General features: G+C 42.0%; 1 protein-coding gene and 3 non-coding genes across 4 annotated transcripts; all 4 read right to left on the bottom strand.

Annotated features, from left to right (window-relative positions):
* Window positions 1-13,553: 13,553 nt before the first annotated feature.
* LOC134565748 (glucose-6-phosphatase catalytic subunit 1-like) lies at window positions 13,554-18,057 on the bottom strand. Its single transcript, XM_063425396.1, has 5 exons — window positions 17,760-18,057; window positions 16,199-16,308; window positions 15,991-16,096; window positions 15,052-15,167; window positions 13,554-14,787 (listed from the first exon to the last, which is right to left on the bottom strand). The coding sequence occupies exons 1-5, from the start codon at window positions 17,990-17,992 to the stop codon at window positions 14,276-14,278; spliced, it is 1,077 nt and encodes a 358-aa protein (XP_063281466.1). The 5' UTR covers window positions 17,993-18,057; the 3' UTR covers window positions 13,554-14,275.
* Window positions 18,058-40,727: 22,670 nt separating this feature from the next.
* Window positions 40,728-40,866, bottom strand: LOC134566265 (small Cajal body-specific RNA 11). Its single transcript, XR_010084015.1, has one exon. It is a non-coding gene; the product is annotated as a small Cajal body-specific RNA 11 (non-coding RNA).
* A 138-nt stretch (window positions 40,867-41,004) lies between these two features.
* LOC134566262 (small Cajal body-specific RNA 11) lies at window positions 41,005-41,143 on the bottom strand. Its single transcript, XR_010084013.1, has one exon. It is a non-coding gene; the product is annotated as a small Cajal body-specific RNA 11 (non-coding RNA).
* Window positions 41,144-42,679: 1,536 nt separating this feature from the next.
* LOC134566263 (small Cajal body-specific RNA 11) lies at window positions 42,680-42,818 on the bottom strand. Its single transcript, XR_010084014.1, has one exon. It is a non-coding gene; the product is annotated as a small Cajal body-specific RNA 11 (non-coding RNA).
* Between the last annotated feature and the right edge of the window lie 29,271 nt (window positions 42,819-72,089).

Below are 72,089 nucleotides of genomic sequence, written 5' to 3'. Positions count from 1 at the left end.
GGGGCAAGGAGGAAAGCAGTGGTTGACGTGGCTGAAGATGCTGGACCAGGAGGAGGATGGCGGCTTTGAGTTTGTGTGCTGCTTGTACTCATGTGTTGATCCCATAGGCGTTTGTGATGTGCAATCATGTACCTTCGCAAAGCAGTTGTACCTAGGTGGGTGTTGGACTTCCCACGACTCAGTTTCTTTTGGCACAGGTTACAAATGGCATCGCTGCTGTCAGAGACAGACACACAAAAAAATGGCACACTGCTGAGCTCTGCAATGACGGCATTCTGGTGGTGGCAACAGCATGCGTTGATTGGCATGCTGTCTGGCTGACCCCGGGTGCCGATGCATGCTGTCTGACTGTGCCACTAGCTCCTTGCGACGGCCTCCCCCTGCTTCCAACTCATCTCCTCCTCCTCCTTTCTGTCTCCCCATCTGAACTTTCCCCCTGTTCTTCTTCTCTTCTAGCGGGCACCCACGTGACATCCACGGACGCATCGTCATCATCAACCGCTTCACTTGTATCTGACAACTCAGCAAAGGAAGCAGCAGCGGGTACAACATCATCATCACACCGTATGTGTGTAATGCTGCCTGACTGTTATCTACATCCTCTGGCAATAATGGTTGCGCATCACTCATTTATTCCAACTGATGTGCAAAGAACTCCTTTGACAGATCAAGTGAAGCGGCTGTGGTGCTAGTGTTGGTGGTGGCGGCAGGCGGGCGAGTGGTAACTTGAGAGGTGCCCGAAGCTAAGCTGGAGGAGGATGGTGCGTCAAGGTTCCGAGCGGAAGCTGTAGAAGATTGGGTGTCCTGTGTTAGCCAGTCAACTATGTCCTCAGAACTTTTCAAGTTAAGGGTACGTGGCCTCTGAACACTGGGCATTATTCTAGGGCCAAAGGGAATCACAGCACCACGACCACGACGGCCCCTGCAGGGTGGCCTGCCTCTGCCTGTCATTTTTTTTTCGATTAGTGGTACTTTGCATGCAAGCTACTGTGACAACAGATATGAGTGGCACTGGTGTGACTCTGTGCCGTGGCAGGCCCTGAAATGCACACTCGTGAAGGAAACTGACTGCTATTATATTACAGTCCAAAAAGTTTAGTTTTTTTTAAATGCAAGCTATTGGGACACCAGATATGAGTGAGTGGTGTCACTGGGCAGGCCCTGAAACGCACACTCGTGAAGGAAACTGACTGCTATTATACAGTCCAAAAAGTTTTTTTTTTGTTAAATGCAAGCTATTGTGACACCAGATATGAGTGGTGGCACTGGGCAAGTGGGCACAGTATACACTAGGGACTTAAATTCCATAGGTACCTCCCCAACCAGCATGCTAATCCTGCTGCATGCTGTAATTTTGGTTCAATATATAACAGCTACCCATTTCCCTCTGCTTAGCCTCAGCTGGCAGCACATTATGAAAATTGTTGGAGGGGGCAGGGACATGATGTGCCCCCTGGTTCCTGGAAAGAGCCCATCAATATATACATACATATACATGATGCCTTGCATTAGTAGAGAATGGTTGGAAAGGAGAAGGGAGTGGAATTAAACCGAGGAAGGAGGGGCAGTGCATGGATTCATACAATTACACACATTCCATAAAAAAAACACACAGCCTATACACTCAATACACTCAAACTGCACATACACTAACATTTAACAAAAAAAACAAAACACCCAATTAACACACTTACATTTCACGAAAATATACACTTGATTAAATAGATGCCTCACAGAAATGTACCCAACATTCACATAATGACGTTTAACCAAAATACATTCTGTATTCACAATCTGACTCTTTGGAACATTTACAGTTTGTAGACATTCCCACATTTCCACACTGGCATCCTGCAGAAACACACACCACATTCACATACAGAAGCTTCATAGAAATGAACTACACATTCACATATTGACACTTCATATAAATACACTCCACATTCACACACTAACACCTCAGAAATACAACTCACACTCACACAGACAGTCCACAGAAACACACTACTGATGCTTTATAGAAATTCACTCGACATCACGTGTGCCCAAAAGGTAGAACTACAACTGATGCTGGGCATATCTTTGGAATTCTTTTTGAATGACAAAGCATTATGGAAGCTGGATCTAAGTTTTGGGCACCCCTGCTCTACGTTTACACACCTACACACCACAGAAAAACACACCACATTCACATACTGATGCTTCATAGAAATATACCCCACATTCATACAATTTCAATCTGCAGAAATACGCCCATACAGGCCAATTGTATACAGTGATACTATGCAGAAATACACCCCATCTTCACATGCTGCCACACCCCAGAAATGCACTCCTCATTCACACACTGACACTTCACAGAAATAGACCTCACTCTTGATACCGGAGAAACTGACGGAAGCCAAGCACAGAGAGATGGACACAGGTTTCTTCAGGAAGGAAGAGATTCTTTATTGGATCACCGATCGGGACTCAGAGGGACTAATGTCACCAAAATACAGCAAAGTCTGAGCCCCGGACAATAGTGCAGGCTCCTTATATAGGCATATAACTCCTCCCATATTAAGCTCCACCCGCACATTCTCTTAACCAATCAACACAAATAAGAATTAACTTCCTGTTTGACCGCATGGCTTGTCCAGCACAATGGAGGAGGGGGAATACTATATCCTGTATTCTTGCACATGCTCCGTACACTACTGATCGTATCTTGCCTCGTGCAACCAACTGATCGATACGTCAGCATATGCACGTACACATGCCACGTGGTAATCTCGGCCTACTAAATTTATTTTTACCGAGATTCCACCACATTCCCCCCTTTGATGCCTCTTGATATTTTACAATTACTTGAGGCATCACTTAACCTTGGTTTGCTTACACCGCAAGTTACCTTGAACCAGACCAGACTTATCTTATGATGTGAATCTTTTAACACTCATCTTCTTGCATTGGTTCTCCTTGATCTAGAGCCTTATACTTATATATCGCCATTATCTGTGCAGCAGCCTTCCTCTCTGCTATACTTCCTATCAGGCTTTGCACAGACCTAACTACTAAGGGTATAAGACACGGTAGGAGTAGACACAACATTAAAATTAGTAGGACTCCTCCTACCACTGCCTTAAGCCCTCCAAACCACTCATACCAGCTACCAAACCAACTACTTGGATTGTACCCTTTCCATACCTGAGTAGGCACATGCGCTAGTTTAACCATATGGCTAGTAAGCTCAGCTATTGCTTGCCCTTCGTCATCTATTTGAAGACAGCAATTGCTTAGGTTAAACTTCCCACATACACCTCCCTCTACTGCCAAAAGGTAATCCAAGGCTAATCTATTTTGGTAGACTGCTGTCCTCATCCTGGTGTTATGCTTCGCTAGAAGATTGAGCGCTTGTGATGTCTCATTTGTGATAATCTCAACCACCGCCTGTAATCTTATAATACGGTTGAGCATATAAATAGGGGTTCTATAACCAAAAGTACCATCCTCAGCCCACGTGGCTGGCCCATAATAATCTATGATACGCTGGGGAGGCCATTCATTATCTTCCCAGGTACCTATCTCTATGGGTCCCCTTTTCTTCCTATGATTCACATCATACACTTTAACACCTAAAGTCTCACCTGTTTCAATCGGTAACAAGAAGAAGGATGGTTTGAGCATACCCAACACACATGCCCCTTCCCAGTCCTGTGGCAACTCCGAATAGGCTTTCTTACCACAGATCCAGTACAAATTTGCTGGGGCTCTCCAGGTAGATGTGATGGATAGATCAAACCACACGTCCTTTAAATTGGCGTATCTAGCAAACGGGTTTGATGGTTCTGAGACATTTGAAGCCGACCACCAAGTTGTATTCTTTGTATCATCATCATAAGCTTTTTGCCCTAGACAAGTTAATTCTCCTACAGAAGTATTATACATTATTCCTTTCCTTGCTATGCAAACATAACCTATGATGGAGGTCTTTAATCTCCACTCAGATTTACCTCTAACACTCATATGATAATCGGCTTGTGTAGATATTAATTGGTCAACTGCCTCAGAACCGGACATTACCTCCTTTGCTTCCCAAGGCCATTGGTCTCCCATGTTAGTACCTCCACACACATAGCAGTTGGTAACATTAAGACTACCGGCAATACTTTCAGCTAGGTCAATGAACAGGTTTTTAGCGTTATGGGGGATCTTATTATCTATACTCATCTCTTCATAAAAGGAATGGTATACTTGATGAGTCTGGGAGGATACCGTATCAGTCTCTATCCCTATAAACAATAATGTCCCAGGATCTAAACCCGTCCCGTATATCTGAAACCCAAATAAATTTCCATACTTATCTAAGAACTTGTCGGGGTTATTAATGAGTATATGGACTGGGTTGCATTCCATAGACTTACAATAAGGGCTAGTCGGCAACTTAGTCACTATCATGTCTTTGTCTACTGTCTGTCCCCAAGTCGCCCACCCCACACAAGACCAATATGGACAAAAGTTATAGTCTTTATTTGGGCATCTAGGACTCACATATTTATTTTTACTACTGGGACAAATGTATTTATCGTTAGACCCATACGTCCTCTCCCATCTAAGATCCCCACATACATTCCACGGCTTTCTACCACTCGATATCGCTTTACACGCATCAAATAGCAGAACACCCGAAGAATGTACGGATTCTAACACCGTCTTATTAATTAGGGTCCCCTGAGGATCTCCATTCCTGAGAGTCAACCAAATTGTACGAGGTTGATACTCTGGACTGAAGCACTTAGGTTCTCCTACTCCTAAATGGCACACACTATAGTCTATATTTAAGTATCTACATCTCGATACATCTCCTTTACACTCGTATTGTGAATGCCAAATTAGGGTTTGGGAAATATGGTTACCTGTTCTCGTAGTCTTAATGCATACCTCACAGCTAGGAGTGTCGGTACCTCTACCTTCCTGAATATAAAAACACATATAAATAAACACAATCAAAAGCACATCTTTCGCCGTCATCCTCAGTCTTCGTCCGTGCGATGGAACCTCAGCTTCCAGGATGTGAGGGCTGCAGGGAATGGAGTTCTGCTCGTCTTCACAGGTGTCCCTTCGAGACTTTCCTGGCTTATACACTATGTGATGGTAAGCGGACAGGCTTTATTATGGCCTTCTCACTCACACCTGTAACAATAAAATTTGTAATCCACAATAATTCCTCGTTACTCCGACTGAGTAGTGCGTTTCAACCGGATCTTGCAGGGATTCTCTGGATCTGCTGTAACTTGCCAAGAATCGACTGCTGCTGGTTTAACCCTGGAGTGATGTATCCACGGAGTCACTTCTGCTACTTTTATCGCTGTAGGGGTAGACAAAAGAACAACATAAGGACCTCTCCACTTGGGCCCTAACGGTACATTATTCCACTCTTTAATCCACACTTGGTCTCCTGGATGATAACTATGAACAGGGGGATAAATATTCACAGGTAATCTATCTTGTACCCATTTCTGTACCTCCTCCATAGTCTTACCCAACTCTACAACCTGCTGCCGGGTAATTCCTTCTCCCAACTGACTCAAATCCCCCCTTAAGTTACCAAGTACGGGAGGTGGTCGTCCATACATAATTTCAAAAGGAGAGAGGCCCATCCTTCTGGTAGGGGTACTGCGGATTCGCAATAGAGCTATAGGTAAGAGAACGTTCCACTTAAGTTGGGTTTCCTGACACATTTTAGCCAACTGGTTCTTTATAGTTCTATTCATTCTCTCTACCTTACCAGAACTCTGGGGTCTATATGCAGTATGAAGCCTCCACTTTATACCAAGCATATGAGTCAGTTGTTGTAGGCACTGGTGAACAAAAGCTGGACCATTGTCCGATCCTATAGAACAGGGTAGTCCATATCGGGGTATTATTTCTCGTAGCAGGAATCTCACAACTTCTCCTGCTTTCTCTGTACGAGTAGGACATGCTTCTACCCAGCCTGAATAGGTGCACACAATTACCAGCAGGTAACGATGTCCACCCGATTTAGGCATCACTGTAAAGTCTATTTGTAGATCGGACATGGGGAGTCCCCCCATAAACTGGACTCCTGGTGGCTTTACTGGTCCTTGTCTTGCATTATTCTTAGCACACGTTACACATCTGCGTACAATGGCCTGAGTCAAGTTGGACAATCTTGGTATGTAGAAATGTTTCCTGAGAGATTCTTCAGTACGGTCTCTCCCAGAATGTGTCCCGTTATGATAATTTTGGACAATTTCTACCGCTAGTGATGCTGGTATGACTATTCTTCCATCTTCTAGCTGATACCACTTGTTCTCCAGATACTTTCCCGGTTCAGTCTTTAACCACTCCTCTTCTTGAGCTGTATAAACTGGAGTCCATTGGGACAGTGGAGTTGGTATAAGAGCAGCTATATGCCCCACATACTCCTGTCTTCCTGATTCAGCAGCACGCTTAGCTGCACTATCTGCCATCCGATTTCCCTTGGTTACATCACCATCTCCTCTCAGATGCGCTCGACAATGTATGATACCGACTTCTTTCGGCTCCCACACTGCTTCCAATAGTTGTAGGATTTCGGCTGCGTATTTGATTTCTTTGCCTTCTGAATTCAGTAGTCCTCTTTCTTTATACAAAGCTCCGTGGGCATGAGTGGTTAAAAACGCATACTTAGAGTCCGTATAGATATTCACTCTTAAACCTTCAGCCAATTGTAACGCTCGTGTTAGTGCTATTAATTCTGCCTTTTGTGCTGATGTTCCTTTCGCCAGTGGCCGAGCTTCTATCACCTTGTCTATTGTTGTTACTGCATATCCTGCATAGCGGATCCCTTCTTTCACATAACTACTGCCGTCGGTATAATATTGAACATCGGGGTTCTGGATGGGAAAATCACGAAGATCTGGTCTACTTGAAAATACTTCATCCATTACTTCCAAACAATCATGTTGACTTTCAGTAGGTTGTGGCAAAAGGGTAGCTGGATTTAAGGTGTTTACAGTCTCTAAATGCACTCTTGGGTTTTCACACAACATTGCTTGATACTTGGTCATACGGCTGTTACTAAACCAATGATTTCCTTTGTAATCCAACAACGTCTGTACTGCATGTGGGACTCGTACATAAAGTTCTTGACCCAGAGTGAGTTTATCGGCTTCAGCTACTAGCAAGGCGGCTGCAGCTACGGCTCTTAGACAAGGTGGAAGTCCGCTGGCCACTGCATCCAGTTGCTTAGACATGTAGGCAACAGGTCTTTGCCATGATCCCAAGTACTGTGTCAATACTCCCACAGCCATTCTTCTTTGCTCGTGTACATATAAGTAGAATGGTCGTGTGTGATCAGGTAGACCTAATGCTGGGGCACTCATCAAAGCCTTCTTCACATCTTCAAATGCCGTTTGCTGTTCTTGGGTCCATAAGAAGGGGTCGTGCTCTGTACCTTTGATGGCTGCGTACAGAGGTTTTGCCAGTATCGCATAGCTGGGAATCCATATCCTACAGAAGCCTGCTGCCCCCAAGAATTCTCGCACTTGTCTTCTATTCTTGGGTATTGGTATTTGGCAGACAGCTTCTTTTCTCTCTGGCCCCATAATCCTTTGACCTTCAGAGATATGGAATCCTAGATACTTGACAGTTGGCAAACACAACTGAGCCTTCCTTCTAGACACCTTGTATCCTGCCTTCCAGAGAATATGTAGTAGATCGTGCGTTGCTTGCTGACATTTTTCTTTTGTAACTGCTGCTATCAACAAGTCATCTACATACTGTAACAATACACACTCTCCTGGGATGGACTCGAAATCCAGTAGATCTTGACTTAGGGCTGAACCAAATAGGGTAGGTGAATTTTTAAACCCTTGGGGCAGTCTTGTCCAAGTCATTTGGCGTTTTGAGCCCGTTACAGCGTTCTCCCATTGGAAAGCGAAAATACATTGACTTTCTGCGGCAATTCGGAGGCAAAAGAAGGCATCTTTGAGATCTAAGACTGTGAAGTAAGTAGCCCCGCCCGGAATTAAAGCAAGCAGGTTATATGGATTGGGTACAACTGGATGTATACTAACAACCGCATCATTGACTGCTCTTAAGTCCTGCACAGGTCGATACTCATCTGTACCGGGCTTTTGAACAGGCAGCAATGGGGTGTTCCAGGGGGAAGTACAGAATTTTAGGATACCATACCGTATGAATTTATCCAGATAGGATTGGATGTTCTTCTTAGCCTTCTGTGGGATGTGGTATTGTCTTAGGCTCACTGGATAAACCCCAAGTTTCAGTTCAATTTTTATAGGTGGAATATTGCGGGCCAGTCCTGGTGGGTTGTTCTCTGCCCAAACTCCTGGTATGTTAAACAATGTCTCATCACTCCTAGGGTTTTGGCTAGTCAACACTGTATAAAGTCGCCACTCTTCTTCCTTTGGTACGGATAAAGTCATAATACCTGAGGGTCCATTAAACTTTAAGGATGTTGTTCCATTTGGTAGGAACGTAATCTGCGCTTGTAATTTTGATAGCATATCACGTCCCAGCAATTGGACTGGACATTCAGGCATATAAAGGAATTGGTGTTTTACTACGTGGCCTCCCAATGTACAGAGTCGACTTTTAAGAACCGGTCTTTCAGCACTTCTTCCAGTTGCTCCTATCACAGTAATAGTCCTTCCAGATGGAGGAGCAACCAGATTAGTCACCACTGAATGTTCAGCACCAGTGTCGATCATGAACGCACTCCTTTTCCCCCCTATTGATACATCGACCATAGGCTCCGCTCGACCAAGGGGGATGGAGCCCGGTCGGTATCAATAGTCCTCCATGACCGTGTCAGCCAATCCTACGAAGTCCCTACCTTCTCTATCGCGGGACCTTTGCGCTGCTGGAATATACCTGTCTTCCCTAACACTTCCTCTGTTCCCATTACTCCCTCTATAACCATTACTCCCTCCGGGGCCTCCTCTACCTCTCGCTCTGCCTCTAAAATTTCCATAACCTGTCCTAGGTCTGTCTCTATCAGACTGTTCCCTTCGCGGGCACTCATTTCTCCAATGCCCTTCTTCCCTACAGTAAGCGCACTGATTTTTACTTAGAGGTTCCTCATTCCATCTACTATCGCCTCTATCTGGGCCCCGTCTATCTACGCCTGCGATCGCTACCGCTAGCATATCAGCCTTTTTACGCATTTTGCGCTCTTCCTCTTTCTTATTTTCTGTATCCCTGTTCATATAAACCTTATTAGCTACCTCCATTAGTTGGGTGATGGACATACCTGCAAACCCTTCTAACTTTTGTAGCTTGCGCTTAATATCTCCGTATGCTTGGCTGACAAAGGCGGAGTTAACCATTCGGGAATTGTCTGCGTCTTCCGGATTAAAGGGGGTATACAAGCGGTATGCCTCCAATAATCGGTCATAAAAGACACTGGGCGCTTCATCGCTTTTCTGGATCACCTCAACTGTCTTCGACATGTTAATGGCTTTCTTTCCTCCGGCTTTCATGCCAGCAATTATAGCGTCTCTATAGGCTCTGAGTTGAACCATATCAGCACCATTTACGTTCCAATCGGGATCAGTGTTGGGATAATGTGTTGCGGCCCATGCTGCTGGATTAGCTTGGTTCAAAGCACGGGCTCTATCTTCTAATGCTTTAATGGCTGCTTGATTTATTCTTGTCCTTTCCTCATTGTTAAATAAAGTCATTAATAACTGCTGGCAATCAGCCCATGTCGGATTATGCGTCTGTACTATTGAGGTGAACAGATCAGTCATGGCTTGTGGTTTCTCAGTATACGAGGAATTATGGGTCTTCCAGTTTAAAAGGTCGGTAGTGGTAGATGGGACATATACGAAGACTGGGTCAGCGTGTGCCATTTGACCTGCGGCATCGATATAAGCTGACCCGGGATTTAGGCGAAGAGGCATCTGATAGTGCTTTAATTGTTGGGCACCAGTCAACTGTCGGGTTTGGATTGGGCTACGTAGAGAGGCGTCAGTCATGGGTTCTGGTCGGGGAGAGATAGGGTATGGGGATGTGGGAGGTTGGTTTTGTGAAAAGGTCGTAAATAAAACACTTCGAGCCGAGCTAGATGAAGCTTGACCGGAAGTCTGAAGTGGCGCCAAATCAGGATATTCGTTTTTAATGGGGGTGGGTTCTGGTTCCGGAAGGGGAGATTTAGTACGAGGGGGGGTGGATCCTGTACTGGAGGAGGAAGCGGAAGTGGATGAGGGTAATGAGGGGAGGGGTGCAGGGCTTCCTGCGTTTGCGTCACTTCTTCTTAACGGAAAGTAAGGGGGCGGCAAAGGGATCTCGGACTCAGGGGGCGTGTCCAAAATGGGCCTAACACCAGTCCTAGTGGACGAACAAGTCCTAGCTACCATGAGGCGACACTGCTCCTCGTGGCATGTCTGGAGCCATTTTGGCGAGTCATTTACGGCCTGTCTCCAAAGGTCAATATAAGGAAACTGGCCGTAAAGTTCAGGCCTACCTGATACAGCCACGTGTAAGCGCTGTACCAGAGTTGGATCCAAACTGCCACGTGGCGGCCATGCCGCAACCAAAGTAGGCCACTCCCTAGTACACAAAGTGACCAAACGTACAGGAGACATCTTTACCCCAAAATCACAAATTTTGAATCCCTTTTTAAAATTCTTAACCATACATCCTAAGGGATCCGGAATCGTTGACTGCGACGCACCCATTTTTAACAATGGAACGTCGTCGACAACGAATACTATGCACACGTACTATTCAACAGTCACACCCGTTTCCTCTGGCAACAGCACCACGTGGTACGGTTACCAAATGAAACGTACACAATAACAATAAACACTCAGGGAATTCCCGTACACACACAGCTGTTACACCAGTCACTATATAATCAATATTATGCCCTTTGGCGTAACTATACAGTCACCCACGCTATAATTCTCTATATACGAATTACCCGTCTATAACACACCCCAGTAACATCGTCTTTTACAAATAGCGGTTACAGTACGGTTAGCATAGGTCAAAGCACAAGTTAAGGTCACAATACAATTATTAGTGGTTATGGTGTTAAAACATGCAATGGACGACAATGATTAGTACTTATTATACAATGTCAGTAAATATACAGGGTTATGGTACCGTGCACTATAATACAGCAACACACTATTAACACTCTCGCTAGACGGCTGAGCTCGCGCTATCTAACAAGATATACACTTTACTAACAATCTTTAACACATTTACAATTCCCAACTAAACTATTTGGCCAGTACCTTGAATGGACTACCTAAAAACAATCTACATACGTTTTGGTTAGCCACACTGCCCAATCACCACATATATAGCGAGCTAGAGAACCGAATTTACACAGACGCCTCTTAGTCGCACTATACAACGAGCTAGAGGACCGAATTTACACAGACGCCTCTTAGTCGTACTATCAAAAGTCTAGTGGGTTCCAAATTTACACGCCTTCCCACTTAGCCCAGATAGGATGAGAACTAGCGAACCGGATTTACACAGACGCCGCTTAGTCTCCCGGTCCCTCCGACCTAGCGAACAAAATATACACCCTAGAACGCTAGTCTAGACAAGACACCGGTGTCCGGCTAGGGCTTATTTTACACCATAGCGCCCTGCCTGACTAACCAAATCAAACGGTCTGACTAAAGAGCGTTCGATCGAGCGGTGCGCCTTCACTCCTTCCCTCCGACAGAGGGGGCAGATACAGATTCAAAACCCCTTTGGGCCTACCGCACAATCGGTATACCCCTAGTGGGTCCTGCCGTCTAAAACAGCAGTTGTCTTACCTCCTCGTTCCTGAACCTGAGTTCACACTCATCGACGGGGACACCCCAGCACTTCTCACGTAGAGGCCGATGATCTCCTGGACAACAGACCAGTGGCGCCGAGACGAAGGGAGGTCCACGCAGAAGTTCAGGGGTGCAGCCGTAGAGAACGTGGGCAAAGATAGACCGTCTCACGCCTCTGCCTCTCAGCTACCGTTGAACGATGAGCTTCCCGGCCAATGCACCAAATGATACCGGAGAAACTGACGGAAGCCAAGCACAGAGAGATGGACACAGGTTTCTTCAGGAAGGAAGAGATTCTTTATTGGATCACCGATCGGGACTCAGAGGGACTAATGTCACCAAAATACAGCAAAGTCTGAGCCCCGGACAATAGTGCAGGCTCCTTATATAGGCATATAACTCCTCCCATATTAAGCTCCACCCGCACATTCTCTTAACCAATCAACACAAATAAGAATTAACTTCCTGTTTGACCGCATGGCTTGTCCAGCACAATGGAGGAGGGGGAATACTATATCCTGTATTCTTGCACATGCTCCGTACACTACTGATCGTATCTTGCCTCGTGCAACCAACTGATCGATACGTCAGCATATGCACGTACACATGCCACGTGGTAATCTCGGCCTACTAAATTTATTTTTACCGAGATTCCACCACACTCTCACCAACTGATGTTTTATCTGGATACATTCCACATTCACACTTACAATCCACAGAACTCTACCCTACTTTTGCATACTGATGATCCACAGAAATACCGGTGACATTTACACACTGATGCTTTGCAGAAATGCTCCCCACATTCACATGCAGACATTCTGCAGAAATACACCTCACATCACAGCGACAGTCTGCAGAAATACAACTCCCATGTGCTGCTATGAAATGCACCCCCATATTTGCACAATAACACTCCGCAGAAATTCACCCCCACATGAGTGCACTGCGAGGGACACGGATTACAATAGAGGACTCTGGCTGCTGAAAGGCTTATTTAGATTATTAGAGAGGTGAGATCACGGGTGATGGGTATATGGGGATAAGGTAATGTGGGAAGAGCTGGAGATGATTACAAATCTGGGACAGATATAGGCATGATAGGACTGTAGTGGTTACGAGGCTGAAATAATATGATTTGGTTACTGGTGGATGAGGGGATTGTGGTCATGGGGGTAATGAAAAAATTAAAACAAAGAGGTTATTATTTGGATCAGGGTATTATAATTGGTTATTGCTATTAGGAATATTGATTAATGGTTTGAGAAAAAATGTGAGATTATGAAAGACTGGGTTTTAGTAACTGGCCTGAAATCGAGAATTATGAGGATTAAACTGTGCCTAGGGTCTCACGAAGTCTAGTGCCACCTCTATATATCATTTTACAGTTCACAAAGAATAATCATATACTGCTATGTGTAGGTTTCCAATCCTTACGTTACCAGACTTTTCTCTTGTATTACAGGTGGAATTGCAAGATGCATGGTGTTTAGTGCACATCACCTATAGGAAGGTAGTAACTGTGCTGATTATTTGCTGGCTTATGAAGCATCTCATAGTCATTTTTAATGTGAAACTTGACTGCTGTATTAAATCTGTGATGTCCCCGTCCTTTTTTTGTAACAACATACTAGTCACAAATGCATATTTTTATGATGAAGTTTGTCACATTGCTGTTCCACCAATTTTTTTTTATAAATGAAAAGCCTTTTTTTTATTAAAAAAAAACTATTTTTAATGTAAATAACAAAGTGAAATATGACAAAATATACAATTTAAGTGATGGAAAAACATTTGATGGTCACTTATGAGAATAAATATATATATTTGAATAGATGCTAAAAGTAACCAAAAATTCCTCCCTGAAATACAACTTTTTTTTTTTTTTTTACACAAAGCAGTTTTGACCATTTCAGCGCCATAAAAAAAATTGCTCTAAAATACAATTACATGTTGAATGAACAAATGAGCCACTGCTTGTTCTATTTCTGAAATGTTCTGAAACAAATGGTTCCTGCTGTCCAAATGATCTGCAAGGACTATGCAAACTAACTTCATATTGTAATATTTTGTTTGGCTACTGAGGTAGCCTGGAACTCCTCATGGATTTCAAATGTAGCTTTTTTTGATAGGATTGGTAACACACTTTGGAAGCACCATGATATGTCCAGTCTTCGCATTCCAACTTCCCATCATTTGTAAGTCTTCTATGTTTATCTTCCACAATATTATTAAGTTATTGGCCTTCAACTTTCTGGGTTCTTAGTAAACTAAATCCATGCCATCAACCACCTGAATATCAGCATTGATGGCTTCCCGGTACTATATCTTCTAGACAACATAATATGCCCAGTCACCCAACCGTTGCTCCCGTTTAAATAACATCTGTGTTAAACAGAAAAGCTTCATGTACAAATAAGGACTATGTTTTTCTAGTCAAGTTAAAGATTATTAGAAGCTATAAATTATTAAGAAACCTACTATAGAGTCTTTTTCGTCTGTTGGTTGAGCAGCTGAGACACACAATAAGGAATAATGCCAACTGCAGCTAGTGGTACAGCAGCACTTTTGCAGAAGGAAAGGGCGTAGAAAATAATTTCGACTTTGGTAGGTGGCTTAAATGAATCAAAAAGATGGAGGACAAACAGAGATGCAATTATGCAACAAAAGCGGAACTTGAATTGACCTCCTTGCTTTCCACGACAACTGTCTTGATAAAGTTTGGAGTTGAGAGCGAGTCCCAAACCAAAAAAGATTCCTAAGTTCCGAAGGAGGCCTGCGAAAGGTGTGGTGTCAATATGAATCCACTCAGGCTTTTCACACCATCGTTTAGCCTTTTCCAGAGTCCAGAGAAGGTCTACACCAACAGCTCTTAGTAGAAGATAAAACCCCAGCGCAAAGCAAAAAAGGAATAGAGTGGTGTAGACATAATCTTTCAGGCTTGCCTTGTAGATTGCTTGTGTGTGATGGAATGCTTCAGCTACAACCATCCCTGTTAAATGATAAAGAATATAGTATTTAGTTTTAGGATATTTAGCTGTAAGAGGATATGCTGCTTTTTTACCTAATGCAGAAACCTGTATGTTAAAGCTTTAAATGTTCTCTTTTAATGCGCCAATTTGCAAATGCATTTGGATAATTATCATCATGTGTCTAATTTTCCATATTCAATTTATTTGGGTTATTTAGGCAGCAAGGCACCATATTCAACATAATATATATAATGCTCACTGTCAAGGTTACTTGGAAGACTGACCTGATATCACTCCAGCTACCACCTGGTGTGGAAAGTGTGCAGCTAAAAATATTCTAGACAAACAGACGGAAACCTGGACAGCCCAGAAAACGGACCAAAGAGCTCCCCGCACACACCTAGAATAGAAGTAAAAATATAGTTGGCTTGTTTGCATACACTTGGATGGCTTAGAGTTTGTTGCTAGTCATATTACAATAGTGTAATAAATACTCTTGTACTTTTTTTTTTTTAGATGGACTGAAAAGTTATTCTTAAATTACAAAATAAATAAAAATAAACACTCACACTCTTCCGACAGATATCTCACATTTGCAGTGATATTACTACTGCAAGGGATAAAATGGAACAATAAGGCAAAAATGTGAGTCTTTGTTGAACTAATTTGCATATGCACACCCAGAATTCCTTGCAGTATATATATATATATTTATTTGTGGTCAGGGACAATGAGCCAAGTTATAGTTGTGGTGGGGTGAGCCAAAACCGACGCTCGATTAGGCCTGTAAAAAGAGGATCCACAAGAATTGAATGGCTTGTTAAAAGGGAGAGGTGGGTGGGCTGAACCAGGCAGTATTGGCCCAGGATAAGGGGCAGCCAATGTATTTATAGGCCGGGTAACCTCACCCACAACTTCAGGTTCCATCTACAAGCTCAATCTTTATATTTACATTTATATATATATAATATATATTATTTTTTTATTATTTTGAAACCTTCAAATGTGAAAATACATATCTGAATGATTGATAGACTGGTTAATAGAATAAATCATGCATTTAGTTTAACTTCCCTTACAAAACAAGAGGATGTATCAGAGAAATTCAAAAGTGTTATTAGGCTTGTTTTTTTATATGATGGCACATATGATGTTGTGAATATATGTGCCAGAAGTTTAACTTTATATAAGTTAACAGTAATGCTATTTTATCAGCTACTTACCAGCTTGTAAGGGCAGATTCCTTTTTCTTCAGCATAATTGTAAGAATTGCTGTCACCATTACATAGTAAATACCAGCAGAACCCATGGCATGACCTGAAGGACTTCCTGGAAGATCATAACAAGATAAATTAGTTATATGGAAATATATGAGTTGACAATCTCTTTTATTTATTTTTATTATCTACTACGTGATGAAATGTTTCATACCTGGTCCAGTCTCACAGGTGACGGGAAACTGTTTAATTACAGGAATGGTAGTATTTCCATAATAATCTGTGTCGTGAACCCACCAGTATGGCCTCTGTCCAAACAGTATCCTGTACAAAAAAAAAAATGAAAAAATGAACAAACTGTCAGTCATAGATAGTATGGTTTCTCTTAATGTGCATCACAGTTTTTCTAAAAACTTGCAGGATTATTTACTAAGGCCACAACAGTAGGAATAGAAAAATAAACTGTTATTTTTCTTGTTCAGCTATTTTAGTTTCACAATATGAGTACACAAGATAAGACAACTATAAGGTACAACATACCTTACAGTTGTTTTGTAATGCAAAGTGTTCTGTTTCCATATGCAACAGCATATTTTACCTAATGCAGCCCTGATTTATGCATTTTTCACAATTGCTAACATGTCATTCTAGTTTAGAGACATCAGGAAACAACTTCAGCAAAATAACTAGTAAGTAGCATAGGAAAATCTATGAAAAAAAAATAAAAATGTGAAAATACTTGTGGATGTATTGTTCTTATTTAGAGTATAAATAACAGGGTTATTCACTAAAGTGAGAATAGTCAGGAATACAAAGTAAATTTTAAAATGTAGCCAAACTGAACACAGAACTGACTTAGAGAATATATCTAAATCGACTATTTTGGACAAAACTTTGAAATTCACTTTGAATTCATATTAAATTTCTGGTAATTCTCACTTTAGTGAATAACCCTGTAAGCATGATTGACTAGTTTAAGTAGAAATGTATCTTGTTTGCAGTCATTAGTACTCTTCTCTAAGTTAGTTATGATATGAGTAGACCTGAGCATGTATACACAGAATAATAGTAACAAAGATTATCATTAAAAAAAAGTGTTTTACGGTAAAATAGTTTAGCAACAGAAATTGAAGAAAATTTAGATGTAAAATACCATAACTCTGGTTTAATTAATGAAAGGTAGCATATAACGTACAATTCAAAAAATGTTTAAGCTCTAGTTGGCAAGTAAATTATTTCACTGTATTTATTGAGATATGGCCATTCAACTTTAACCATTTCTGAATTAAAATTAGTTTTGTTTTTCAATGTTTAATGACACTAGGAGTGGAATAAACAAAACCATTTATTGTGATAAATAACTACTGGTCTAACAGGGTTATTTTCTAAAGTTAAGATTGTCATGAATTCACAATGAATTCAAAGTACATTTAAACTGTAAACCCAAAATAGACAATTTTGAATCAAAGTTGACTTTTTTTTTCAGTATTTAAATGGAAAATATACTTTGAAGTCACTATGAATTCCTCACAATTCTGTTTAATAAATGACCATACATTTTTCATGCTAGTTATTTCCTCACCACCGTTTACTGTTTTGCGATTAAAATATACATATGAAACATATTTTGAGTAATACAATTAACAAGAAACTAAAGAATTAAAATGCATCTGAAACAAACCTCATTTTTAAGTGCATTCACATCACACAATTAAAATAGCAATTTTTATTCATTTCTAGATATTTTGTGATATGACATAATGAAATGAACTTACCATTTAAAGACAAGATTCAACCAGTCCCCAATCACAGCAACCCAGATTAGTTTGATGCCCACTGACTCACAAAGGTGAAACCAAATAGGGAAGAAGATGAAGAACGTGTTTCTGAGATCAGCTGCAAATGAGACAAACATGAACCAGTCTTGAGAACTCTTGTAGTTCATCTGGAGATATTGGACCATCTGAACCCCAGAGTCATGGAGAGCATCAACTCCTATTTCCATCATTGAATCTTAGTTTGCTAGACTTTAGCTTACTAATCTGTTTCCTTCTCTGCACAAACTGCCTTTTACCGTTTGCCTACAGCGGTATTTATACTGTCCTGGGCCTCCTGTTTACCACAGAAAACCTGCTTTATGACCTTTGGACCCTAAAAGAAAAAAATGACTAAGGTAAAAAAAATAAGAAAAGTGACGATCAAAGGTAATGACACAAACATGTTTGGTTCAGTACAAACTGAAAAACATTGTAATCTGCCAACACCTGAGTCGTAAGATATGTTGCTCAATGGTGGACTTTAAGAACTTTTTGTGACTTTGGGAGTGGCATTATATTGGTAATAGGGCATCAGTACTAGAAAGTGGCTAATGTTTTACATTAATTAAGCATGTATTTGTCTTCTTTGAACATCTGTGGCATCTGTTCTTAAAACGTTAATGGAAATGTACTCCTTTTTTTTTATTAAATGCATTATTACTTAGGTATAATTGTACAAAAGGTAACGTCGCTAGCGCTTGTTTGTAGTGCAGGTCATAGGCGTGCGCAGCCTATTGCATTAGGGTGTGCACCCTAAAGCACAAGCACACGCAGCGTATATATATATATATATATGTGTGTATATATATATATATATATATGTATGTATGTATATATGTATATATACACACACAGACACAAAGCTGTGTGTGTGCTGTGTGAGGGTGCTGTTAGTGTGATGTGTGTGTGAGGGTGCTGGTAGTGTACTATGTGGGTGAGGGTGTTTGTGTGTGCGTGCTTGTGAGGGTGCTGTGAATGTACTGTGTGTCAGGGTGCTGTTTGTGTGTGTGTGTGCACTTGTGAGGGTGCTGTAAATGTACTGTGTGTGAGGGTGATGTTTGTGTGTGAGGGTACTGGTAGTGTGCTGTGTGTGTTTGTTAGGGTCCTGTTTGTGTTTGTGAGGGTACTGTTAGTGTGCTATGTGAGTGCTGTGTGTGTAATGTGTGTGAGAGTGCTGTGTGTTTGTGAGGGTGCTGTGTGTGTGGGTGCTGTATGTGTGTGTGGGTGCTGTGTATGTGTGTGGGTGCTGTGTATGTGTGTGGGTGCTGTGTATGTGTGTGGGTGCTGTGTATGTGTGTGGGTGCTGTGTATGTCTGTGGGTGCTGTGTATGTCTGTGGGTGCTGTGTATGTCTGTGGGTGCTGTGTATGTCTGTGGGTGCTGTGTATGTGTGTGGGTGCTGTATGTGTGTGGGTGCTGTATGTGTGTGGGTGCTGTGTATGTCTGTGGGTGCTGTGTATGTCTGTGGGTGCTGTGTATGTGTGTGGGTGCTGTGTATGTGTGTGGGTGCTGTGTATGTCTGTGGGTGCTGTGTATGTCTATGGGTGCTGTGTATGTCTATGGGTGCTGTGTGTGGGTGCTGTATGTGTGTTGGTGCTGTGTATATGTGTGTGTGGGTGATTGTGGGGGGTGGAGGTACATTACTCAATATCCCCCCTCCCTTCTTACTTTATGTAGGGAGGGGGGATATTTCCTTGCTGCTTTCCCTGGTGGTCCAGTGGAGGTGGAGGCAGATCAGTTATCCCCCTCCCTTCTTACCTTATGCCTGGGAGGGGGGATCCTGCTGCCGCCATCCATCCCTGGTGGTCCAGTGGAGAGTGAACTCTAGCCCCGCAGGGCTAGAGTTCACTCACGCGAGATCTGAGCGTTGCCGCGGCAACGCTCAGATCTCGCGAGAGGAACCCGGCGGAGCTGCTGGCAAGAGCTCCGCCGGTCCTCTCCTGCCTCCCTCACTGCCTGTGAGCCGGTGAGGGGAGGCTGAGAGCAGAGCCGGCGCTCGGATAGCGCCGGCTCTGCATGGACCGACAGGGGGGATCCTGAGATCTCCCCTGCCGGTCTCAATACATCGGCGTGCCGTGGGGATTAGGGTGTGCCCAGGCACACCCGGCACACCCCGTGCGCATGCCTATGGTGCAGGTAGGCAGCTTGAACAACCCAAACCAGTCTCTTTTTTTCTGGTCATGGATGGTGTGGAAAAGAGACAGATGGAAGCAGCGCCGTAAAAGTATCCTTAAAATCCAATCAGGAAAATTAGACATGTAAAATAGAGAACAAAAACAAAATATGGTGTAGTACAGGCCTGTCCAACCTGCGGCCCCCCAGATGTTGCCAAACTACAACTCCCATGATTCTTTCAATTAAACAGATAGCCGGAGAATCATGGGAGTTGTAGTTCAGCAACATCTGGGGGTCAGCAGGTTGGACAGCCATGGTGTAGTATTTTCAGAAAGTTTGTGGAATAAATAAAAGGAAAAGCACTTACACTTGTGTGGAGCTAGTAATATGCTCCAAATATAGGTATAATCACAGTCTATGTATCTGTGGAATATCTTGATCTTGAGTGTGGGAGTCTATCTGGTTCATAGTTGTTTTGGTAGCTGGTTTTGTATGAGCTCCCCAGCTAAAGGTATTCAGGATTTACACTTGCCAGTGCACATGAGTGTAGCTGCAAAGGGTCACAGGATATTCACCATATATAAAAGAATAAAAATATATGTAGTACTCTCTGTAGTAAAATAAATATAGGGGATACAAGGAGATATACTCACCAGGGAAGAGCAAAAATTGGGCTTTGATTAATCCTTATAGCTTAGGTGGCATGTTCCCCAACAATTAATATAATGTCAGGATTTTTGAATAAAATCTGCATTAAATCAGGAGGTTTCAAATGTGGTTAAAAATAATTACATTTATTAAAAATAACGATTAAAACCATAAAATGAATGCATTTCACCAAAGATTCCTGGCTTTCTCAAAGAGACCACTATATCATATTTAATGGACTGATTTCTGAACACATTTATTGTAATTTAAAGATTCATTAATGTGAGTATTATTGCTTTGGAACTCTGTTATACACTTACCAACAATATGGAGCAGCTAGAAAAAAAGTGATTTGGGCTTAACATAGGCACTGTCCCTCTTAAATAGGGACACTTGGGAGGTATGTGGGAGTGTTTGCACATGTGAATATTCTTATGATTGAATAAGAAGCTCTCTGTGTATGACTGAATGCATTTATGTTTCTCCCACCCAGGGTCCTGAAAATGATAAGGGTAATGCTGAATCCAGTTATAAATGGGCATGAAAAATTAGTTACATTTCAAGCTCATCAGAATCTCTTTTGCAAAACTTGATTGCAACTCCCATCATGCTTAGAATGCACTGAAGGAACATGATTTGGATTGTAATTCGGTTGACATATGCCTGTCACAAAAATCGATTTCAACAACCATCATACTCCTTCTGTCTTAAATCAGCAAAAAGCATTATAGGAATTGTTGTCTACTATAGACAGTTATTATTATTATTAGTAGTAGTAGTACCATTTATAGATACTATGGGTTTTATTGCTGTGGGGCTCTGTTATACACTTAGACACACCAACAATATGGAGCTCCTAGAAAAAAGGGCTAGTAGGATAGAAAAGTGGAACGTAGTGATTTGGTTGAAAAATAAGGACTCTGTCTCCTACAGAGGGACACTTGGGAAGCATCTCGTACTATTTCATAGCTGAAACAGGCACTTTATGTTCATCATTCCCCATGAGACTGCCCACTATAAGCCTTTTGCTCTGATCACACTGCCTTTCACAATGTAATGAACACCATTTATGACCGAAAAGAGTCTAATGAAAATGTTTTGTAAAATGTTATTTAAGTTAATTGTTTTACACTGCAAAAATTAGTTTCTGAGTAAATTTACTGAGTTAATAGTTACTGAGTAAATTTTTAAATTGTAGAAAGGTTACCATGCCAAGTGCAGAATCTGCATCTTTTTCAAACTAAGAAATCATCACTACTTAAACACTACCATATTTTGAAGTAGCTAGTAATATAGAAAAACCCATGTCAAACTGTTAAAATTACCCTACTCTGACAAATAGTGATGTACCGAAATGTTCGCTGGCGAATAGTTCCCGGCGAACATAGCGTGTTTGCTTCGCCACGGTGGGCGAACACATGCGCGGTTCGATCCGCCCCCTATTCGTCATCATTGAGTAAACTTTGACCCTGTGCCAGTCAACAGACACATTCCAGCCAGCAGACCCTCCCTTCCAGACCCTCCCACCTCCTGTACAGCATCCATTTTAGATTCATTCTGAAGCTGCATTCTTAGATAGAGGAGGGAAAGTGTAGCTGCTGCTCATTAGATAGGGAAATGGATAGCTAGGCTAGTGTATTCAGTGTCCACTACAGTCCGGAAGGACTCATCTGATCTCTGCTGTAAGGACAGCACCCCAAAAAGCCCTTTTTAGGGCTCTGTCAACCTCTGCCAGTGCACATTGCCACTCATATCTGGTGTCAGAATAGCGTGCATTTAAAAACAAAAAAAATGTTTTCACTGTTATAGATTGAGTAGCAGTTGTCTGCAAGCGTCTGTGTGTCAGGCCAACAGCGTGTACTCTGCCAACCTCTGCCAGTGCACATTGCCACTCATATCTGGTGTCAGAATAGCGTGCATTTAAAAACAAAAAAAATGTTTTCACTGTTATAGATTGAATAGCAGTTAGTTGTCTGCAAGCGTCTGTGTGTCAGGCCAACATCGTGTACTCTGCCAACCTCTGCCAGTGCACAGTGCCACTCATATCTGGTGTCACAATAGCGTGCATTTAGAAACCCAAAAAGTTTTTTTCACTGTTATAGATCGAATAGCAGTTAGTTGTCTTCAAGCGGGTGTCAGGCCTACAGCGTGTACTCTGCCAACCTCTGCCAGTGCACATTGCCACTCATATCTGGTGTCACAATAGCATGCATTTAAAACCAAAACACTTTTTTCACTGTTATAGATTGAATAGCAGTTAGTTGTCTTCAAGCGGGTGTCAGGCCTACAGCGTGTACTCTGCCAACCTCTGCCAGTGCACATTGCCACTCATATCTGGTGTCACAATAGCGTGCATTTAAAACCAAAAAACTTTTTTCACTGTCATAGATTGAATAGCAGTTGTCTTCAAGCGGGTGTCAGGCCTACAGCGTGTACTCTGCCAACCTCTGCCAGTGCACATTGCCACTCATATCTGGTGTCACAATAGCGTGCATTTAAAACCAAAAAACTTTTTTCACTGTTATAGATTGAATAGCAGTTAGTTGCCTTTAAGCGGGTGTCAGGCCTACAGCATCTACTCTGCCAACCTCTGCCAGTGCACATTGCCACTCATATCTGGTCTCACAGTAGCTTGCACGCATAGTATCACTAATCCAAAAAAAAATGACAGGCAGAGGCAGGCCACCCCGCAGGGGCCGTCGTGGTCGTGGTGCTGTGATTCCCTTTTGTCCTAGAATAATGCTCAGTTTTCAGAGGCCACGTACCCTGAACTTGAAAAGTTCTGAGGACATAGTTGACTGGCTAACACAGGACAAACTGATGATTGGGTGAGAAGGTATTAAGTCATTCGAATTCCACATAGAAAGAACTGGCATGATATATGTGTCCTATTTTTTGTAATTACACAAAGTTGCAGTCAGCAAAGAGTTCAACAATGTTCCTAATGAAAATTGGCCAGTATTCTTTGGAATGGGGCCCAAACCTGACCTAGCACAGTTACATAATAGATGACGGAGTCATTATAAACTCAAAAAGCAAATGCAGATGGGGTATACTAAAACATAAAATTGTAAAAAAAAAAAAAAAAAAAAAAAAAAAAAAAAGCCAATTTCAATAAGATTAAGGCATCTTACCAAAATATTGACTGGCATAAACTCTTTAGTGACAAAATACTGAGGATAAATGGAATATCTTCAAACAAATATTTGAAAAAAAAAATTTGAGGTACATTTCTCTGTATGTACCACTGGGTACACCAACGTGAAACCAACGTGGCTCAGTGGGAAAGTAGACCAAGAAATAAAAAATAAAAGGGCATTTAAATTGGACAAATCAGAGGCATCCTATGTAAGATGTAAGTCACAAAGTAAGATGCTAACACAACGTGAGGCATGCACACACAGATTTGCTCACATGCACAAAGAGTTACATACACACATACTCAAAAACACACACGTTTATTAGCTCACACATAGGTACTCAATCAACAGCAGGGCTGCCATCAGAAATTTTGGGGCCCCTGATACAGCTCAAGGTCTGGGCCCCAAGGGCCCAACCCCAAGTCTGCCCACAGGGCCGCCCCCGAGTTTGTGTATAGTGAATTCAGACTGTGTGTTTGTGTAGGGATGTAGTGTGTGTATAGTGAATGCAGAATGTGTGTTTCTGTTGGTGAGGTAGTGTGTATAGTGAATGCAGTGTGTGTGTGTTTCTGTAGTGGATGTAGTGTTTGTATAGTGAACGCAGTATGTGTATTTGTGTAGTGGAGATATTGTGTATAGTGAATGTTGTGTGTGTGTGTGTAGTGGATGTAGTGTGTATAGTGAATGCTGTGTGTGTGTGTGTAGTGGATGTAGTGTGTATAGTGAATGCTGTGTGTGTGTGTGTGTAGTGGATGTAGTGTGTATAGTGAATGCTGTGTGTGTGTGTGTAGTGGATGTAGTGTGTATAGTGAATGCTGTGTGTGTGTGTGTGTGTGTAGTGGATGTAGTGTGTATAGTGAATGCTGTGTGTGTGTGTAGTGGATGTAGTGTGTATAGTGAATGCTGTGTGTGTGTGTAGTGGATGTAGTGTGTATAGTGAATGCTGTGTGTGTGTGTAGTGGATGTAGTGTGTATAGTGAATGCTGTGTGTGTGTGTGTAGTGGATGTAGTGTGTATAGTGAATGCTGTGTGTGTGTAGTGGATGTAGTGTGTATAGTGAATGCTGTGTGTGTGTGTGTAGTGGATGTAGTGTGTATAGTGAATGCTGTGTGTGTGTGTGTGTGTAGTGGATGTAGTGTGTATAGTGAATGCTGTGTGTGTGTGTGTGTGTGTGTGTGTAGTGGATGTAGTGTGTATAGTGAATGCTGTGTGTGTGTGTGTGTAGTGGATGTAGTGTGTATAGTGAATGCTGTGTGTGTGTGTGTAGTGGATGTAGTGTGTATAGTGAATGCTGTGTGTGTGTGTGTGTGTGTGTGTAGTGGATGTAGTGTGTATAGTGAATGCTGTGTGTGTGTGTGTGTGTGTGTGTAGTGGATGTAGTGTGTATAGTGAATGCTGTGTGTGTGTGTGTGTGTGTGTGTGTGTGTGTGTGGTGGATGTAGTGTGTATAGTGAATGCTGTGTGTGTGTGTGTAGTGGATGTAGTGTGTATAGTGAATGATGTGTGTGTGTGTGTGTGTGTAGTGGATGTAGTGTGTATAGTGAATGCTGTGTGTGTGTGTGTAGTGGATGTAGTGTGTATAGTGAATGCTGTGTGTGTGTGTGTAGTGGATGTAGTGTGTATAGTGAATGCTGTGTGTGTGTGTGTGTAGTGGATGTAGTGTGTATAGTGAATGCTGTGTGTGTGTGTGTGTAGTGGATGTAGTGTGTATAGTGAATGCTGTGTGTGTGTGTGTAGTGGATGTAGTGTGTATAGTGAATGCTGTGTGTGTGTGTAGTGGATGTAGTGTGTATAGTGAATGCTGTGTGTGTGTGTAGTGGATGTAGTGTGTATAGTGAATGCTGTGTGTGTGTGTAGTGGATGTAGTGTGTATAGTGAATGCTGTGTGTGTGTAGTGGATGTAGTGTGTATAGTGAATGCTGTGTGTGTGTGTGTGTAGTGGATGTAGTGTGTATAGTGAATGCTGTGTGTGTGTGTGTGTGTAGTGGATGTAGTGTGTATAGTGAATGCTGTGTGTGTGTGTAGTGGATGTAGTGTGTATAGTGAATGTTGTGTGTGTGTGTAGTGGATGTAGTGTGTATAGTGAATGATGTGTGTGTGTGTGTGTGTGTAGTGGATGTAGTGTGTATAGTGAATGCTGTGTGTGTGTGTAGTGGATGTAGTGTGTATAGTGAATGCTGTGTGTGTGTGTGTAGTGGATGTAGTGTGTATAGTGAATGCTGTGTGTGTGTGTGTAGTGGATGTAGTGTGTATAGTGAATGATGTGTGTGTGTGTGTAGTGGATGTAGTGTGTATAGTGAATGCTGTGTGTGTGTGTGTGTAGTGGATGTAGTGTGTGTAGTGAATGCTGTGTGTGTGTGTGTAGTGGATGTAGTGTGTGTAGTGAATGCAGTGTGTGTGTGTGTAGTGGATGCAGTGTGTGTGTTTGTGTAGTGGGAATAGTGTGTATTGTGAATGCAGTGTGTGTTTCTGTAGTTGAGGTAGTGTTTATAGAATTAATGCAGAGTGTGTGTTTCTGTATTTGAGGTAGTGTGTATAGTAAATGCAGTGTGCACAGCGCTCCCTCCTGCCAATCACTTAATGTAGTTTGGCCGGGTGGCGCGGACCGTGGTTCAGGAGTTCTGTTTCCTGTACCCGTCTGGAATAAAAGGAAGTGCTCGCTCAGTGAGCACTTCCAGTCAGTCCAGCCGGGTACAGGAAACAGAAGCTCCTGTACCGCGGTCCACACCGCCCGGCCACGCTACATTGATAGGTAGGAGGCAAAACAGGGAGGGAGGACCGCTAAGGAGGGGGGGCTGGAGAGGACTACTAAGGGGTTAGGGGAGAGGGAGGACCACTAAGGGGATGGGGGAGAGGCAGGACCACTAAAGGGGGAGATGGAGGACCACTAAGAGAGGTGGGGGGAGAGGGAGAACCACTAAGGGGGGAGGGGAAGGCAGGACCACTAAGAGGGAGGGAAAGGGAGGACCACTAAGGGGGGGAGAGGGAGGATGACTAGGGGGGTTGTGGGAGATGGAGGACCACTAAGGGGATGGGAGAGAGGGAGGACCACTAAGGGGGGGGGAGGACCACTAAGGGGGGTAAGGGAGTAAGAGGACCACTAAGGGAGGAGAGGGGGGAGGAGAGGACCACTAAAAGGGGGGGGGGTTCTGGAGAGGACCACTAAGAGGAGGGGAGGGGAGAGGAACACTGAGGGACAAGGAAGAGAGGGGAAAGACCACTAAGGGATGACGGAGGGGACAGCTCTAAGGGAGGATAGGAGAGAGCACTAAGGGACAGAGGGGAAGGGGAGATCACTAAGGAACAGCGGAGATCACTAAGGGACAGGAGGGGAGAGCACTAAGGGACAGGAGGGGGGAGCTCTGAGGGACGGGTGGAGAGAGCACTAATGGACTGCAGGGGAGGGAATATCACTAAGGGACAGAGGGGCAGGGGAGAGCACTAAGGGACAGAGGGGCAAGGGAGAGCACTAAGGGACAGGAAGGGAGGGGAGATCACCAATTGGCAGGAGGGGAGAGCACTATAAATAAATAAAGAGCTGCTCCCCTCTCAGCGCCTATCCTGCCCCAGAAACCCTCTCTTTCACACTACACACATACACAATGCATCAGTACACATATACAGAAACACAATGCATCCCTACACACACATAGAAAAATACAATGCATACCTACACACACAGACATAAAAATACAAGGCATCCCTACTCACACACAGACACATAAAAACAAACAATGCATCCCTTGCGCACACACACACACTGCTTCTCTTACACACACACATAAACAAAATCTCTTACACACACTCAATGCACCCCAACAGACACCCACTGCATTAAATTACATACACAGAAACACAACTTGCATCCACACACACAGAGAAACACACAATGCATTCCTTGCTCACAAACACACACTGCATCCTCCTATACACACACTACATCCCTAACACAAATTGGTATCCCTGTACACTACATTCAATAAGAACACACACACATTACATCCTCTACAAAAACACATAACACATCCCCTACGCACATACACTCCACTCCCTGTGAGCTAACGCATGGGTGGACATGTAGGTGGACTTGCCTTGTAGGTATACTCACGGTCAGACCCTGGGGGCCCAGACCTTGAGCTGTGTAAGGGGCCCCAAATCATGGAGCTGCTTCCTGTTCACATTAGAGGGCAGTTCTCTTCCACATTTGAGGGCCACTATAATCACCAGAACCACTACAGTTTAATGTAGTGGTTATGGTGTCTATAGCCTGTGCCTGCAGGCTTTTTAATGTAAACACACTGCCTTTTCAGATAAGACACTTTTGAATTGGTGTTGGCCCACATGGTAGATCATATGGGTGGGGCATTGTGATGTCACATGGTGGGCAGAACATATGGGGGGCGTCAAATTTTCGTTTGCCTAGGGCAGCAAATATCCTTGCACCCGCCTTGGATGCAGTGTGTGTTTGTGTAGTGGATGTAGTATGTATAGTGAATGCAGTGTGTGTGTAGTGGATGTAGTGTGTATAGTGAATGCAGTGTGTGTTTGCGTAGTGGATGTAGAGTTTATAGTGAATGTAGTGTGTGTGTTTGTCCAGTGGAAGTAGAGTGTGTATTGAATGCAGTGTGTGTTTGTGTAGTGGATGTAGTGTGTATAGTGAACGCAGTGTGTGTTTGCGCAGTGGATGTAGTGTGTATAGTGAATGCAGTGTGTGTTTGTGCAGTTGATGTAGTGTGTATAGTGAATGCCGTGTGTGTTTACGCAGTGGATGTAGTGTGTATAGTGAATACAGTGTGTGTTTGTGTAGTGGAGGTAGTGTGTATAGTGAATGCAATGTGTGTGTTTGTGTAGTGGAGGTAGTCTATGTATAGTGAATGCAGTGTGTGTGTTTGTGTAGTGGATGTAGTGTATGTATAGTGAATGCAGTGTGTGTGTCTGTGTAGTGGATGTAGTGTGTATATAGTAAATGCAGTGTGTGTTTGTGTAGTGGAGGTAGTGTGTATATAGTAAATGTAGTGTGTGTGCTTGTGTAGGGATGGAGTGTGTGTATAGTAAATGTAGTGTGTGTGCTTGTGTAGGGATGTAGTGTGTGTATAGTAAATGCAGTGTGTGCTTGTGTAGGCATGTAGTGTGTGTATAGTGAATGCAGTGTGTGTTTGTATAGTGGAGGTAGTGTGTATAGTGAAAGCAGTGTGTGTGTTTGTGTAGTGTATGATTAGTAAATGCAGTGTGTGTGTTTGTGTAGTGGAGGTAGTGTGTATATAGTGAATGTGGTGTGTGTGCTTGTATAGTGGAGGTAGTGTGTATATTGTGAGTGCAGTATTTGTGTAGTGGAGGTAGTGTGTATTGTGAATGCAGTGTGTGTTTGTGTAGGGATGCAGTGTGTGTAAAATAGGGGCTGCAGTTAGTGGGGGAGGGGAAGACAATTTTTTTTAACAACATTTTATTTTACTCCCTGCTTTTTACCTGTGGCTGGGGAGTGGGGAAATCACATCCAGAGGCGCTGTTTACTGCAGTGGGGGCTCACAGCACACACCATCTTTCCTTCCCAGCAGCTCCAGTCCTCTGTCTCTACCTCCCGTGAGAGTGGTCTGTGCGCTGTACGGCGCGTTGCCATGGTAATCAGTGGCAATGCTCCTACGGCAGCGGTGCTCAAGAGAGTTAGATACAAAGGACTGGAGCTGCTGGGAAGGAAAAATAGAGTGTGCTGTGGGCCCCCGCTGCAGTGAACAGAAGCCGGGGGCCCACGGGTGCACATATATCGAAAATCGCTATATATATGTGCACATAGGGAATATGAGGCCCGGAAATCTGAAAGAACTCTGAAAGCGGGCATTATCATGCTGCAACATGAGGCGATGGTCGTGGATGAATGGCACAACAATGCTCGTCGTTCATAACATACACCTATCTGTATCATAACCCCAACGCCATGGGTCACTCGATCCACAACGTTGACATCAGCAAACCGCTAACCCACACGACACCATACAAGCTCTCTGCCATCTGCCCTGTACAGTGAAAACCGGGATTCATCCGTGAAGAGAACACCTCTCCAAAGTGCCAGACACAATCGAATGTAAACATTTGCCCACTTAAGTCGGTTACGATGACTAACTGCAGTCAGGTCGAGACCCCGATGAGGACAAGGATGCAGATGAGCTTCCTTGAGACAGTTTCTAACAGTTTGTGCAGAAATTTCTTGGTTATGTAAACCGATTGTTGCAGCAGCCGTCCGGGTGGCTGGTCTCAGACGATCTTGGAGGTGAAGATGCTGGATGTGGAGGTCCTGGGCTGGTGTGGTTACACGTGGTCTGCGGTTGTGAGGCCGGTTGGATGTACTGCCAAATTCTCTGAAAGTCTTTGGAGACCGATTATGGTAGAGAAATGAACATTCAATTCATGGGCAACAGCTCTGGTGGACATTCCTGCATTCAGCATGCTAATTGCACACTCCCTCAAAACTTGCAACATCTGTGGCATTGTGCTGTGTGATAAAACTGCACATTTTAGAGTGGCCTTTTATTGTGGCCAGCCTAAGGCACACCTGTGCAATAATCATGCTGTCTAATCAGCATTTTGATATTCCACACCTGTGAGGTGGATGGATTATCTCGGCAAAGGAGAAGTGCTCACTAACACAGATTTAGACAGATTTGTGAACAATATTAGAGAGAAATAGGTATTTTGTGTACATAGAAAAAGTCTTAGATCTTTGAGTTCAGCTCATGAAAAATTGGGGCAAAACCAAAAGTGTTGCGTTTATAATTTTGTTCAGTGTATATAGATGTAAAAAACAGATACAATTTGTATCTTGTAATACCTTTTTTATTGGACTTGAGGTTCTCCCCTGAAAGCTTGTTATTAAAAAATTGTTAGTCCAATAAAAAAAGGAATTACAAGATACAAATTGTATCTGGTTTTTTTTTATATATACGTATTTGTGTGTAGCCAAATTATTGTGTGTAAAATTTAATTTTGATTACCCCTCTCTGTTGTTTGTTCTTTGTTCAAGTAATAGGTCACAAATAACCCTCCATTGTTCAAAAGGGTGAACTAGCCTAGGATTACATTGAAAAACAAAGTCACAACAGTTACAGTGACGTTTTGCAAAGTAGGTGAATGGCCAGAAAAACAGCGGAGAAAATTAATGATTATCTCCAGGTAAAAACAGTGTGTCTATCTGTAACTAGTGCAGAGAACCAGGCTGCAGACCTTGAACAAGGGATCAGGTTTGACAAAATACCAAGTACTATGCTGCAGATTGTTTGTGTTTTTGAGCCCTGGGGTAAACAATGGAACTTGTGATTAGTTAGTTTTTTTTGAATTCTGAAATTAAAGCTCAAGGATCCCAGGGGTTACTTACCTTAAATAAAAATAGTTTTGTAACAGTGTTCTAAAGACCAAACATATTGATTATATAGGGTACTATGCATAAGCACTGCTTGGTAGAACCTTGGAGGCTGAAGCCCTGCATGTAGTATATTGTGTTATATATAGTGCTTTTTATTTTTATTATACATCAGGAAGCTGCTTCTCAGAGCAGCTACTTATTATTAAAACAAAAATCAGTAGTACAACAGTGTGTATAGCATAGCGGCATTTTGTGGTGCAACCAGATGATTGTTAGGTGTGGGGGCCTGGGAAAGAAAACCTTGCTGCCCATGATTTATTAGTCTAATAGTAGAATTGGAGAAGTGTATTTTAGACAAATTTGTGCTTATCAGTAATTCTGCTGAATAAAACAAAAACTGAGCCGCCACATGAACATATCCTGAAGTGACTGAATTGCTCAATGGGCTTTTGGATTTGATGTTACCTATTTACCCATAGGGGTCACTCTGATTAGTATAAGTGAGGTTTTACACCTTGCTGTGCCGTGAGTGGGGGCATGTCTGCTAAACAGTAAGTAGCCAATTGCTACTCACTGTAGTAAATTATTAGTGACTGGGCAGCTGCCCAGGTGCTATTAAAATACAGTGCATTGGATGGGGGTTAAAGGAAGTGTCTCGTCTGTGGGGCTACCCATTAAACATTAAACTTTGCAGTGTGAAAAAAATTAATTCTTTCAAAGGACTCTGGCAGGAAAAAAAAATGGTTCAGCAGACTTTAAAAGATTTTTTTTTTTTAATTTGCTATCTTATATCAACGGAAAATTGAGAGGAGTTATTTCAAGCTGGCAGTAAGGGATTTTTCAAAAAATGAAAGGAAAAGGTAAGTGGGCAATTGACCACCCATTCCATTCATCTGCTTCTTTTAACCTATTTGTTGGCATGGGAAACTAATGACCCACTTACCCTTTACAACCTGAGAAGTACAAAGCATTCCCACAAACCAATCTCGAGCATGATTCACTGTCTTTAAGTCTTGGAAATAGACAGTGCCCCACCACAGGGTATTTTCAAGTAATGAAAGGAAAATGTGAGTTGGCAATTAATTACCTACTCACCTGTTCCATCTTTTACGTTTTGAAAAATCCCCTCTTTTCCAGTTAAATGACTCCTTGTTAATCTTTTTTGATACAGACTAGATGTGTAGGAAAGCTATAGAGTATAGTGCAGAGCAGACCCCCGAAGCGACTCTTCAAGGGGGCCCAGACACCCCCTGGAAGAGCTGCCTTACTGGCGAAACACGCGTCGGGGCTCTGCACTATACTCTATAATGATTACTTTAAGATATTTGTTTTTTTCGTTTGTAATTTGATTATAGACATTATGTCCTCTGCAAGAGATATAGGCAGGGCATATGCATGACTCTGTTTTTCCTAAATCAGTGCTTAACCCCTTCAGGACGGAGTCAATAGTGCACGTTCTGATCAAAACAAAACGTAAACAAAAACTGGAATTTGCGCTATATGTCTGTTCAACCGTAATTCACCGCTTTCACATTAAGTGCACCCACACTTATTATATATCATTTTGTTCAGGAGAAACAGGGCTTTAATTTATCATTAACTATTCATATATGGAACATAATTTATTAGGAATAAAATTTACAAAAATGTGAGAAAATAAGATTTTTTTTTAAATTTGTATTTCCGTCTGCCATTTTAGCTGTGAATGTCATAATACTGTTAGGTTTTACTGCAAAAAAATGCACATATTTGTAATCAACGATGTCTCACAAGTACAACAGTACCCCCCATTAACAGGTTTTATGGTGTTTTGGAAAGTTACAGGGTCAAATATAGAACGTTCCATTTTCAAATTGAAATTTGCCAGATTAGTAATGTTACCTTTGAGACGGTGTGGTAGCCCAGGAATGAGAATTACCTCCATAATGGCACACCATTTGAAAAAGTAGACAAGCCAAGGTATTGCAAGTGGGGTATGTTTAGTATTTTTTAGTAGCCACTTAGTCACAAACACTGGCCGAAGTTAGCGTTCATATTTGTTTTTGTGTGAAAAAAGCAAAAATCGAATATTTGGCCAGTATTTGTGACTAAGTAGCTACTAAGAAAGACTGGACATACCCCACTTGCAATACCTCGGGTTGTCTACTTTTGCAAATGGTATGCCCTCATGGGGGTAATTCTCATTCCTGGGCTACCATAAGCTCTCAAAGGCAACATAACTAATCTGGCAAATTTCAATGTGAAAAAAATGAAATGCAAGCCTTATATGTGACTCTAACTTTCCAAAACACCATAAAACCTGTACATGGGGGTACTTTTATTCTCAGGAGACTTCACTAAACACAAATATTAGTGTTTTAAAACAGTAAAACATATTACAACAATAATATAGTCCATAAAAGTGCCGTTCGTTTGTAAAACAAAAAGTAACTTTTACTTAAAATATCATCGTTGTAATACAATTTACCAGTTTGAAACACTCATTTTTGAGTTCAGCGAAGTCTCCCGAGTAAAACAGTACCCCCCATGTACAGGTTTTATGGTGTCTTGGAGAGTTACAGGGTCAAATATAGTGCTTGCAAATTAAATTCTCTGGGTGTTGGGCACTAAAATGTCAGATGAATGTAGAGAAATGCAAAATTATGAACTTCGGGGTTAAGAATGCACAAGCAACTTACACCCTAAATGGTAGTGAATTAGGGATAACAACACACAAGAAGGATTTGGGAATTATTATAGACAACAAATTAGGCAGCAATATGCAATGTCAATCTGCAGTTGCTAAGGTCAGTAAGGTTTTGTCATCTATAAATAGGGGCATAAATTCTCAGGATGAAAATATCATTTTGCCTCCTTATAAATCGCTGGTAAGACCACACCTTGAATATGCTGTGCAATTTTGGGCACCTGTTCTAAAGAAGGATATCATGGCATTAGAAAAAGTGCAGAGACGAGCTACAAAATTGATAAAAGGAATGGAGCATTTGACTTACGAAGAAAGGTTAAAAAATTTAAATCTCTTTAGTTTGGAAAAAGTGCACCTCAGAGGGGATATGATAACATTATACAAATATATTCGGGGCCAATCCAAACCATTATCTGATCAAATATATTCATAAACAGGGCTATACATAGGACACAAGGTCATGCATTTAGGCTGGAAGAAAGGAGATTTAATCTAAGGCAAAGAAAAGGTTTTTTATTTACAGTAAGAACTATAAGGATATGGGATTATCTGCCTGAAGAGGTGGTTTTATCAAAGTCTGTGCAGATGTTTAACCCCTTAAGGACGCAGGACGGTTCAGGACCGTCATCGGCATTTTCCCATTGCCGACCGTTGACGGTCCTGAACCGTCCTAAATTTAAAATGTACTTACCCGATCGCCGTCGTTCCCCCGGCGGCGATCGCCGGTACTCCCGTTGTGGGGAGACTGCCTGCAGCCCAGACAGTCTCCCCATGGCAGATTAGGACCCCTGTGGCCATGTGATCGCCCAACAGGGCGACCACATGGTCACAATAGGTGTCCATGTGTCTGCCTGCAGGGGGACTGTCTGTGCTGACAGGCAGTCTCCATGCCAGTGTAAAATCATAAAAAAAATTATAGTGAATAAAAAAAAATATTATTATATATGTGTATATATATATATATATGATATATAGACATATATTATACCTATATAATATACGTCTATATATCATATATATAATGTCATACTAAGTGTATTTTTTATATTAATATGTACATATATTAATATAAAAATACACTTATTATTAAATTACACACATATATATAATATATATATAATAACTATATATATTGTATATATATATTATTATAAAATACAAATAATAAGTAAATTAAATTAAATTAAAAATAATAAAAATAATAATAACAATTTAAAAAAAAATTATATATCTATACGAAATTTTATTCTAACTGTATTTTGATAATAATATATATATATTTATATCAAAATACACTTAGAATGAAATTGTATATATATCTATGTATATATAAATAAATAAAAAGAATACGAACTATTCATATGTCCATATACAAAATTACATAAATAATTATATAAATATACACGTAGACGTCAAATATATAAATATGCATTTATATTTAAATTCTACGTGCGTATTTATGTAATATTTTTACATAATTAAGTTATTTTATTGATTGCAATTTAAGGGACCTGCCTGCCAACCCAGGCCGAAAGTCCAGAGAATTTAATTTGCTATCACTGTATTTTACCCTGTAACGTTCTACGACACCCTAAAACCTGTACATGGGGGGTACTGTTTTACTCGGGAAACTTCGCTGAACACAAATATTAGTGATTCAAAACAGTAAAACATATCACAGCGATGATATTGTCAGTGAAAGTGACTTTTTTTGCATTTTTCACACACAAACAGCACTTTTACTGAGGATATAATTGTTGTGATACATTTTCCAGTTTTGAAACACTAATATTTGTGTTCAGCAAAGTCTCCTGAGTATAACAGTACCCCCCATGTACAGGTTTTATAGCGTTTTTGAAAGTTACAGGGTCAAATATATGGGTCAAATATTTTTACATTGAAAATGGCCAGGTTGGTTACGTTGCCTTTGAGAGCGGATGATAGCCCAGGAATGAGAATTACCCCCATGATGGCATACCATTTGCAAAAGAAGACAACCCAAGGTATTGCAAATGGGGTATGTCCAGTCTTTTTTAGTAACCACTTAGTCACAAACACTGGCCAAAATTAGCGTTCAATTTAGTTTTTTACTTTTTTCACACACAAATATGAACGCTAACTTTGGCCAGTGTTTGCGACTAACTGGCTACTAAAAAAGTCTGGACATACCCCATATTGAATACCCTGGGTTGTCTACTTAAAAAAAAATATGTACATGTGGGGTGTTATTCAGCGATTTATGACAGATAATAGTGTTACAATGTCACTATTGCTACATTTTAAAAATGTATGTTTTGAAACCGCAATATCCTACTTATAGCCCTATAACATGCAAAAAAATAGCAAAAAGCATGTAAACACTGGGTATTTTTAAACTCAGGACAAAATTTTGAATCTATTTAGCAGTTTTTTTCATTCGTTTTTGTAGATGAGTAAAAGATTTTTTCACATAAAAGTCAAAAAACATGTATTTTTTTTCAATTTTTCATCATATTTTTCATTTTTTTTAAATTAAATTACATGAGATTATATAAATAATGGTATGTAAAGAAAGCCCCTTTTGTCCTGAAAAAACAATATATAATTTGTATGGGAACAGTAAATGAGAGAGCGGAAAATTACAGCTAAACACAAACACCACAAAAGTGTAAAAAGATGCCTGGTCGCAAATGTACAACATCGCAAAAACAGTCCGGTCCTTAAGGGGTTAAACAGCAATTGGATAAATAATTCCAAAAACATAACATACAGGGATATAAATTCTAATTAGTGGGGTAATAGCTGCTTGATCCAAGGATATGTGACTGCCATTTGGGGTCAAGAAGGATTTTTCCCCAATTTTTTTTTTTTTTGCCTTCTTTTGGATCAACAGCAAGAACATATGTGAGGAAGGCTGGACTTGATAGACGTAAGTCTCTTTTCAGCTATCTAACTATGTAAAATCAGTTAGCCTTTTTTAATTACCCCAAATAGGTCTACCATTTGTGAAAGTAGACACTCCAGGGTATTCCATATGGTGTATATTTTGCTTTAATGTTTCTCAATTTTTTTCACCAGTTTATATAAGACTGGAGCTAAACTGCAGAGGTAAGCAATTGCCCAGCGCAAATACTTCCTACTGAGTTGCATTGTCAAGACTGTAATTATGCAGCCTTGAGAAAATCTGGGTTGAGGGAAGAAGTTAAAGTGACACTGTCGTGCCAAACTTACCTTACTTTAAACAATTCCTCTTCTCTCCCTCTGTCAGTATCTGTTCTTAATTTCTTCCTGTCTGCTCTAGTTTTCTTTAAAAATAAGAACAAGTAGGGACTATTTGTCTTATGGAGGTTTCCTACACCTGACCATCTCTGACCAGCGGAGGAGCAAAGTGTGCTTTATTTCTGGTGGTCAGAGAAATGTTTCCATAATTCTCACCTTTCTTCTGTGTTCCCGCGAAGCCTTCTTTCACTTTTTCCAAACGTCCTGTCATTTAGACAGAATGCCGGCAAAACTACTGAATTGTGTCCTAACAGAATGAGAACAGTTTCTCCATTCGTGTAAGGACGCAATTCGGGACTTTGTTCAGATCGGAATTTTATTCGAATGAATGAAACTCCGATCTGATTTGTGCCGGGGCTGCATCTTGCAGCCGCTTACTCCCTAATTCCCACAGTATTAGGGAGCTATCTACCAAAAGTCTGAAAGACCTAAATTGGTCTTTCGCTATATCACGAGTAGGGGCATGTCTATTAACCCCTTAACGCCGTTACGGCGTGCTATGCCGTCACGGGTTAAGTGGGCTTTAAAGCCGTTATGACGGCATAGCACGCCGTAACGGCTTGCAGCCCCAGGAGGTAAGATGTACTTACCTCCGCCGCGATCCGCTTCGGGAGGACTGCCTCACAGCCCAGGCAGCCCTCCCACGGCAAATCAGGCCCCCGGGGGCCATGTGATCGCTCTCAAAGAGCGATCACATGGCCCTCTATAGCTGGCTGTGGATCTGCCAGCAGGGGGACTGTTTGAAATATCAGACAGTCCCCCTGCTGGTGGGAAGTATAAAAAATAAATAAAAGACAAGTGTAAAAATAAATTAAATATATTTTTATATATATATAATATGTATAAATATTATATATATAATATATATACATATTATATATATGTAACGTCATACAAAGTGTATTTTAATATTAATATAAGTATATATATTAATATTAAAATACACTTAGAATGACGTTACATATATATAATATGTATATATATTATATATATAATAGATGTACATATATATATTATATATAAATACGTATAATTAAAATAATAAATAAATAAAATAATAAAATAAATAAATAAAATATTGAAACAAAATTTAATATAAATTATATATGCATATGTAATTTCATTCTAACTGTATTTTGTTACTAATATATATATATATCGGTAACAAAATACACTTAGAATGACATTCTATATATATCTATATATATATAAAATACAAATAACCGCAAATATATATATATAGATAAATACATATAATTACATAAAAGATTACATTAGTATACACGTAGAATTTAAATACCTATAAAAGCATATATATTAAAATTCTACATGTATATTTAAATAATCTTTTAACGTAATTATGTGATTTGATTAATTAAAATTTGATTGACATGCCTGACAACACAGGGAGAAAGTGCAGAGAATTTAATTCGCAAGCACTATATTTGACCCTGTAACTCTCCAAGACACCATAAAACCTGTACATAGGGGGTACTGTTTTACTCGGGAGACTTCGCTGAACTCAAATATTCATGTTTCAAACTGGTAAATTGTATTACAACAATGATATTTTAAGTAAAAGTGACGTTTTTTGCATTTTTTACAAGCGAACTGCACTTTTATGGTCTATATTATTGTTGTAATATGTTTTACTGTTTTAAAACACTAATATTTGTGTTTAGCGAAGTCTCCTGAGAATAACAGTACCCCCCATGTACAGGTTTTATGGTGTTTTGGAAAGTTAGAGAGTCACATATAAGGCTTGCATTTCATTTTTTTCACATTGAAATTTGCCAGATTGGTTATGTTGCCTTTGAGAGAGTATGGTAGCCCAGGAATGAGAATTACCCCCATGATGGCATACCATTTGCAAAAGTAGACAACCCGAGGTATTGCAAGTGGGGTATGTCCAGTCTTTCTTAGTAGCCACTTAGTCACAAACACTGGCCAAATATTCGTTTTTTGCTTTTTTCACACAAAAACAAATATGAACGCTAACTTTGGCCAGTGTTTGTGACTAAGTGGCTACTAAAAAAGACTAAACATACCCCACTTTCAATACCTTGGCTTGTCTACTTTTTCAAATGGTATGCCATTATGGGAGTAATTCTCATTCCTGGGCTACCACACCGTCTCAAAGGTAACATTACCAATCGGGCAAATTTCAATTTGAAAATGTAATGTTCTATATTTGACCCTGTAACTTTCCAAAACAACATAAAACCTGTTAATGGGGGGTACTGTTGTACTCGTGAGACATCGCTGATTACAAATATGTGCATTTTTTTTGCAGTAAAACAGTATTATGACATTCACAGTTAAAATGTCAGACGGAAATGCAAATTTAAAAAAAAATCTTATTTTCTCAATTTTTTTTTACTTTTATTCATAATAAATGATGTTCCATATATGAATAGTTAATGATAGATTAAAGCCCTGTTTCTCCTGAACAAAATGATATATAATAAGTGTGGGTGCATATAATTTGAAAGAGGGGAACTACGGGTGAACAGACATATAGCGCAAATTCCAGTTTTTGTTTACGTTTTGTTTTGATCAGAACGTGCACTATTGACTCCGTCCTGAAGGGGTTAAACAGTGAGCAGCCTGTGGCTGGTCACTGTTAAAACCCGCCCCCCAAAAAAAAACAGTATCCCCTGTCCCGAGCCTCCACCAAAATAACAATATACTTTTATATTTGTGTATATGTACCTCTGCTACCTCTTTGGACAAAAAAAAAAAAAAAAAAAAAATATATATATATATATATATATATATATATATATATATATATATATATATATATATATATATATATATATATATATATATATATATACACACACTTTTTTGTCCAAAGAGGTAGCAGCACTCACGGGGTTAAAAAGTCCAACCTTTATTTCAAAACTTTAAAAACACAATAAACGTGCTGTATATAGGACTTTCTTCAGGATAATTTTTTCTTATATATATATAAATATATATTTTTTTTACACACACACACATATATAGATATTTATATAGCGTAGATTGGGTTATATCCATTATACAATGTTGTAATTATTGTTTTGAAGTTTTAATACATGTGTAAAAGTTTTTTACATAAAGATTATATTGATAGCACTACTCCTTCGTTTATAGTTTTTTTTTTTATTATAATTCAGTGAGTCACCCATTCTATTGGAATCATTTTGCGCTGAAGTAGTATTTCTCTTTTATGGTATTTATTTATTTAACATATTTTCATTTTTTTTCCTCTTGGGGTATATATTTATATATTATCTACCATATGCTTTTCTTATGAGTTTAATCAAACGCAAAATTGCCTTGCAAAAGTATATATGCATATAAAGTAATTTGACACTTTTTACTTAGCCATTTACTTAGCCAATTTCAATTTTTGTTTCAGTTTTTTTACATACACACTTATAATATGTATAATATTATGTGCCCCCCAGCCCCCACACTGAGCGGCGGGTGGGAGCCCTAAATAAGAATGAGGGGGGCACCTATTGTCCTCCCCCCTTGGCCCCCACCCCTGAGTGGCGGGTGGGGCCCTAAATAAGAATGAGGGGGCCCCTATTGTCCTCCCCCCTTGGCCCCCACCCCTGAGCGGCGGGTGGGGGCCCTAAATAAGAATGAGGGGGGGCACCTATTGTCCTCCCCCCTTGACCCCCACTCCTGAGCGGCGGGTGGGGGGCCTAAATAAGAATGAGGGAGGCACCTATTGTCCTCCCCCTTAGCCCCCACCTCTAAACGCCGGGTGGGGGCCCTAAATAATAATGAGAGGGGGCACCTATTGTCCTCCCCCCTTGGCCCCCACCCCTGAGCGGAGGGTGGGGGCCCTAAATAAGAATGAGGGAGGCACCTATTGTCCTCCCCCCTTGGCCCCCACCCCTGAGCGGCGGGTGGGGACCCTAAATAATAATGAGAGGGGGACATCTACTGTCCTCCCCACCTCTGAGCGCTGGGTGGGGGCCCTAAATAAGAATGGGGGGGACCTATTGTCCTCCCCCCTTAGCCCCCACCCCTGAGCGGCGGGTGGGGGCCCTAAATAAGAATGAGGGAGGCACCTATTGTCCTCCCCCCTTGGCCCCCACCCCTGAGCGGCGGGTGGGGGCCCTAAATAAGAATGAGGGAGGCATCTATTGTCCTCCCCCCTTAGCCCCCACCCCTGAGCGCCGGGTGGGAGCCCTAAATAATAATGTGAGGGGGACATCTACAGTCCTCCCCACCCCTGAGTGCTGGGTGGGGGCCCTAAATGAGAATGACGGGGGGACCTATTGTCCTCCACCCTGGCCCCCACACTGAGCAACGGGTGGGAGCCCTAAATAAGAATGAGGGGGGGCACCTATTGTCCTCCCCCCTTTGCCCCCACCCCTGAGCGGTGGGTGGGGGCCCTAAATAAGAATGAGGGGGGCACCTATTGTCCTCCCCCCTTGGCCCCCACCCCTGAGCGGTGGGTGGGGGCCCTAAATAAGAATGAGGGAGGCACCTATTGTCCTCCCCCCTTAGCCCCCACCCCTGAGCGCCGGGTGAGGGCCCTAAATAATAATGAGAGGGGGACATCTACTGTCCTCCCCACCTCTGAGCGCCGGGTGGGGGCCCTAAATAAGAATGAGGGGGGCACCTATTGTCCTCCCCCCTTAGCCCCCACCCCTGAGCGCCGGGTGGGGGCCCTAAATAATAATGAGGGGGGGACATCTACTGTCCTCCCCTCCTCTGAGCGCCAGGTGGGGCCCTAAATAACAATGAGGGGGGGCACCTATGGTCTTCCCCCCTTGGCCCCCCCCCCGAGCGGCAGGTGGGGGTCCTAAATAACAATGAGGGGGGACCTATTGTCTTTCCCCCCCAGCCCCCACGGGCCCTAAATGAGAATGGGGGGATGGACATATTGTCCTACCCCCGCCCCCATTCCTGAGCGGCAGGTGGGGTCCAAAATAACAATATACTTTTATATATGTGTATATGTACCTCTGCTACCTCTTTGGACAAATATATGTATATATACGTTTAAATATATATATATATATATATATATATATATATATATATATATATTATATATTTGTCCAAAGAGGTAGCAGCACTCACGGGGTTAAAAAGTCCAACCTTTATTTCAAAACTTTAAAAACACGATCAACGTTTTCAGTGCTGTATATAGGACTTTCTTCAGGATAATTATATTTTTTTCTTATATATATATATATATATATATATATATTTTTTTTTTACACACACACACACACACACACACACATATATAGCTATTTATATAGTGTAGATTGGGCTATATCCATTATACAATGTTGTTCTACGTTGTAATTATTGTTTTGAAGTTTTAATACATGTGTAAAAGTTTTTTACATAAAGATTATATTGATAGCACTACTCCTTCTTTTATAGTTGTTTTTTATTATAATTCAGTGAGTCACCCATTCTATTGGAATCATTTTGCGCTAAAGTAGTATTTCTCTTTTATAGTGTTTATTTATTTTACATATTTCCATTTTGTTTTCCTCTTGTGGTATATATTTATATATTATCTACCAAATGCTTTTCTTTTGAGTTTAATAACAATCAACGCAATATTGCCACACAAAAGTATATATGCATATAAAGTAATTTGACACTTTTTACTTCAACAACTTTTGTTGTTTTTTTTTTTTTATTGTCCTATTGTCCTCCCCCTTAGCCCCCACCTCTAAACGCCGGGTGGGGGCCCTAAATAATAATGAGAGGGGGCACCTATTGTCCTCCCCCCTTGGCCCCCACCCCTGAGCGGAGGGTGGGGGCCCTAAATAAGAATGAGGGAGGCACCTATTGTCCTCCCCCCTTGGCCCCCACCCCTGAACGGCGGGTGGGGGCCCTAAATAATAATGAGAGGGGGACATCTACTGTCCTCCCCACCTCTGAGCGCTGGGTGGGGGCCCTAAATAAGAATGGGGGGGACCTATTGTCCTCCCCCCTTAGCCCCCACCCTGAGCGGCGGGTGGGGGCCCTAAATAAGAATGAGGGAGGCACCTATTGTCCTCCCCCCTTGGCCCCCACCCCTGAGCGGCGGGTGGGGGCCCTAAATAAGAATGAGGGAGGCATCTATTGTCCTCCCCCCTTAGCCCCCACCCCTGAGCGCCGGGTGGGAGCCCTAAATAATAATGTGAGGGGGACATCTACAGTCCTCCCCACCCCTGAGTGCTGGGTGGGGGCCCTAAATGAGAATGACGGGGGGACCTATTGTCCTCCACCCTGGCCCCCACACTGAGCAACGGGTGGGAGCCCTAAATAAGAATGAGGGGGGGCACCTATTGTCCTCCCCCCTTTGCCCCCACCCCTGAGCGGTGGGTGGGGGCCCTAAATAAGAATGAGGGGGGCACCTATTGTCCTCCCCCCTTGGCCCCCACCCCTGAGCGGTGGGTGGGGGCCCTAAATAAGAATGAGGGAGGCACCTATTGTCCTCCCCCCTTAGCCCCCACCCCTGAGCGCCGGGTGAGGGCCCTAAATAATAATGAGAGGGGGACATCTACTGTCCTCCCCACCTCTGAGCGCCGGGTGGGGGCCCTAAATAAGAATGAGGGGGGCACCTATTGTCCTCCCCCCTTAGCCCCCACCCCTGAGCGCCGGGTGGGGGCCCTAAATAATAATGAGGGGGGGACATCTACTGTCCTCCCCTCCTCTGAGCGCCAGGTGGGGCCCTAAATAACAATGAGGGGGGGCACCTATGGTCTTCCCCCCTTGGCCCCCCCCCGAGCGGCAGGTGGGGGTCCTAAATAACAATGAGGGGGGACCTATTGTCTTTCCCCCCCAGCCCCCACGGGCCCTAAATGAGAATGGGGGGATGGACATATTGTCCTACCCCCGCCCCCATTCCTGAGCGGCAGGTGGGGTCCAAAATAACAATATACTTTTATATATGTGTATATGTACCTCTGCTACCTCTTTGGACAAATATATGTATATATACGTTTAAATATATATATATATATATATATATATATATATATATATATATATATATATATATATATATATATATATATATATATATATATATATATTATATATTTGTCCAAAGAGGTAGCAGCACTCACGGGGTTAAAAAGTCCAACCTTTATTTCAAAACTTTAAAAACACGATCAACGTTTTCAGTGCTGTATATAGGACTTTCTTCAGGATAATTATATTTTTTTCTTATATATATATATATATATATTTTTTTTTTTTACACACACACACACACACACATATATAGCTATTTATATAGCGTAGATTGGGCTATATCCATTATACAATGTTGTTCTACGTTGTAATTATTGTTTTGAAGTTTTAATACATGTGTAAAAGTTTTTTACATAAAGATTATATTGATAGCACTACTCCTTCTTTTATAGTTGTTTTTTATTATAATTCAGTGAGTCACCCATTCTATTGGAATCATTTTGCGCTAAAGTAGTATTTCTCTTTTATAGTGTTTATTTATTTTACATATTTCCATTTTGTTTTCCTCTTGTGGTATATATTTATATATTATCTACCAAATGCTTTTCTTTTGAGTTTAATAACAATCAACGCAATATTGCCACACAAAAGTATATATGCATATAAAGTAATTTGACACTTTTTACTTCAACAACTTTTGTTGTTTTTTTTTTTTTAACATACACACATATAATATGTATACTATGTCCTCCCCCCAGCTCCCCCCCCCGAGTGCCGGGTGGGGGCCCTAAATGAGAAGAAGGGGGGGACCTATTGTTCTCCCCCCCCACCCCTGAGTGGCAAGTGGGAGCCCTAAATAAAAATGAGAGGGGGACCTATTGTCCTCCCCCCTGGCCCCAACTTCTGAGCGGCGGGTGTGGGCCATAAATAAGAATGAGGGGGGGCACCTATTGTCCTCCCACTTTGGCCCCCACCCATGGTCCTAAATAACAATGAGGGGTGACCTTTTGCCTTCCCCCCCTCGCCCCCCACCCCTGAGTGGCGGGTGGGGGCCCTAAATAAGAATGAGGGGGGGCACCTATTGTCCTCTCCCTTTGGCCCACCCTCAAGCGGCGGGTGGGGGCCCTAAATAAGAATGAGGGGGGGCACCTATTGTCCTCCCACTTTGGCCCCCACCTCTGGTCCTAAATAACAATGAGGGATGACCTTTTGCCTTCCCCCCCTCGACCCCCACCCCTGAGTGCTGGGTGGGGGCCCTAAATGAGAATGAAGGGGGACCTATTGTCCTCCCCCTCGGCACCCACACCTGAGCAGCGGGTGGGAGCCCTATATAACAATGAGGGGGGGGACCTTTTGTCCTCTGCCCCCGGCCCCCACCCCTGAGCAGCGGGTGGGGGACCTAAATTAAAATGTTACTTCCCCCCAGCCCCCAAAAAGGCCAAATAAATCCATTGAACTTGTAAAAAATAAAATAAAAAACTAGAGCGCAAAAAAAAAATCAGACGAAAAAAAATTATCCATCTTCACCCATGGAGGGCACGGCGCAGACTGAATGACACAGAGCACTCTGATTGGTTGGATTTCAAGCGAACCAATTAGAGTGTTGTTTTGAGTCATTTTACACAGCTTGGGAAAATTCCAAAGAACTTTCCCACGCTGTGTAAAATTACTCAGAGCGCTCTGGTTGGTTACCTGTCAGTCTCTTCATTTACCTGTCAGAGCACTCTGATTGGTTGGCTTAAACCAACCAACCAGAGCGTTCTGAGCCTAACTGCAGGGCGTGGAAAGGCTTTATAAAGCTGTTCCCGCCCTGCGGAGCTCAGTCAGCGCCGTGCCATCCATGGGTGAAGATAGATTTATTTTTTTAGCGTCTGTTTTTTTCTTTTTCCTCAGATTTTTTTTGTGCTCAGGTTTTTTATTTTATTCGACGGGTTCGATGGGTATTATGGAATTTTATTTGACCTTTTTGGGGGCTGAAAAATGAAGATTTTAGAAAAAAGAAGACATCAAATGGTAAGTTTTATTTTTTTACAGGTACTTAGTGCTTTTATTCCCCCTCACTATTTTTAGGGTGAGAGGGGTAGGTAGGGGTTTATTAATTTTTGTTTTGGGTGGGGGGATGACTAGGGCCCCATAGTCAACTAAATTACAGGACGTTTGGGAAAAGTGAAAGAAGGCTTTGCGGGAACACGGAGGAAAGGTGAGAATTATGGAGGAAACCTCCATAAGACAAATAGTCCCTGCTTTGTTTTATGTTTTACAGAAAACTAGAGCAAACAGGAAGAAATGAAGAACAGATCCTGAGAGAGGGAGAGAAGAGGAATCGATTAAAGAAAGGTAAGTTTAATTGCCTGTGCAGTGAACAAGAGATCTGCGAGATGTTTTCGTATATATATACCATATATACTCGAGTATAAGCCGAGTTTTTCAGCACATTTTTTGTGCTGAAAAACCCCAACTCGGCTTATACTCGAGTCAGTGTCTGTATTATGGCAATTTACATTGCCATAATACAGACAGGGGCTGGCAGAGAGTTTACTTACCTTTCCTGCAGCTCTCTCCTCCTCCGCGGCGGTCCGTTCAGCACCTCGGTCAGCTCCCAGTGTAAGTATCGCGAGAGCCGCGGGGTCACAGTGCGGCTCTCGCGAGACTTACAGTGTGAGCTGACAGAGGAGCTGCACGGACCGGCGCAGAGGAGAAGGGAGCTGCGGGAGCTGCAGGAGAGGTAAGTAAACTCTCAGCCAGCCCCCCTCCTCCCCCCACTGAACTGCCAATGCCACTGGACCACCAGGGAAGGAGAGCCCCCCTCCCTGCCATGTATCAAGCAGGGAGGGGGGGGACGAAAATAAATATATAAATAATAAAATAAAATAATAATAATATAAAAAATTATAATAATATAACAAAAATAAAAATTATTAAAATAATAATTAAAAAAAAATATGAAAAATGCCCACCCCCCCACCAAGGCTCTGCATCACACACACACACACACTGCACTCATACACACACACACACACTGAATTCACTCATACACACTGCACTCATACACACACACTGCACTCATACACACACACTGCACTCATACACACACACACTGCATTCATACACACACACTGCACTCATACACACACACTGCACTCATACACACACACTGCATTCATACACACACACTGCAGTCATACATACACACTGCAGTCATACATACACACTGCAGTCATACACACACACACACACTGCTTTTATAGACACACACTGCACTCATACACACACACTGCACTCATACACACTGCACTCATACACACACACTGCACTCATACACTCACACTGCACTCATACACTCACACTGCACTCATACACTCACACTGCATTCATACACACACTGCACTTATACACACACACTGCAGTCATACACACACTGCAGTCATACACACACACTGCACTCATACACACTGCACTCATACACACTGCACTCATACACACTGCACTCATACACACACACTGCACTCATACACACACACTGCACTCATACACACTGCACTCATACACACACACTGCACTCATACACACACACTGCACTCATACACACTGCACTCATACACACACACTGCAGTCATACACACTGCACTCATATACACACACTTCATTCATTATTTACACACACTGTAAATAAATATTCAATTAATATAATTTTTTTAGGATCTAATTTTATTTAGAAGTTTACCAGTAGCTGCTGCATTTCCCACCCTAGTCTTATACTCGAGTCAATAAGTTTCCCCAGTTTTGGGGGGTAAAATTAGGGGCCTCGGCTTATATTCGGGTCGGCTTATACTCGAGTATATACGATATATACCTAAGTACAAAATGCATTATTAAATATATGCAGGTTTTCATTGGAGTCATATCTACTAAAACTTAGTTTTGTATTTTGTTGGGCAGTGGAGTGGTACTTCTCATACATTTGATTTACATCCGTATTACAGATACTGTAAATTAGATGTATCTGAGAAGGGGTCATTAATAGAGGCAAATGTGGAAGAAGCTTTAGTCAATTAAGAGGAAACATACATATTGTTTTTATTTACAAAGTCGCTCAAGTTTAAGTATGACACCGAGTTCAGCGATTCCCTATAATATGGAAATATATGAAAATGCAGACTTGGTAAGTGTTATATAACATGTAATAATAGTTATCCCTATATGCTTTATTACCTTCGCACTTCAACCTGAATAAAGACAGGAAACAAAGGTGAAGAAAAAAAAGACAGTTCAGAAAGTTATTGTACTTATCTTTGCAGTGTTTATGGCATGGTCCCAGTACACACTGTATCACACACAGTATAAACAGGTCAGAATAGCAGGAATGTAACATAGTTTAATATTAATACATTGTCCATTATTATGAAATTTCTAAACTTGCTGACCATGAGACACTTAAAGAGACACTCCACTGACCAAAATAACAAAAAATAATTCAATAAAAATAAATATATAAACAATCAAAATCTCTATTTAGTAGGTATACCATCAGTCAAAAAAGGCATGCATTTAACAGAGTTTTGTGCCTATGTCACATGTGCAGGTGGTGCAACTTACCTCCTAGACTCCTGCTTTTTGAAGTAGTCATGGTGGTAGAAGTGGTCATGGTGGTTGGAGTAACCCTTTAAAGCACCACTATAGGCACCCAGCTAGGATTAACCCTTTTTTCTATAAACATAGCAGTTTTTGAGAAACTGCTATGTTTATAAATGGGTTAATCCAGCCTCTAGTGGCTGTCTCATTGACAGCCGCTAGAGGCGCTTGCGTGCTTCTCACTGTGAAAATCACAGTGAGAAGACGCCAGCGTCCATAGGAAAGCACTGATAATGCTTTCCTACGAGACTGGCTTAATGCGCATGCGCGGCTCTTGCCGCGCATGCGCATTCAGCCGAGGAGGAGGAGAGCTCCCCGCCCGGCGCTGGAGAAAGAGGTAAGTTTAACCCCTTTCTCTCCATCCAGCCTGGCGGGAGGGGGACACCGAGGGTGGGGGCACCCTCAGGGCACTATAGTGCCAGGAAAACGAGTATGTTTAAAGTGGTCCTTTAAGCCCTTTCTAAAACCAGTAGTATACCATTCTACATGTTCAACCTTCAACCCTAATATGTTCTATAAGTCACATTGTGACATCAAATCTTTGATTGACTTCTGAATATTAGATAAAATCCACATCTGCTGTATTAACTACAAGCCATGTTACAATAACCCTTCAGCTCCATTAAAATTCTGCACCCACTGCAAAACAACCAACATATTAACTCCAAATATTGTGTGGTAAAGTGTCACTGTTACAAATGATATAATTGGGTATTATTTCTCTCTCAGTATAACATGCACGTGGGGCTAACAATGAAATTCTGGCCAGGGCAGGGCTGGGAAAAAAAGTTCTAATCAGAGAGACCCACTAGTAGGGGTTGGAGCCAGACAGGGGGTGTGTTGTGTCATCACCAATGACAAGCACATCCCCCAAAGTGAGCATGTTACTTCAATGCTCTTCCAGGGCAGCCCAATGCGCAGCGTCCTGCTAAAGAGCTATTGCATGGGAATAAGGCCCTGTATAAAGTGCAGCACTGTGTTTGCTTTCAGGGCGTACCTAGGGACCGCTGGGCCCCTGTGCAAGAATTAAAGAATGGCCCCCTTGTCACTCCACCTTGTCGTTATTCTCGCTCCTCGTCACTCCCCACTAAGCAATACACATGGTTGAGATGTGTGTGGTTTCTTTGTGTGATTGTACTGTTGCTGCATGTATGTGTGTAGTTGGATGAGTGTGATTGTGTAGGTGTGTGAGGGCTGGCTGAGTGTGATTGTCTTTGTGGCTGTTTGAGAGGGAGACAAAGAAACAGAGAGGGAGATAGAGAGTGCCAGAGGAGACAGAGAAGGAGAAGAAAGGAACACAGAGAGGAGAGCCAGAGACAGTCAAAGACAGAGAGGAAAAGGGAGGCAAAGCTAAACATGGAAAGAAATAGAGAGAGAGAGTGGGGGGAGATAGAGAGTGACACAAGGAAAGGAGATCCTGAGACAGCTAGAAAGCTAGAGAGAGACAAAGAGTCACACAAGGAAAGGATAGCCTGTCTCAGCTATAAAACTAGAGAGACAGAGAAAGTGACACAAGGAAAGGAGAGCCAGAGACAGCTAGAAAGCTAGAGAGAGACAAGCAGAGACACAAGGAAAGGAGAGACTGAGACAGCTAGAAAGCTAGAGAGAGACAGAGTGACACAAGGAAAGGAGAGCAAGAGACCACTAGAGAGAGACAGAGTGACACAAGGAAAGGAGAGCCAGAGACAGCTAGAAAGGTAGAGAGGGACAGAAAGGAAGTGAGACACAGAAAGAAGTAGAGCCAGGAAGAGACAGCCTCAGATGTGTGCAGGGAGAGGTGAGGTAGAGTATTTCACTCACCTTAATCCTGTGTGCCACTTTCCAGGCTAAGACAGGGCTTTTTGGGTGCCTCAGGTCTGCTGGGCTTGCTCTGTGCTGTCTGAGTGCTGTCATCCTGGGAACTGAGGGAGGGGCTCTGCAGGCAGGGGCGGACTGACCGGTCGGGCACTTCGGACATGGTCCGAGGGCCCGGCCGGGAGGGGGGCCCGCCCTCAGGGGGCCCGGCCGCCCCTTTAAATGCTGCAGCCGCCTGAGCGCTCTCTTAAGAGCGCTCAGGCGGCTGCAGCTTCTCACCTCCCCTCCCCGTAGCGTGGCCGAGCTGCTCTGCGTCCGCGGTGCCGGCCGGAGTGATAGGAAGGTGCACACACACTGAGTGTGCACCTTCCTGTCAGTCCGGCCGGGTACAGGAAACAGAAACTCCTGTTCCACGCGGAACAGGAGTTTCTGTTTCCTGTACCCGGCCGGACTGACAGGAAGGTGCACACTCAGTGTGTGTGCACCTTCCTATCAATCCGGCCGGCACCGCGGACGCAGAGCAGCTCGGCCACGCTACGGGGAGGGGGTAAAAAGAGAGAGGGAGGGAGGGGGGGAGTTAAAAAAGAGAGAGGGGGGGTAAAAGAGAGAGGGGGGGTAAAAGAGAGAGGGAGGGGGGGTTAAAAGAGAGAGGGAGGGGTTAAAAGAGAGGGGGGGTTAAAAGAGAGAGGGAGGGGGGGTTAAAAGAGAGGGGGGGTTAAAAGAGAGAGGGAGGGGGGGTTAAAAGAGAGAGGGAGGGGGGTTAAAAGAGAGAGGGGGGTTGTTAAAAGAGATGGGTTAAAAGAGAGAGGGAGGGGGTTAAAAGAGAGAGGAGGGGGGTTTAAAAGAGGGAGGGGGGTTAAAAGAGAGAGGGAGGGGGGTTAAAAGAGGGAGGGGGGGTTAAAAGAGAGAGGGGGGTTGTTAAAAGAGAGAGGGAGGGGAGGTTAAAAGAGAGAGGGGGGGTTAAAAGAGAGAGGGAGGGGGGTAAAAAGAGAGAGGGAGGGGGGTAAAAAGAGAGAGGGGAGTAGGGGGGTAAAAAGAGAGAGGGAGGGGGGTAAGAGGAGGGAGGGGGTAAGAAGAGGGAGGGGGTAAGAAGAGAGAGAGGGGGTAAGAAGGGAGGGGGGAGTAAGAAGGGGGTAAGAAGAGGGGGAGGGGGGAGTAAAAGAGGAAGGGGGGAGTAAGAAGAGGGGGAGGGGAGAGTAAGAAGAGGGGGGAGGGGGTAAGAAGAGGGGAGAGTAAGAAGAGAGGGGGGGGGAGTAAAGGGGGTAAGAAGAGGGGAGGGGGAGTAAAAAGAGGAAGGGGGAGTAAGAAGAGGGGGGAGGGGGGTAAGAAGAGCGGGGAGGGGTTAAGAAGAGGGGGGAGGGGTTAAGAAGAGGGGGGAGTAAGAAGAGGGGGAGGGGGAGTAAGAAGAGGGGGGGAGTAAGAAGAGGGGGAGTAAGAAGGGGGGTAAGAAGAGAGTGGGAGTAAGAAGGGGGTAAGAAGAGGGGGAGGGGGGTAAGAAGAGGGGGAGGGGGGAGTAAGAGGAGGGCAATTGCCCCCTCCCCTGTCCGCAGGCACCGTGCGGGTAGCCGGCAGGGGAGGGAGGAAGAGAGGACCCAGGAGCTCAGCCTGCAGCTCCTCTGGGTCCTTCTTGCGCGAGCACAGATCGTTGCCGCGGTTACCACGGCAACGTTACGGCTCTTGCGAGAGTAAACTCTAGCCCTGGAGCTACGGGCTAGAGTTCACTCTCAACACTGTGACCACCAGGTATTCCTGGTGGTCGCTGTGGTGAGAGTGAACTTTAGCCCCATAAACACACTGCCCCCACACACCATACACATTCACACACTGCCCCCCATACACACACACTGCCCCCACACACACCATACACATTGCCTCACACACACACACATACACTGCCCACCCATACACACACAGCCCCCCATACTAACATTGCCACACACATACACAGCCCCCTCGTACACACATTGCCCCACACACCCTACACATTCACACACTACACCCCCTCACACACACACTGAACCTTTCACACACACTGCACCCCTTACACATTGCACCACTGCTCCTATACCCTACTACAGCCTCATATCCCAGCAGACCCCAGGTAAGTTGTCAAACTGTTCTTAAACGGTTTGACTACTTACTCTGGGAGGGGGGCCCGGCCCTCCTGGCACCATAACGACTACACAGAGTAGTAGTGGTTATTGTGCATGGATTATTTCTTTAAATAATCTACGAGTGCCCCAGTAGCCAGCAAGCCAGCCAACCCACAGGCCAGCCAGCCCACAGGCTGGCCAGTAGACAGCCAGCCAGCCTACAGGCCACCAGTTAGGCTTAAAGCCAGCAAACCCACAGCCTGCCAACCGCAGCCAGCAAGCCACAGCCTGCCAGCCAGCAAGCCACAGCCAGCAAGCCACAGCCTGCCAGCCGCAGCCAGCAAGCCCACAGCCTGCCAGCCGCAGCCAGCAAGCCCACAGCCTGCCGGAAGTAGCCAGCAAGCCCACAGCCTGCCAGCAAGCCCACAGCCTGCCAGCCGCAGCCAGTAAGCCCACAGCCTTCCAGCAAGCCCACAGCCTACCAGCCGCAGCCAGCAAGCCCACAGCCTGCCGGCAGTAGCCAGCAAGCCCACAGCCTGCCAGCAAGCCCACAGCCTGCCAGCCGCAGCCAGTAAGCCCACAGCCTTCCAGCAAGCCCACAGACTGCCAGTCAGCAACAGTAATTAAGGTAAGAGGAGCCAACTTGGCCTAGGTATCAGCTATGTTGTGTTGCTATATTGTGAATAGGAACCAGAGTGTTGGAGAGACCCCCCTCCAGGCCCCATTAGACTCCATTGTAGTCTCTAATGGGACCTGGAGGAAATTCTTTCTAACACACTCTCTAAAGGACACTGAGATAGCCTCTGCTAGAATGCTCCCCCCCTCCATGGCCCATTAGCCCTCAATTGTAGTCTCTACTGGGGCCTGGAGGCGACTGTTTCCAGCAGGGACACTGAGATGGCCTCTGTTAGAAAGACCCCCTTCCAAGCCTATTAGACTCCATTGTAGTCTCTAATAGGGCCTGGAGGGGATTCTTTCCAACACACTTTCTAAAGGACACTGAGATAGCCTCTGCTAGAAAGACCCCCCTCCATGGCCCATTGTGGTCTCTACTGGGGCCTTGAAGGGATTATTGCACTTTTGTTCCTTGTGTCTAAAGATTGTGTAGGGTGTGGCTGGAGGCGGTGCATGGAGGCGGGACATGGGTGGCGCTTGCTGCGGAGTATGGGTGGGGCCTGTAAGGGGCCCTTGATTTATTTTGCCCGGGGCCCCTGAGGGTTCTCAGTCCGCCCCTGTCTGCAGGCAGGGTAGGAGGCAGCTCTGCCAGAACTCCACCTAGGAAGAATTGAGGGGAAGGCATTGCGTTCCTGCATGTGTAATAGATGTGCCTCCGCGGCACATACAAACAATGAAGATAGCGGGATAATCCATCTGCATCCCACTCTGCCCCTTACTGAGGTAGGATAATAGCTATTTAGTATATTGCCGAACTGGCAATATACTGAATAGCAGTTTTGCAAAGGGAGGCAGTCCTGTCAGCAGGGGTTGACAGAGCGACCGGGCCCCCTGGTATAATGGGCCCGGTCGCAGCTGCGACCCCTGCAACCGCGGGGTTGCTTGTGACTTGTCTCTAGTGTCTCCATTAGTGGGATACCAGAGAACAAAAAGGTTAGGGGAGAGTACCGTGCATGTGTTTGGTAGATAATTGTGGTATTGTGTATGTGTAGAGTGAGCTGTTTTTGTGTCATGTTGTGTGTGTAAGGGATCTAGCATATTGGAAGTGACCAATCGTGTGTATGGGATGTACTCTGTGTATCAGGGACGTTGAGCGTGTGTCAGGGATGCTGTTTGTGTGTCAGGGATGCTGTTTGTGTGTCAGGGATGTATGTGAGTGTCAAGGATGTATTGTCTGTGACAGGGATATACTGTGTGTTAGTGATGTACGGTATATGTCAGGGATGTTGAGTGTGTGTCAGGGATTTTAAGTATGTGAAAGGTGTGGAGCAGTGTGTCTATAGGTAATCCAATGCTTGTAAGGGGTGAAATATTCGTGACTATGTTGGGGCCTGTATTGTAGGCATAGAGACGTATGAGAGGGGTGCACATGAATTATTAAATAAAGAGGTATAAATATATATATATATATATATATATATATATATATATATATATATATATATCTCAAATTTGTATATATACAAATTTGAGCAAATATAGCTTAACTGGACATTGGAGATTTTTCCCCTATTAAGTAAACTTTTATATATTTGGAAGAAAATCGATATTATAATGAAAGCAGCTTGGAAAAACCTCCAACTTATTTCCTGTCACACTTGGCATACATTCCTTCACCTTGTACCAGGGGCCTACACAGCACTTCTTTTAACTAGCTTTTCCCTGTTATTATACACATTACCAGACACACCTCATAGGAGTGAGATTTGCCTTTTAGTGATCTTTAGCCATAGTGTACTGAAGGTAGTTTAAGCCAGCAGAGAAATATGAAAAAAAAAAAAACTCCTTGAAGAGCCATTCAGTCAATCAGCCGAAGACTATATCTATTTTTGTTTTCATAAACAAATGATTTTGCTAGGCTGTTTAGGGTAATGATTTGTCTATGATAAATGATTTGGCTGGGCTATTTTCATGATGTAGGGACCACTTTTCTGTCCTCTACACAGTTAATTTTCCCTCCACCTTAGGCCTGGAGAAGGGGATAAAGTTATTGCCAGCCTTTCCCTGGTTAATAATTGGGTTGTGTAGACCCCCATTTTTTTTTTTATCAATAAACATATATACATTTGATATTCAATAGTTACGTTGGTTTCTTACAGACTTCAACATGCATTATTTTAACATGTTTTATTTAATTCTGAATACCATGAAAGAGAGCAGTGCAGCATGCTGTGTTCTGCTTTCAACAACGAAGGGGTTAATTAAAATGGCACTGCTCACCTAGTAAGATATTGCATGTTGTCTCACAAAATGTAAGCACATTCTCAAAAGAACTGGTTTTGTGACTCCTATGGAACTGCATCGCCATCTAGTAGAGAGATAATGGTGATGCTGCTACTGTGATTTCATATGGATTGATTTTGCCCCTGTTGGGAGCTTTTTTTTTTTTTTTCTGCTACAATGTTAGTAATAGTATTTTTGATATAACTTCATAGTAACATGAAAAATACAGCATCAGAGTCTAATAAATCATATTTATGATATACATATATGTATTATTTAAAAATAAAATGTATTCTTTGAACAAAACATATTTCTTAAAAGTCTAAATAGAGAATATGAGAAAACAACTTTTGGCTCACTTATGCCATTAGCAAGATAACTTCCATTCACATATCAGAATGTCCCCAGCCATAAGAACAGTACAAACAGAAATGCTATCTCTGCATGAAAAATACAGCAACCGTAGATATTTTTTTTTGTTCGTTTGTTTATTATCAGACAGTAAAGGACATTATTCAACCAGAAACAGTGTTGAAAGGATATCATTTCACTCTTGCACATCACCATCCAACATTTTACTAGTATGAAGGTTATGCTACCTTTCATATGTGTATAAGAGGTCAGAAGAAGAGAATATACACTTACATAGAAACATAGAAACATAGAATGTGACGGCAGATAAGAACCATTCGGCCCATCTAGTCTGCCCAGTTTTCTAAATACTTTCATTAGTCCCTGGCATTATCTTATAGTTAGGATAGCCTTATGCCTATCCCACGCATGCTTAAACTCCTTTACTGTGTTAACCTCTACCACTTCAGCTGGAAGGCTATTCCATGCATCCACTACCCTCTCAGTAAAGTAATACTTCCTGATATTATTTTTAAACCTTTGTCCTTCTAATTTTAGACTATGTCCTCTGGTTGTGGTAGTTTTTCTTCTTTTAAATATAGTCTCCTCTTTTACTGTGTTGATTCCCTTTATGTATTTAAATGTTTCTATCATATACCCCCTGTCTCGTCTTTCCACCAAGCTATACATGTTAAGATCCTTTAACCTTTCCTGGTAAGTTTTATCCTGCAATCCATGAACCAGTTTAGTAGCCCTTCTTTGAACTCTCTCTAAGGTATCAATATCCTTCTGAAGATATGGTCTCCAGTACTGTGTACAGTACTCCAAGTGAGGTCTCACCAGTGTTCTGTACAATGGCATGAGCACTTCCCTCTTTCTACTGCTAATACCTCTCCATATACAACCAAGCATTCTACTAGCATTTCCTGCTGCTCTATTACATTGTCTGCCTACCTTTAAGTCCTCAGAAATAATCACCCCTAAATCCCTTTCCTCAGATGTTGAGGTTAAAACTCTATCAAATATTCTGTACTCTGCCCTTGGGTTTTTACGTCCAAGATGCATTATCTTACACTTATCCACATTAAATGTCAGTTGCCACAACTCTGACCATTTTTCTAGTTTACCTTAATCATTTGCCATTTGGCTTATCCCTCCTGGAACATCAACCCTGTTACATATCTTAGTATCATCCGCAAAAAGACACACCTTACCATCAAGACCTTCTGCAATATCACTAATAAAAATATTTAAGAGAATGGGTCCAAGTACAGATCCCTGAGGTACCCCACTGGTGACAAGCCCAAGCTTCGAATATACTCCATTGACTACAACCCTCTGTTGCCTGCCACTCAGCCACTGCCTTACCCATTCAACAATATTGGAATCCAAACTCAAAGATTGCAGTTTATTGATAAGCCTTCTATGTGCAACAGTGTCAAAAGCCTTACTGAAATCTAGGTAAGCAATGTCTACTGCACCACCCTGATCTATAATTTTAGTTACCCAATCAAAAAAATCAATAAGATTAGTTTGGCATGATCTCCCTGAAGTAAACCCATGTTGTCTCTGATCTTGAAATCCATGTGTTTTTAGATGTTCAACAATCCTATCCTTTAACATGGTTTCCATCACTTTCCCCACTACTGAAGTAAAGTTTACTGGCCTATAGTTGCCCGACTCCTCCCTATTACCTTTCTTGTGAATGGGCACAACATTCGCTAACTTCCAAATCTTCTGGGACTACTCCTGTTAACAATGATTGGTTAAATAAATATGTTAATGGTTTTGCTAGTACACCACTAAGCTCTTTTAATAGCTTTGGGTGTATTCCATCAGGTCCCATTTACTTATTTGTCTTTACTTTTGACAGTTGAAATAGAACTTCTTCCTCTGTAAACTCACGTGTAATAAATGACTCATTTATCCTTTTTTTTAACAGAGGTCCCTTTCCTTCATTTTCAGCTGTAAATACCGAACAAAAATATTCATTGAGGCAGTCAGCTAGACCTTTATCCTCATCTACATACCTTCCTTCTTTTGTTTTTAATCTAACTAATCCTTGTTTTACTTTTCTTTTCTCATTTATGTATCTAAAAAAAGTTTTGTCCCCCTTTTTTACTGACTGTGCTATTTTCTCTTCTGTGTGTGATTTGGAAGCTCTTATAACTTGCTTAGCCTCTTTCTGCCTAATCTTATAGGTCATTCTGTCTTCCTCACTCTGGTTTTTTTTATAATTACTAAATGCTAACTTTTTGTTTTTTACTATTTTGGCCACATCTGCGGAGTACCACAGTGGTTTCTTGAATTTTTTGCTTTTACTGACAAGCCTAATGCAATTTTCTGTTGCCTTCAGTAGTGCAGCTTTTAAATAATCCCATTTATTTTGGACTCCATTTAAGTTGCTCCAGTCTGATAATGACTCCTTTACACATATTCTAATTTTAGAAAAGTCTGTTTTTCTAAAGTCTAAAACTTTTGTTTTTGTGTGGTGTGACTCAGTCACTGTTCTTATATTAAACCACACTGACTGATGATCACTGGATCCTAAACTTTCACCTACAGTAATATCTGATACCAAATCTCCATTTGTTAACACTAAATCTAGTATGGCCTCTTTACGAGTTGGCTCCTCAACGACTTGTTTTAGAGACAATCCCAGTAGGGAGTTTAGAATTTGTGTGCTTCTGGCACAAGTAGCTATTTTTGTTTTCCAATTCACATCAGGAAGATTAAAGTCACCCATGGTGATAACTTCCCCCTTCATTGTCATTTTAGCTATTTCTTCAACTAGTAGATTATCTAACTCTTCAATTTGTCCTGGGGGCCTATAAATCACACCTACACGAACTACTGTGTGATTACCAAATTCTAACGTAACCCAAATGGACTCTATGTTCGTCTCACTAACCTTTATTAGGCTAGATTTTATGCTATCCTTCACATACAGGGCCACTCCTCCCCCTTTCTTGCCTTCCCTGTCTTTTCTATATAAAGAGTACCCTGGTATTGCTATGTCCCAGTCATTTTTTTCATTATACCATGTCTCAATAACAGCGACTAAATCTACACTATCAGTTGCCATTATTGCCACAAGTTCATGGATCTTATTCCCTAAACTGCGAGCATTTGTAGACATGACTCTAAGCTTATCATTTTTTAACACACTTGCTACAGGCACCTTCTGTCCTTGTTTTGGGGGACAATTGGATTGATGTTTTATCACCCTTTTGCCCCCCCCCCCCTCCTAGTTTAAATACATCTTAGCAAAACCTCTGAACTGCTCACTGAGAACATTTGTTCCCTTTTGAGAAAGATGCAAACCATCTTTTTTGTACAGTTTATTTCCGTTCCAAACAGAGCTACCATGAGCAATAAAGCCAAATCCTTTCTCCCGACACCATTCACCAAGCCACAAGTTAAAGTCCCTAATACGCATCCGCCTGTCATTCTGAGTGTTATGCACAGGCAGAACTTCAGAGAATGACAGTGTGGAAGCAACCTGCCGTATATCATTGGCAAAAACACTAAAAACTTCCTTAACCTCTGAAACCTCATTGCAAGCCAAGTCATTTGTCCCTAAATGGAAAAGTACATCCAATTCCCCTTCCTGCTTTGCTTGCTTAACAATATTACAGATACGTCTCCTGTCTCTGTGAGCAGTAGCTCCGGGAAGACACCTCACAAGACCACCATTGTCCATCTCCACACCTCTTATGATGGAATCCCCCAACAACAACTGCTTTCTATTAGGCCTCATCATAGTCTTCAAGCCTCTCTGCACAACACCACTGGCCTCAATGCCTCTCTCCACAACAGCACTAGCCTCAGTGCCTCTCTCCACAACACCTCTAGCCTCAGTGCCTCTCTCCACAACACCTCTAGCCTCAGTGCCTCTCTCCACAACACCACTAGCCTCAGTGCCTCTCTGCACAACACCACTAGCCTCAGTGCCTCTCTGCACAACACCACTAGCCTCAGTGCCTCTCTGCACAACACCACTAGCCTCAGTGCCTCTCTGCACAACACCACTAGCCTCAGTGCCTCTCTGCACAACACCACTAGCCTCAGTGCCTCTCTGCACAACACCACTAGCCTCAGTGCCTCTCTGCACAACACCACTAGCCTCAGTGCCTCTCTGCACAACACCGCTAGCCTCAGTGCCTCTCTGCACAACACCGCTAGCCTCAGTGCCTCTCTGCACAACACCGCTAGCCTCAGTGCCTCTCTGCACAACACCACTAGCCTCAGTGCCTGTCTCCATGACACCATTACACTCTGAAAGTGCAGAAAATGAATTATGTAGAGCAACAGACTGTGCAATATGCCTTTTATCCACAACTCTAAGTCTACCAGATCCTACAGTAATCCATCTGCCATTCCTAGTATGTCTCTGTGGCAGTGGCTTTGCAGCAGTTCCAGCCTGAGTTTGTTTACCAGATAATTTACAAATCTCAGACTTCAAAAATACAATCTCCTGCCGCAAGATAGAGAACTGTCTACAGATTAGACAACAACCAAACCTCCAAAAAGTGGAACGTAAAACAAATGCAAAGCAACTATTACACTGAACTAAGTCTGCCATTCCAATGAGGTGAATAATTTAAATCAAACGAATCTTAACTTTTTATTTATCCTCCTGAATACTTCAGATTACCTCCAGTTTATCTCCAGAATATCTCCAACCACAGACACTTAGAAGCAACACTCTCCAGAATATCTCCAACCACAGACACTTAGAAGCAACACTCTCCAGAATATCTCCAACCACAGACACTTAGAAGCAACACTCTCCAGAATATCTCCAACCACAGACACTTAGAAGCAACACTCTCCAGAATATCTCCAACCACAGACACTTAGAAGCAACACTCTCCAGAATATCTCCAACCACAGACACTTAGAAGCAACACTTAGAAGAAGCAACCAAGCTTAACCTTCATACTAGTAAAATGATGGATGGTGATGTGCAAGAAGAAAGAAAGCGAGAGTAGATAAAGAAGACCAAGGAGAGTGCAATAAAGGTAAGGCCACAAGTAACATCTCATGGAGCCAGTTGACCCTAACAAGGAAGTCATACTTCCTTAAATGAAGGAATTGAATTATGAATTAGTGCAATGAGCTTATCTATTGGGGTATAATGTCCAATGGAGGAAAATCCATTGGGGTTACAGTGTCATTCAGCCATCAATGTAACCTTTAGCATAAGTTTATGCTCCCTGGAGGTCAGACTGTCCTCTCCAGTCTGGAGAATAGGCAGGGTCAAGGCTCAAGTGTCTAAAGAGAACTATCTAATGTTAGATAAGATGTTAGATAAGAGGTGAATTTCCTGCCAGGTTAGAAAATGATTTTCATCAAAGTACTACGGTACAATGAGGCGTCAATCAAATCTATTTTAAATTAAATGGAAACCTTTGTATGACGCAGTGATAATGAAGGAGGGGAGGAAACAATCATGTGATGCAACATACATTTATGAGAAGCAGTCTAAATCTTTTGGGCTAATTTGGGATTGCAACTGGATTCTTTTACTGGCACCCCCAATGTTGCTAATAATGGAGAGAAATTGAATGGTCTACCCAATAATAGAATTATCTAATCTTTAACTTTTCCAGAATGCCCAAATCCCCAAACACTAGACATGTGCACCAGTGAAATTTCCGTTTCGTACAAATGATTTCATACTTAATAAAAATGTAATTTGTCAATCCCAAATTTCATCCGTAAACCATTTGTTTTCGAATGAAATTTGTAAAAAATAATGCATGCACTGCGCATGCACACAAAAAAAGCAAGGAGGGAGCCGGCAGCACTACCAGCTCCCTCCTTGTGATAGAAACCATTCCACCCCCCCGCCCGCATTAAAATCTATGGGGGTCACTATGACTATCACTATGACTAATGTCACCCCCAGGTCTTCACCCATGAGAGTCGGGTGGGGACCCTAATTAATTAAAGGGGAGACCTAATGTCCCCACGAGGTCCCCACCGATGACCGGCGGGTGGGGACCACAAATAATAAAGTGGTTAGGGGTCCCCAAGCCCCTAGTCATCCCACCCAATAGAAATACCCTACCTTCCCCCTCACCTTAATAATAATGAGGGTGGGGGGGGCAATAAACTAACCCTGTAAAATTAAATGTCATACTTACCATTATATGTCTTCTTTATTCTTTTCTTTTAAAAAAACTTAAAAAAAAACCCTGAGCTCAATAAAAAATAAAAATCCTGACAGTAAAGAAATAGTCCATCTTCACCCAGCAAGGGCATGGAGTAGAATAAGCTCTGGAGGACAGGGAAAGACTTATAAAGCCTTGCCACGCCCTGCAATTAGGCTCAGAGCGCTCTGATTGGTTGGTTACAACCCCTTTAATTAATTAAGGTCTCAACCTGTGGCTTATGGGTGGGGACCAGGGGGGATATTAGGTCTCCCCATTTATATTAATAGCCCCCATCCACGGGTCATGGGTGAGGTGCTCAATAGCTGCCCAGTCTCTAGTACTTTTAAATTTGTTTAGGCGACCTGCTCCTACTCGCGGCATGGGGGAGGATTTAACCTCCCTTTAATCAATATAGTAGTCATTGTGACCCCCATACTGATTTAGGCTGCTCGCTGTTTAGACGACATACCCCTACTCGCGGCATGCCGCAAGTAAGGGCATGCAGGAGGATTTACCCTCCCTTTTATTAACATGGGGGTCATAGTGACCCACAATGCGGGAGGGGTTGGAATTAATATTATTACAAGAAGGGAGCTGGTAGCGCTGCCGGCTCCCTACTTTTTTTTTTGTGCATGCGCAGTGCTATTTTCTCTGTGCTGTGGGGGTTAATTTCCCTGCAGCACGAAGTCTATTAAACGAACGAAAATTAAACGAAAAGGTAATGCATTCGGCATTTGCCCTTTCGTTTCTTAATATTTCATATGTAGGGCTTTAGTTTACGTTTAACCCCTTAAGGACCAAACTTCTGGAATAAAAGGGAATCATGACATGTCACACATGTCATGTATCCTTAAGGGGTTAAGTAAACGAATACGAAAAACCCTAATTTTCGGATGAAATTGGATTCGGACGAAAACAAATGCACATGTCTACCACACTCCTAAAAACAATGGAAAAGATCTGTTCCGTCTGACCCACACTTCAGTTAGCTGAATCCCTCATGTTCAGATAAAACTAAATTGGTGTAGAATAGTATGCATGGTGTGCAATTTTTAAAATATATCTCCTGATAAGAGGAGGATAGAAGTAGTTTGAGTAATGTGACAGTGGTTGCTATGAGCACCTTGGGGGTCGATGTGAGGATAGACAGTCCATCGAGATAAGACTAATTGTGTTGTTGAGTAATCTAAGTGAGGCCAAATTAGGCAATAGAGGGAACTAATGGAGGAAGAAGGAATAGTGGTTTGTGCAAGTAAATGATCAATCCATGGTGCTGAAATGCGGATAAATAGTGCAAATCATGATAGAAATCTGGAAGTAAGTAAAGAAAGGAATGTCAAGGCCAGAAAATGTAAGAATCAACTTATTGTGGTCATCCAAGAAATTGTGTATTGTGAAGCCCTCCAGAAACAGTAGGGATGTTGACTTCCCTGTTCAGAAAATGTAGGATACATAAAGATGGGAATAAATTTGAGTGTTCCTTTGAACTTATTTAACTACACCTGAAAGGTGTGTCGCATTCCCAGTTTATATTATAAAAACCTATACCAGAAAATCTGAATTTGTGCATTACTATCCTCTTTACTGAGAACACAAACTAATCCGTAGCCTTACAGCCCTTTATTTCACATTTTCTTACACATTTCCCTCCTTGGTTAAAGCTGACATATGTAAGAAAAATATTATATTGTAAAGGGAATACTTAACAACATGGATTACAATAGTTATCATAACATAGTAATATATAGAGTCTATATGGTGGTTCAGCGCTCCAGTAGTATTAGATGAGGGTAGGCAGCTCAAACACCCGATCCTGAGTCTCTTCTTTTTCCGGATAAATGTAACATCACTTTCCTTGGTGGGGAACATACAACCTAAACTGTTTGAATTGAGCAAAACACAATTTTGTTCCACATTTGTAAGTGATTTTCATTCTATTTGCACTAAGAATAATTACAATGTGCACTATATTGCTTATTTCTGTTTTATTACATACCCTTTATATAAATAGGACTGGCACTCACCTGCATCCCAGAGAGGGGATTTTACCACTCCATGCTATGTTTTAGGAGCCAACTCCATAGGCTCAATACCACATGCGTGCATTTTGATTTTATTACTTATCCATTTTTATCCAAATATACAGGCATACCCCGCTTTACATACACTCAGTACACTCGCAAGTACAGACATACCCGAGAGTGTACGTAAATGTGCCTCATGGGTACAGACATTCCCACGCCTCTTCTGTCCGCGAGTGAAGAGGAAATGGAATGTTCTATTCTCGCCCGGAGCAGCTCAGTTCAGTGTCATTGGGGCAAGAACTTTTCACACCTTCGGACATGGCACTGGTTAATCATCTCAAATTTATCATGTCTACTCCTAGCTGAACATTTTTTTTTTCTGCCCCTACATTGCTGCAATCGGTGCCATCCAGTGAAAGGGTTTACCCTATCATTTTCTATAACTATGACTTAGCAGCTTAGCTGCATTAGCCACAATTCTGAGGATTCAAAGTTAAACCATAAATGCTTAAAGTGATGAAGATGTGTTTTTAAACAAAGTGTGCAACTAAGCTGCTAACAAATTCAAATTGGCACTGTAGTTACAGAAAATGGCCCTAGTTGGCAGGTTTATGTTACTTTCCTCCTAGTTTAAGGTTGTCAGATGAGTAAAACATTTAAGATAAATGGTACAATCTGGAATGAGATTTTTCTTTTTATTGTTTGTTTTAACTGAATAAAAGCCCACTGGAAATCACTAAATAAATTACTGGAAATAAAATCACTGGAAATCTGCAGTTTCAGTATGAGTTGTGCCTGTAAAGTAGGGATTATTCTAGCTTTAGTGACTGAATAATCTAAATTTTATTAACGACAGGAGGCGAATATTTGCTTATCTTTCTTTACTGAACCTCCCAGCAGCAAATAAATAGTTAACAGTAATGTAAAACAATTAAACCAATCAGAGTGTATGACAGTATTATATAATGTCATCAAGCTCCTCCCATATCCTCTTTCTTGCTGTAGCCAACGATACAAGTGTCAACCATGTAAACCGTAATTATGAACTGTGGACTAAGTCGAGGTCCTGATGTAGTCAACCATGTAAACTTTTCGACGTGATTGATGGATCCATATATCCCAAGTGTTGGTGTTTTTTCACACTAAAGGGAAATAGAGGAAAATCATGAGAGTATAGGTTCTCATACTAGATGAATGCAATTTATGGCATGCACATTAGGAACAACAATTTTAATACCTTTCATGTAAAATATGTTGAAAATGTAACTCTTGGTTAGAGTGTTGTGTCATGAACCTATGACAGATGGTGTATAAGTGTGTGTGGAACAGATTGACTAAAACATATGTAGTAACTTACCTTAGGGCGGGTATAAAGAAGGGAGGGAAAATATTCGCCTCCTGTCGTTAATAAAATTTAGATTATCACTCACTAAAGCTAGAATAACCCCTAATTTTATGGCAAGACAGGAGGCTTCATATTTACTGTTTTAACACTCCTACATGATAGAAGATACAGCATATGGCATAGGTTTGAAATAGAATGTACGAAAGGTAGACTCCCTGGACCAATCCGTAGACGACAAAATGTCTGAGGGGGAGCTACCCGCACGAAAGGCTAAGGATGCGGCTGCTCCTCTAACTGAGTGTGCTCCAAAAGAAGAGTCAACACCTGCTTGGGCTAATAACCACCTGATCCACCGTGCGACGGTGGGGGCCGACACCAGTTTGTGTGGTTTGACATAGGACACTAGAAGGGGTCCTGTAGGTGGACGCAGAGTGGTTGTTGCATCTATAGAATGTCCTACGCAGAGCACCACACAGAGTGACTGTCTATTTGGAAAACAAGGGTAGAAAACAGATGATTAATTAGTCTTTGTACGCCTGGTAATATGAAATGTAACGCATTCAGGCCAGAAGACGATGGCGTGGAAATCGAAAGCTCAAATGTCTGAGAACCTACGGAAGGATACCAGACATAGGACTAAGGCCAGTTTGGCAGAGAGTTGACGCAACGTCAAATTCTCATTAGGGAAAAAACCTGAGTGACATCCCAGAAATTGGAGTATTTAGGAAGAGGGGGTCTGGCCAGCCTGATTCCTCGTAAAAGTCTACAAACCGACGGGTGTTTTCCTATTGATGCATTATCAATAGAGTTGTGGGCCGCAGAAATAGCTGATCTAAAAACGTTAATAGATCTATAGGATTTGCCTTGGTCAAAAAGGTAGATAGGAAATTTAGAATGATCGTCAAAGGTACTGAAAAGGGATCGGTAACCCTTTCCAAACACCAGCTGACCCAAGTTCGCCATGCAGCGAGGTAAGCTCGTCTAGTACCTGGGGCCCATGAGTCCCATATGAGAGCCTGAGCTGTTTCCGAAAGTCCCGAGACATTCCAGGATCCCCTGAAACGGTCCAAGCCACAAGTTGGAGCCGACCTTGAAGGGGCGAGTGGTTGACAGAGCCCTGCTGGATCCTTGAGGATGTCGGGGAGACGAAGTAGTAGAATTGTGTAATTCGCAGCTAGTTCTAGTAGGGTTGGGAACCAAGTCTGGGCTTTCCATAGAGAAGTGACTACTAGAGCTTTGACCCGGTAAAGGGTGCGTTGGATCATGGAGAAAGGTGGGAACGCATTTGCGCCTGTCTCTGGCCAGGGATGTAGAAAGGCATCGACTGCCCGGGACTGGGGATCTGGGAGCCAGCTGAAGAAGGCCTCCGTCTGGCAATTTAGCCGAGATGCGAATAGGTCCAGTGAGAGGGGCCCATGAAGACGGTGAATTTGATAGAACAGGCGGGGGGCCAATTGCCAGTCACTTACGTCCCTCCAATGGCGGGAGAACCAGTCTGTGCCTAGGTTGTCCGTGCCCGGAAGGTATTCCACTCTGATAGAGAGATTTCACTCTAGGCAGAATTGGTAGAGTTCCTTGGTAAGGTCGGACAGTAACTTGGAACGGGAACCTCCTAAGCGATTCACATAACGTACTGCAGAAACGTTGTCCATGCGTAGTACTAGTGAACAATTGAAACAATCTTTTGCGAAACTGCGAATTGCAAAAGATCCTGCGATCAATTCTAGGCAATTGATGTGTAGTGCTTGCTCGGAAGGGGACCATTGGCCCCCTGTGGACCGTTCGGAGCAGGTAGCGCCCCAACCCAGGAGACTGGCATCGGATTCCAGAATGAAATCTGGTTGCGATACGAAAATGGCTTTGCCATTCCAGGCTTCCATGTTGTGGAGCCACCAGTGAAGTTCTATACGAACCTCCGTCTGTTAGGTAGATGTATTGATTGTAGGAGGTGGAGCGGTGAAAAAAGTATGTCTTGAGCCGTTGCATGGCTCGGTAATGTAAAGGTTCTGGGTAAATGGCTTGGATAGAGGCGGACAGTAGGCCTATGGTATGGGCCAGATTGCGTAGGCGAATCTGGTGGGCTGATAACAATTTGCGAATGTCTTGTTTTATATTTTTTATTTTTTCGGAGGGTAGTTGCAATATCGCCTGTACGGAGTCTATCAGAAATCCGAGAAACTGAACCTTTTGAGAAGGTTTCAGGGCCGATTTCTGAAAATTTATTACAAAACCTAGATTTTGTAGTAAGGCCGTCGTCATGTCCGTGTGTTGGCGTAAAAGGCCTGAATCCTGAGCCATTATCAGGATGTCATCCAAATATATAATGGACGAATTCCTTGTGATCGGAGTAACGCCATCACTGGTTTCATCAGTTTTGTGAAACACCATGGTGCGGAACATAGACCGAACAGAAGGCATGTGAACTGCCACATTTCCTCTTGCCAGAGGAATTGAAGAAAAGCTTGATGATTGCGAGCAACTGGGACTGTGAGATATGTGTCTTTGAGATCGAATCTGGAGAACCAATCTCCCACGCAAAGGACGTCCCTGAGTAGATGGATGCCCTCCATCTTGAAATGACGATACCTGACATAAGGATTCAGGTCTTTCAAGTTGATAATTGGACGTAGGTCTCCAGTTTTTTTGTGGACCAGAAAAATGTTGCTGAGAAAGGTGTGTGGGAAAGGGGATTTTTCTATCGCCCCTTCTTTTACTAGTTTGTGCAATTCTGTTTGTAGTGTCAGGTTGTCTGATGCAGACATTCGTAGTGGTGTAGGTGGTGTGTCTTGGAAGGGAGTGGAAAGGAAATCCATTTTGAACCCTTGGACTGTGTGTAGGACCCATAGGTCTTGTGAAATCGGTTCCCACTGTTGGAAAAAATGGGTTAGACGACCTGCTATAGGTACATTGAAAAAAGGAAGGTTTATTACCTGGAGCAGTGCGTCCGCGTAAGGAGGCAGATCCACATCCCCGGATAGATCCTCTATTGGTGAATAGCTGCCTGTGGTAGGGTCGGGGTTGCCCCGAGTGCCAATAATTCTCTGAGGGTTGAGGCCTGTAGCCTGTGAAGGCAATTCTGCAGTTAATTCGGCCTCAATAACGTCCAGCTCTCCCAGAAAAATGGCCTGACTGGGAACGAAAAACCCTCCGTAAGGAGGATTGGGCCTTATTTAGGGTAGTGAATACCGCTACATGTTTGGAGAGATCCTTCATCCTTCAAATAAAAAGCCATAAGAACCGACGCAATAAAAAAAAAAAAAGAGCGCAAACAAAATAATCCATCTTCACCCATGGAGGGCTCTGCGCAGACTGAGCTCTGCAGGGCGGGGGAAGGCTTATAAAGCCTTGCCACGCCCTGCAATTAGGCTAAGAACACTCTGATTGGCTGGTTTAAGCCAATCAGAGTGCTCTTTGTCATTTTACACAGCATGGGAAAATTCCAAAGAACTTTCCCACGCTGTGTAAAATGACACAGAGCACTCTGATTGGTTAGATTCCAAACCCACCAATCACCGTGCTTTGTGTCATTTTACACAGCGTGGGAAAGTTCTTTGGAATTTTCCCACGCTGTGTAAAATGACAAAGAGCACTCTGATTGGTGGGCTTGGAATCTAACCAATCAGAGTGTCCTGTGTCATTTTACACAGGGTGGGAAAGTTCTTTGGAATTTTCCCATGCTGTGTAAAATGACAAAGAGCACTCTGATTGGCTTAAACCAGCCAATCAGAGTGGAATCTAACCAATCAGAGAAATTCCAAAGAACTTTCCCACGCTTTGTAAAATGACAAAGAGAACTCTGTTCGGGACATCACTATCCCCCACACCTGTCTCCAGTAGAGTATCCCAGTGATTAATAACAGTAAAGTACAGGTGGAGACAAAGTGTACAAAATGCAAATAGAGTTATAACTTATTAAAATGCATCACAATCATTTGAAACAAAATAGTCTTACATGTCACCATGGCAATTTCTCATAAAATCAGCTGAAGACCATGAGGCTATTAGCTTGGATCAGCGGTGCAGTTGTGCACGCACTTTCTGCGTGGAATTTCTTCTTAGGCACTCAACCTTTACAAATAAATAGCACAAGAAAGTGCTAGATGTGTTTTGCTCATTAGAGCTTTATCAATGGCATACTGAGGCTCTATCAGTGTCTAGTACATTAAGTTTGACAGACTTCATGCTCCTGATTATTACTCAATGAAGCTAAGAAAATGCATAATATCTTTACACATGCATGATATAAGCATGTCTAGAATACAAGAATATATGCATACTTTAGGTATATCTAAAATCTATTAATTTTACAGTTACCGTGATAACCAATCATAAGCTTCCCTTCAACAATCTTTATTACTTCAGCCTGCTTCTACATTTAATCAGTTTTACAAAAAATTGCCCTTCTATGTAAAAACAATAGCTTGTGAGTAAACTACTAATTTCTAAAGCATAACAGGTTGCCATAGAAACACGCAACACACTGTAATCCAACCATTTACATGATCTGGGAAAAAGAATAGTCTTGTTTCAATGGATACAATTACATATATACAGGAGAAGGCAACATTTATTCTGCATTTGATATGTCAGATCAAAAAGTGGACTCAAGTATAAAATATAGAAATGTAAAAAAAAATCCAGGATGTTCATTGCCATGGTGATTGGTAAAAACAGTGGTATAAAGAATATTAATACATTATTCTTTGTTTATAAATTTGCTATCCCCTAAAAAATTTTTTTTTAAAAATCACATACATGTAAAATAATTATTTTCTAGACACCGCATATTCAAATAACCTATTAAAATATTATGTTCCCATGTTCAAAATATGAATAGTAGAAACATTTTACCAACATTAGCATGTATACCCTAATTATCCTAATTATATCCCTAATTGAGCTCTAAAAGTGTAAATATTGGAAGAGAATACAAATAAAACAAAAGAAATGACAAATTCCTATCTGTGTGCACAATTATTTCCCTCTTTGTCCTGCCCATATATTGTAAGTTACATGGCCATTCTAAAACACATATAGCATTTTACTTGTGCGTTTTATTAAATCTTTGAACTTCAAACTTATTTGTTTTCTATGGGAAAGAAATGTTGACTTTCATAGATTTTGAATCACTATTCGAACAGACTTGACAGTTGTGGCAATGGAAAAGGCTTGTCTGCTTGTTCAAAAAATGTTTCTCAGTTTGATTAAACTATTAATGATGTGGAGCTCCTCTGAAGACTACTCGTTTCTTTGGAAGAATGTAATTCAAAACACAATCTTTCTTCCATGTTTTCCATCTCCAGTCTTCTTTAGTAGCCACTTAGTCACAAACACTGGCCAAAATTAGCGTTCATATTTGTTTGTGTGTGAAAACTGCAAAAAAATTATTTTAACGCTAACTTTGGCCAGTGTTTATGACTAAGTGGCTACTAGAAGAGCATGGACATACCCCATTTGCAATACCTTGGGTTGCCTACTTTTGTAAATTGTGTGCCATAATGGGGGTAATTCTCATTCCTGGGCTACCATACGGTCTGAAAGGCAACATAACCAATTTGCAAATTTCAATGTGAAAAAATTGAAATGCAAGCCTTATATATATATATATATATATATTGATTCTGTAACTTTTGAAAACAACATAAAACCTGTACATGGGGGGAGACTTCACTGAACAGAAACATTAGTGTTTCAAATCTCTAAAACTTATCACAACAATGATAACGTCAGTGAAAGCGCCATTTGTGTGTGCAAAATGCATAAAATGGCACTTTCACTGACAATATCATCGTTGTAATACAATTTACTGTTTTGAAACACTATTATTTGTGTTCAGCGAAGTCTCCCAAGTAAAACAGTACCCCCCATGTACAGGTTTTATGGTTTCCTGGAAAGTTACAGGGTTAAACATAGGGCCTGCAAACCAAATTCTGTGAACTTTATGCCTGGGTTGTCAGGCAGGTCCCTCAAACCGTAATTAATAAAATTACTTAATTGTATAAACATTACATGAATATATACGTAGAATTTTTAAATGTATATATATATATATATATATATATATATATATATATATATATATATATATATATATACGTATGAAAGTAGATAGCACTCCACGGTCTTTATCTTCAAGTAAAAATTAACTTTTAATGCTCCAAGTTAAAACATCAACGTTTCAGTTTGGACAATAAGACTTTCATCAGGACATGTATATATATATATGTAAATATGTAACTTCTTAAATTATTTTTATTTATATATAGATAGATATATAGAGATATATTTTTATTATATATATATATATATATATAATGTTGCTCTACATGTGTTTTGATATCTCTCTCTCTGTATATATATTAATATCAATATACAGTTAGAACAAAATTACATATTATATATAATTTTTATACATTTTTTTTATAATTTTTAATTAATTATTTTATATTATAAATATATATATATATATATATAAAAAATTAGAACTATATATATATATATATATGTATATATGTATTAAAATACACTTAGAGACATGTATGTGTATGTGTATATATATATATATATACTTAGATCATATATATATATATACACATACATGTCTCTAAGTGTATTTTAATATATATATATATATATAGACGAGAAAGGAGACAGGAGCACTCACTTGGATTTTCAAAAAAATATATTTCAATAAATCACCTCCACATCAACGTTTCGACCCTTCAGGGTCTTTATCAAGATCTTTGGAGGTTGAGTGCCAGAGTCTGGACAGTTTTGTATATATATATATATATATATATAGTTCTAATTTTATATATATTTATAATATAAAATAAATAATTAATTAAAAATTA

Source organism: Pelobates fuscus, chromosome 6 (genome assembly GCF_036172605.1).
Source record: "Pelobates fuscus isolate aPelFus1 chromosome 6, aPelFus1.pri, whole genome shotgun sequence".
NCBI lineage: Eukaryota > Metazoa > Chordata > Amphibia > Anura > Pelobatidae > Pelobates > Pelobates fuscus.
This window is presented reverse-complemented; position numbering and strand designations above follow the sequence as displayed.

Coding starts and splice junctions, on each gene's coding strand:
- LOC134565748 (XM_063425396.1), bottom strand. CDS start 17,992: ATGATGGAAATAGGAGTTGATGCTCTCCATGACTCTGGGGTTCAGATG. Junction 16,309..17,759: donor TTGAATCTTGTCTTTAAATG/GTAAGTTCATTT, acceptor TTTTTTGTACAG/GATACTGTTTGGACAGAGGC. Junction 16,097..16,198: donor CACCTGTGAGACTGGACCAG/GTATGAAACATT, acceptor ATGATCTTCCAG/GAAGTCCTTCAGGTCATGCC.